Raw genomic sequence first — 67973 nt, forward strand, 5'->3', positions numbered from 1 at the left:
TGCACGACCATGCACATGCCTCATGCATCTATAAATTGCCCTGGATGATACTAAACGAAGCATATGACCGGATAGCATTCTCCGCCCTTGGTGAACCAGTAGTGTTCATAATTAAACTTAAACAAGAAAGCTCACTAAACAGGGTTTAAAAGGCAAGCTGCGGCTCGCCGCAGTCACACCAGGTGAAGTAACCGAGTTGGTTGTGAAACGTCATGTTATTTCAATTTTTTTGGCGTTCTTCTCTCAGTTAAATTCCTTTCTCCAACCAGACAATCCTCTGTCATGTGACGTCATTAGAACCAGTAGCAGCTTCGACAAGCGAACTCTGCTGAACCCGGCATTTTCGCAGATGTCTGGGGCGAATCCATCGACAACAATTATCCATTACTGCTCCGCAAGCGTTTGCGGACTTACAGTACTACACAATTCTTAATTCCGCAGTTTTAACCTTTTAAACTACTTAGACTGCAAGGAACAATACGCAATACATGTAAAAAGCTCATTATAAAGAATTAAAGTTGTGCGTGTCCTGTATTTTTGCATCACACATTAAATTACGCCTTTGTCGCGACATGTTTTTTTTCCTAATTTCGCAACATTTGTACCTGGGCGACGCCTTCCTCGCCGCGAACATCATCAGCTGGGCAATACCATCAGTCTCCGACCTACCCGCAATGATCACCCGACCGACGTTTGGCATGCTCGAATTCCCCCTGAGCATGCTGTGCCTCGATGGAGGCTCGTCCGCGACCTGTTCTGTCGCAGCGACAGGCCTCTGAGGCGGAGGTTTGAACTGGGCGCTGTCGACAGGCTCCCATCAGCTCGTTGCTTGGGCATACGTTGCTGCGACCCAGTATTCGCCGAGGGCCTTTGTCCAGTCCTGTTGCTGAGCAGCCCCCTGATTGTTCCGGGCAGCGATATAGTGACCGTCGGAAACACGGCACGGCTAGAACGAGACACAGTCACCGACGACTCCTAAAGGACAACGCTGAGCGTCGGGCGTTCAAGTACAGCAGTACGAGTGCCTGCGCTTATTTTTTGTTATACATGCATAGTTTCCTGTTTTGTATGTGCTTTACCCTTTGATATATTTTAATGTTTGTACCCCTTGTGTTTCTAGGATAAGTGCGTTTATTAAATATTTTGTCGATGTGCATTTCTTGCATTGATTTATCTGCTGATGTGCGGCGTCTTGCCGTACTACTGCTGCCTGAATGATGTGGCCTTCTGATGCATGGTGTTAGGATTACGCCAATTTAAGCGGGACACACGGCGGGGCAACCCGCACATACGGCTGAATCACACCGATTGGATTCGTTTGAAGGTTCATTGGTCTTTCAGGTGACCTGGAGGTGCCGTTTTCTCGAATTCCTTTTTATGGACCACCGTAAGTATTGCGGAGTTTGGCAGCCCAAAGCTGCTCTTGTGCAGAGTGAGTCGACATAGTTTAGAGCCCTGATCGTTTCCGTCCCCTGCGATTTTTTAATTTGCACTGCCATCGCGCACGACGTGAGAGCACTTACAACGCGGTAGCTGTCTGTGCGACATCCAGTCGCATGAAGGGAAGAATACAGGAGGGATCGTTACAACACGCGGGCATTTTCAAAGCCAAGGGTCTCGTAGCCATTCTCTTTGGCCAATAAAATGTTTTTCCCTGACAAGCCGAGACCATGCGAGGTTCGGTCTTCGTCCCAGGACTGGAAATGGCGAATGGGACGTGTTGAGTATTGCAGGCCAAGTGACGCGGCGGCAGGAGAACGAAGATGAATGCAGTGCTCGACTACATCGAATGGGGAGAAACCAGCACGTACGCGACAAACGCGTAATAACCCTGAAGACAAAATCTGGGCTAGCTGCTGCTTGGTTAACAGCTGCGACATGGTTGCTAGTGGGAAACAGCACAAGGGACAGCGGGAAAGAAGCCCACATGACTCCTCGACCTTCGGCGTATTGCAAGGGACCCAAGCCCAGCCTTGTAATAGCCACTGTTACGTTCGCAGGACATTTAGGGCGATCGTAGTGCACAAGGTTTTTGGTAGGTTTTGTTGCATAAAGAATTAAGAAAATGCGATGGCGGCGTTTTATCATAAATGCTCGGAGCAGGCATGAGACGTTCGCTTATGTTTTCTTGACGAGGAGCTTTATTCTCAATATCGGGCGCTACTTCTTTTCGTTTATTATTAGGTTTTTAAGGACTGAAGGGCGCAGTAACAGCCTCACTCAAAGTGTACACCTGAAGCACGCTGTGAGAAAAGGAATGAAGGAGAAAATTAAACTGCTGAAAAATTTGGTGGATTGGAGGGGCCCGAATTAATTTTGAGTGTTTTTTTAGCCGTGCATTGAGATAGTATAAAATGAGGCAAGCACCCTGAGGCTTTCCCATCGTTTGTTCACTTTGTGATTGTCAAGAAACCATCGCCCTATCCTCTCTCTACAGTAGACTTGTATGTTATGTTGTTTGTTAAAAAATTATTGGCTATGATCTGCGCCGAAATAGGATGTTTTTAAATATTTTCGCTGATTGGTTTTGACCGTCTTTTGATGGAAGCTGTTGGCTTGAAGCGTATTTACTTTATTAACTATAAGAAACCATACGTTCCCTCATGGTCTCTTCTGCCGAAGGAGCTTTATTGCATAGCCCGATGGTCGACAAGATATGGTAAGCTACCAAGAGATTATTGCCTTCCTTTTTACTTTAACAGGCTACCTCCTGGTGTCTTCGTACCAAAACTAAATATAAACTCAAAACGATGCTGAGATACACTTTCAACTAATGGGCTAATGACTTTGTATACCGAATGTTTTACTATTATCACGTAAAATCTTGCGATTTCAGGATCATGCTACTGGCTTTCTTTTCTTCTAAGTTGAGGAAAGCGAAGCGATTTATACCGAGATCGTAATGGTGATATGTTATTTCAACGCATATGTTGGAAGGAATTTTTATTTATTTCAATTTCTATTGATGTTAAGTATTTCCGCATCGCATTCTTGTTCTCCTCTACGCTACCTTTGAGAGGAATGGTACTCAATACCGGACATCTACTTTCTTCCTGCTATTTTTTGCTCAATCTAATTTGATGTTTTGTCATATTTATATATCTTTCATGTTCTGTAATATGAATGCGCGGTTCCAATGCCTGTTCAGTGAGGTTTTAACAGTTTCCCTATTCGTGCATACTCTTCTTGTTTTGTGTGCGCTTACTTCTTGAAAACATCTTAGAGCTTGTACCAGTGGTATTTCTATTATAAGTGTGTTTAGGAAAATTTTTGTCGATGTGTTTATGTTGTATTCATTTATGCACTGATTTATGGCGTCTTACCGCACTGCTGCTGCCTGAAGAATGTGACTTTTTTAAAGGGACACCGTGGACAACGCCATCAAAATTTTTTGGTTGGTAAAATCAGATAGGTCGGCATTTTGTGCTTTTTATTGCCGCTTGCCAGGCAGCGAAATGTGCATTTATTGCTAAGAGATTTGGATTTGAAGTTGAAAAACTTCCCTTCGCTACGATTCAACCTCGGGACTCTCTGAGGACGAAATAGGAGAACAGTGACTCAAAGCGGCGGAAACGGAAACGAGGAGTTCGTGATTGCTGGCGGCGAGCGCTGCGCTCCCGCCTAGCAGCAGCCGAAATGTCCCGACCGGACGTTGATAGCCTCTATCTGCCGTCGTCACTTCGTTTACGTTTGCATCAACGTTCGTTACGCTGGATCCCGTTCCCGATTCAGATAACGAAGTTCTCAAAGACCTGCGGCCTGCATTCAGCGACCTCAGCCCCACAGAGCGTGCGATGCTTCTGAGGGCTGAGGCGGCGGGTCTGGCAAAAAACTCCTAGCGCCGAGGGGTCGGCAGCGTAGTTGTCACCGCCGAACCACCGTCACGATTGATGTCTAGCGACTGGTACCTGCGGCCATATTTACATTCTGTAATAATAGTCCCCTTAGAGCTGGTTATACAGCCCAACGTCTTGTTACGGTGACGATGCGAACACGCCGAGCGGTGTGTTTGCTAACGTGGACGCGCGTTGAACATTGGCTATACACAGCTACCTTTCCTTAGCGCCCTTGGTTGCTGTTGCACCAACTTCGTCCGAGGAGCACATAGAAAGGCACTCGGAGGTCTTCTGCTGCTCCGCCTTTGTAAATCGAGGCGCACAGCGAAACCATGCAGGCACCCAGAACACACAGCCGCGAAGAACCCCAAAACATACCGAAACTAAGGTGGCGGCCAGTTGGGCCGCCAATTCCAAGATTTCTTTGACTTCCAACAGTCAAGTTTTCTCTTTTCCGTCTTCCTCATGTGATAAAAGTGACCTAGAGGTTTTAAAACATAACTTAAATGCTTAAATATAGATGAAACACGTAATATTCATGCACCTTTGTCAGCCTCGGAGGCCTGTGGTGTTTTTTCTTCTATTTCATCATCACGCTTATACCTACGATATTTGCCTGTGGCCGCGATACCTGTATTTTAGTTCTTGCTCTTTTCTAACTTACAAGAGTTGGCGTTTTCGTGTTTTGGAGCCGGTATTGTGCTAATACAAGCCGACTTCAATTTCTTCTAGTGTCCCTTTAAGGCATGGCGTAGGATTGTGCCGATTTAAACACGACACACAACAGGACGACCTACACACACCGCTGAAGCGCAACATCCGTCGATTCTAACACCATGCAGTCGCACTCATTAGTTCCGTTTAAAACTTTATTAGTCTTTATAGGGCACCTGAAGGCCACGTTCTTTTCACTTCATTCCCTTGTGTGGATCGTGGTTTTTCATTCGGGATTCGAAACCCCGAGCTGCTCGTGGGAAGAGCGAGGCGCCGCAGTGAATGACTCGCGATTGATTTCAACCCCCAGAGATTCTTTCTCATGCACTGATATCGCACACGACGCGAAAGCTCTTGCAACGCTGTCACATATAAGAGGAAGTTTTAAATAGAAGTATGAACGAAAGAGGTTTGGAGAAGACGACGAGGATGACGATAAGCATGACGTGTATTAACCGGAGAATAGAGAAGATGAAGAAGTATTCCTATTCCGGAATACAGCGCCACCTCGTTTGTTTACAAACATGGAGGAGGTCCATACAGGAGAGAAAGAGAAAGAAAAAACAAACAATAAATACAAAAAGCACCTATTCCGGGAACACGACCCGAAACTCGAATTCCGGAATCCACAGCCCCTTCAATCGCGCTCTGCGCAGGAGCGGTCGGATAGCTACTTGACCAGCCAACGCTTCCCAAAAGTTTAGAGGCTGATTAGTTACACCTCTCTCAAGACCTTGCAGAGAATATGCTGTGGGGCTTGGGTCCAGACCATGGTAGTTCTTGAAGAACCCAAAGCGGAAGGGGTGATTTTGCCTCTCTCTCTTTCCTGCGTGTTGCAAACTCCGACAACTCTGGTGTCTTTTGTGTGAAGGCCGCGCGCCCATCTTTGTAGCGCTCCGCAAACATCATTTGCACCTGGGGAGGTCTCAACACCCTTCACGTTTATTTTTCTAGGAATCCTGGTCCAGTCGCCTACGTCTTATACCATGTGGGCTGGAATGCGCGCCGGGGATAACAAAGATGAGCGTGAAAGAAGCAAGGTAAGTTAAAAAAGGAGGAGGAGGAGGAGGAGGAAAGGCAGTGTGGTTGGCTACCCTAAGGGAAAGGGGAAAGGGGAGTGGGGATAAAAAACGAAAGAGAAAGACAAGGGAGGGGTTAAGGAACAAGGGGACGAAGACCTAGTGGGTGGATACGTGTCTGCTTCTAGGTCTGTGTTTTCGCTTTTCGCTGTCTTCTCGTGTGTGGCGTGGGTCGGACAGTGCCCTCCGTGCGACCGAATGCTGACGACGCCCCTACGGAGAAATTCCCGGCACGGCGGGCGCATTCTCAAGTGAGAGAACCCAACCGGAACCCTCAGGGGCAAGCTAGGCTTAGCTCGGCGCTGCCGAGCGAGGCCGCGCTACGCGTCTGCATGGATTCTGCGTTGTCGACGACGGCTACGCGGATGTCCGCTGTGTTGCCACCTGACGCAGCCTCCACGTCCACGCAATCGTCAGCGCCTCTAGGCCTCCAGCCTGCGCCGCCTTCCGATGCTACGACTTTGGCCTGTGACATGGACTGCTCTACCGCCTCCGTGCCCGTGGCACTCCCTCAAGAAACTGTGCCCGTCGCGCCAGTTCAGTATTCCCACCAAGGGCCGTCACCAACGTCTGAGCCTCCTCCACAGATGCCTCCCGTGAGTCAAGGCTCTCTTCCGCCTGCTGCGAACTCGTTCCGCGTTCCCATCAAGCCTACATTGCGCTTTGATATGACTGCCATCCCTGCCCGGAATGTTCAAGCCACAATTGACCATGCCCTTGGCTCTTCGAACTACTGCGGGTTTGTCGTCCATCGCCCATCGAACACCATCACGGTAAACTTGTCATCCTTGATGGACGCCCAGAAACTTTGCGCAGTTACGCGGATCCCCCTGGATGACAGCAAGCATGTCCCGGTGCAAATATATTTTGCATCTGGTCCTGACACACTCCGCTGCATGGTTTATCATGTCGACTGCACGAGCCCTCCCGAGGAGGTGCGCGCAAATATTCGCTGCTCAACTCATGTTGTACTGCAAGCACGGCCTATGGGTCGCCGGGGCTCATACCTGCTCATCCTGCAAGGCCCGTTGACTCTCCCGAAGTACCTTACCTACTACGGTGCGATCGTCAAACCACAGCCCTTCCGACCTCGTCGTATTTTTTTTTGCTATCACTGCCACAAAGAAGGACATATGCAAAATACCTGCCCTAATCCAGCAGCTGTGGCCGACATGAATGAACCAACAGCTCATTGTGCCCTGTGTAAATCGCCGGACCATGACATTCGCTCCCCCGCTTGTCCAAAGAAGAAGCAAGCGAAGAAGTTTCACAAGTCGCCTGCAAAAATGGATGTTCCTACAAGTAATCGCTTTGCAGCTCTCGCATGTGACGACAACGACTTCCCTGAACTTCCTTTATCTGAGCCTGCTGCTCACCATATGTCTCCTCGCCAGCGTACATATGCACAAGCGGCTCACCTTCCCGGATCAAATGGTACGCCCAAACGTCCAGTGCATCCATCACATGTGGATACTACAGATGAAGACACAGCTTTAGACAATGCAATCGCGGAGGCTCGCCGCCGACTAGACGAACTCACCCAGCGCCGGGAACAGCGTCGTTCTCAATCCTCTCGAAGAATTCTCATAACTCGGGAGCAATCATCAGAGGAATCACCTAGGGTAAGCACTGGCCCACAATCAGGTGCCGACCACCTGTTAGCCGTGACTACCCCGACAGTGGACAAGATATTAGCGCTGATGAAGCAGGTGACATCCCTCATCGTGGAAGCTCTTCGGCCTCGTCATGGATAGCGCATCATCATCGGTGGTGGTGCAGTGGAACTGTCGCGGTTTCGCTAATAAGGCCTCTGAAGTGAACATCCGCCTTCGCGACGGAAAGCTGAGGGCATGGGCGTTCCTACTGCAAGAGCATAATGCACTCCCACGCCTTTCAGGTTTCTGCGCATACCATTCACCATCTATCCCTGATCGCCGTTGCACCGCCTCCTCCCTCAGCCCAGGTAAATCTGCAATTTATATTCACAGTTCAGTTCCGCACACACCGCTCGACCTTTCACGGTGGTGCAACACACGTCAAGAGGTTGTCGCCCTTCTCGTAAAACCTGCACGCACTCCCCTTATTCTAGTTTTTTTTTATAGTCGTCCTGGCTCCGCATCTCCCAATCTGGGATGGGTTCGTTTTCTACGTTCTACCAACTCGGGTATCCCTATTCTAGTTGGCGGTGACTTCAACGGCGCACACACTGCGTGGGGTTACCCATCGGATTCCTCAAGGGGTTCACACATCCATGGGAGCTTTTCAGATCATTCCTTTCAACTTTTAAACCACCCGAATACTTCTACCCGCCCACGAGGTGGCCCGTATTCACCTGATTTGACTTGGTGGTTAGGCCCCGGTAATCCTCGTTGGGCTGTTGATTCTGATACTTGGGGTAGCGATCACAGCCCTATTTTTATCTCCCTCACGCCTACGCGTCTACGGAAAATACGCCGTACTGTACGAATAACATCATGGGATTCTGTACGCGCAGACAATCATTTATCTACATTCAACCCCTCTTCAGCATTGTCTACTCTATCTGATGTTCTCGCTACTCACACTATTACCACTACTGTAAATGAAGATGACCCAAACCCGGACATACATCTCTTGAATCTGTGGGCTCTTCGTCGCCAGGCGGATCTTTACGCTACTCGTCACCCCGATGACCCTTCGGCTCTTCCTACTCTTCACCGCGCTACCGCACGGGCGCGGCGCTATGCAAAGCGGCTAGGCAGGCAACGCTGGGCTGCATGGTGTGCCCGCCTGTCCTCTACGCAGGGCAATCGACATCTTTGGAGAGTGTTTCACGCCATGGAGCGCCCTTCTCAGGTTGCAGATTACACAGAGAGCATTCGCCTCGCGCTAAATGTGGATGAGGACACATTTGCACAACAAGCGGCCCGTCAATTTTTTCCAAACCATGACTGCACCGCTACGTCTCCACCTGACTTATCGGTAACAGAGCCCCCCGATGGGATTACTTCTGACCTCACCATGGCAGAGCTGCTGGCCTCTATTGACCGTTTAAAAACTACTACTACTCCCGGGCACGACGGCATACCTAACTCCTTATTCCGTAACTTGGAAGGGAGGGCTTTGGAAACCCTACTTGATACTTTTAACGAAGTGTGGCTTTCTGGCGTCATGCCGGGAGACTGGAAGCATTCTATTGTGGTTCCAATCCCCAAGTCAGGTCAGCCTCCAGTATCTCTCTCGGCCCTTCGTCCAATTTCTCTTACCCCTACCATCTGCAAGCTTTATGAAAACATTCTAGCCGCACGCTTATCATGGTGGCTGGAATCCCATGATTGTTACCCAGATTCCCAAATTGGTTTCCGCCCACATATTGGAACGGAGGACGGCCTTGCTACTTTGGCTGCTGACGTGCTTGACCACTCTCCACAGAGTCACCTTGTACGAACCGTAATCGCTACAGACATAACAAAGGCATATGATAACATCCTTCACTCTGCCATTCTTGCCTCCCTTCAAACTCTTGGTCTCCCTCACCGGTTCCTCCTCTCCATTCACGCCTTTTTAGCAAATCGAACCTTCAGCGTGCGTGTCCACGGAAAGCCCTTTGGTAATTTCACTTCCAATAGAGGAGTGCCGCAGGGCTCCGTTCTCGCCCCCACATTATTTAATGTGGCTTTAATTCCTCTGGTTCGAGCCCTAGAGACCATCCCTTCTATCCGCGTGCTTGCATATGCCGATGATATCACCTTGTGGTGCTGTCATCCAGATGCGTCTATTCATCAGTCGGTCCTTCAACACGCGCTGGATGTATTGACATCTCGCCTCCCACCTTTGGGTCTAACACTCTCTCCTACTAAATCATGTTTCATTCGAATTGGAAATAAAGCCGCCTTACGGAAAGCTCCCCCTTTAAATTTTACGGTACATAATTCTCTGATTCCTCAGGTATAAACTGTTCGTATTCTTGGTCTTCTCCTCCATACATCTGGGACTGGCACCCCGTGGCTGACAGCCACCCGTAAATCGGCTCACGCTACTCTAGGTCTGATTCGTCGCATAGCTATGCGCTCTGGTGGCGCACGTGCTCATACGGCCCGCCAGCTTGTGCGCTCTATCCTTCAGCCACGGATAGTATATCAGGCTCAATTTCAACGTCTCACCCGCAGACAGTGGGACTCCCTTGAAGCTATCAATCGTGAGGCTATGCGCGTCATAACATATCTGCCTCGTTTAACACCCATACCTGTGCTACAGGAGTTCGCCCAACTTAATACACTCAGTGAGATCATCGACCAACGGGTGGCAAATAGAGCTCGAAAACAGTCTCTCAAACTTCATCGTTTAAAGACACTTCCACCGTGGTCCTATTGCCAGCTCACTGACAATCGCCCCACTGTTTCCCCGTCGGTATCAGCAGCGTATCTGCCTGAAGGGTGCATATTATACACGGATGCATCTCATTCTGCAGAGAGGGGAGTTACTGCTGTGTATAGTCCATCTCATCCGCATCTCAACTCTCGCGCGACGTATACTGCGGATACGTGCACTCCCCTGGCATTGGAACTTCAAGCCATTTACAATGCCATTGCTTCCCTTCCGCTCGTTCCAACATTCAATACAGTTCACATTTACACCGACTCCCGCGCCGCCCTTAAACAGCTGAAGGCTGTTCGACGAACGTTCCAGATTTCACAATCTATTCATGTGCTCTGCGCCAAGTATCCATGTCCTGTGCGCATACACTGGATTCGCGGCCATGCCCAGGATCCACATAACATTCAAGCGGATGCTATGACTCATCTTCATACATTAGACGATCCGCCACCTTCCCCTCTTCCCCCAGATCCGTTCCTGTCCCACGTTTCCGATTCCGAAGTTCTGCGCCAGCGAACACGCGCTCTAATTCCTCCGTGTTCGCACCCTCTCCCCCGTAGTCTTACTCGGCAGGAGGAGGTATCCGTGCGCCGGATTCGGGCAGGGGCGGCTCTGACACCATCTGTCCGTCATCGGTGGCGTGCCAAAGATCTGCCACTACCTGACAGGTGCCCTCACTGTGGCGCTGCACAGGACATATGTGATGTGCGGCACTTGTTGTGGACGTGCCCAGCGACGGCTGCTATCAGAAAACGGCTCCTCAGGGAGGTGGGCCTGCGGTGGAACCGCGAAAGTGACTTCGTGAAGTGGACAATGGACAACCGTTTTATTAACAACCTCTGCGACTACCTCAGCGCAACGGTTCTTCACTCCTTCTTTTAACTTTCAATCCCGTGCATTCCTTCCCCCCTTTCCTTTTTCAACTTATGCCTCATGGCACACTTCTCGAATAAAAAAAAAGAAGTATTTGGTGAGGTGGGAAAAGATAATTGGTGGAGAAGAGAAGCCGAAGACTACGACGACAAGGATGACGATAAGCATGACGTGCATTTACCGAAGAGTAGACAAGATGAAGAAGAACTATTTGGTCAGGTGGGAAAAGATGATTGGTGGAGAAGAGAACCGAAGACTACGACGACAAGGATGACGATAAGCATGACGTGTATTTACCGAAGAATAGAGAAGATGAAGAAGTGTTTGGTCAGGTGGGAAAAGATGATTCGTGGAGAAGAGAACCGAAGACTACGACGACAAGGATGATGATAAGCATGACATGCATCGAAGAATAGAGAAGATGAAGAAGTATTTGGTCAGGTGGGGAAAGATGTTTGGTGGAGAAGAGAACCGAAGACTACGACGACAAGGATGACGATAAGCATAACGTGTATTAACCGATGAATAGAGAAGATTAAGAAGTATTTGATGAGGTGGGAAATGATGATTGGTTGAGAAGAGAAGTCAAAGACTACGACGACAAGGCTGACGATAAGCATGACGTGTACTAACGGAAGAATAGAGAAGATAGAGAAGTATTTGATGAGGTGGGAAAAGATGATTGGTGGAGAAGAGAAGCCGAAGACTATGACGACAAGGATGACGATAAACATGACGTGCATTTACCGATGAGTAGAGAAGATTAAGAAGAAGTATTTGGTGAGGTGGGAAAAGATGATTGGTTGAGAAGAGAAGCCGAAGACTACGACGACAAGGATGACGATAAGCATGACGTGCATTTACCGAATAATAGAGAACATGAAGAAGTATTTGCTCAGGTGGGAAAGGATGATTGGTGGAGAAGAGAACCGAAGACTACGACGACAAGGTTGACGATAAGCATGACGTGTATTAACCGAAGAATAGAGAAGATGAAGAAGTATTTGGTCAGATGGGAAAAGATGATTGGTGGAGAAGAGAACCGAAGACTACGACGACAAGGCTAACGATAAGCATGACGTGTATTAACGGAAGAATAGAGAAGATAGAGAAGTATTTGGTGAGGTGGGAAAAGATGATTGATGGAGAAGAGAACCCGAAGAGTAAGTAAGACGACAAGGATGACCTGTATGAACGCCAAGGTTATAAAAGCGCGAGGGATAGCCTGGCACGGGGGGCACGAAATCTCTCGCGAAAACTCTCTTCCGTAAGCCTGAATCTTTGGAGGAGTGCCTGCTTGACTTCCTCGTAGTCCATGGAATCAGCAGCAGGCATCCTCCCAAACAAATTCACTGCTTTCCGTACTAAACACATGCTCAATGTCGTGGCCCATTCACTGCGCTCCCAGCCTTGCCCCAAAGCTATCGACTCGAATCGTTGCAGATACGCATCCAAATCATCTTTTTTGTCATCAAAAGGAGCCATCAGCTTTTTTGGACAAACTATGGCCGGTTTAGGAGATTCTGTACCCGCTAAGGAACGCTGATCACCGCCCGTGATCGCCTCATATCCTCCAGCGACACGCGCCTGTTTCCACAAAAGAAACTCCGTCTCCCGTTCTATCCTTTTCTGCCATTCTTCCGCCTCGCGAGCTCTTTTATCCTCCCGCGAGCGTCTGCGCATGCTTGTGCCCTTTCCTCTCTCTGCCTATTTGCCTCTTCTCTCTGCCTATTAGCCTCCTCTTTCTGTCTGTTTGCCTCCTCGTCATAGAGACGCATCGCCTCTTCCTTGCTTAACCCTAGCTTGAGCGCCCTGGAGATCGAACGTTTTTACCAAATCCATACTTTCTGCCGTCGAGAGATTGGAAAGGTCCGAGAGAAAACAAAAAGAAACAAGGAAATGAATCCCCGGCAGGCTCGCCACCTAACTTTGTCACGAATCACCGGAGAACACTCGGGCTGAAAGAATGAACTAGGCGAAAGGTGTACCCACACAGACGCACATTTAATACACCCTACGTGACACAAACACAAGCACACAAAACTAACAAAACTAAAACAAAACACACATACGCGTACTGCCAATATACAGTACTCGGGAACACCCAGCCTACTAGCGTTCCGCATGGGTCCAGTAGTCGGCTTCGAGGTGGCGTTCGAAGTGCTCAGGCTGGCGTCACTGGCGGCGTCGTTGGCGGCGTCGTACAAGCTCCCGGTCCAAGTGCCCGTGGAGCTGATTTGGATGATGCTGGCGTTGTAGGCACCACCCGGATGGGTGGCAGCAGCGCTGGAGGCACCCCTGGCCGTAGCAGGTGGTTGCGTCATCCGTTGACTGCCCCGAAGGGGCTCAGGAACGGCAGGAAGTCCACGGTGCGACGCCGTAGAACTCGAGATCACCGGAGGAGTATCCGGCATTGCTCTCTTCCATCTGAGGTTCTCCTGACCGGCCGGAACATCCGCTTCTCTGTTCTCTCCCCCCCTCCGTGCCACGATATCCCTCGCGATTTTATAACCTTGGCGTTGATACACGTCAACATCGTCATCGTAGTCTTCGGCTTCTCTTCTCCACCAATCATCTCTTCCCACCTCACTAAATACTTCATCTTCTCTATTCTTCGGTTAATACACGTCATGCTTACCGTCATCCTTGTCGTCTTCTCCAAACCTCTTTTGTTCATACTTCTATTCAAAAATTCCTATTATATGTGACAAACGCGCTAAATGTCATTGCGATGGCTAGGCGCATAAAGAAAAGTACTTTGGAGGGCGTGTTACATCGTGCCGCCGGGCTTCGCAAGCCAAGCCTCTCGAAGTCGTTACCATTGGACAATAAAATGCGGGTTCGATTTTTCCTTTCATTTATGGGATCGATCAGTTTTCCCCAGATATCCCGGGCCATGCGAGGTTCGCGAGTCGTCCGAGGACTGGCAACTGCAAGGATTAAATGCTATGGCTCCGTTTTCTCATGGGTAATACGAGGAACCAAGAGGTTGCCATTGTTGCTCTTGTTTTCTTAATGGGTCTTTTTGGTATAAATGCTGCGCTCTCCTTTTTTGTTAATTGGTGTTTAGGATATGAAGGAAGCAGCAACAGTCTCACTCAAGAGTGTACACCTGAAGCACCCCATGACAAAAGTGATGAAGGAGGAAATGAAAGTGCAGAGAAAGTCGTTGTTTTGGAGGACTGCAAATTAATTTGGAATGGTTTTTTACCCGTGCCCCGAGATCAGTTGAGACGCCGGTGGATTTCCCAGTTCATCTTACCACAATAAGCCTCCGAGGCCGGGATACAAACCTACGACCTCGTACTGAAGAGACGGACACCTGTTAGATGCAACTATAGGTAGCACCCTAATCAGCTGTTACTTTGAATTTTGCCGCTAGCTTCTTTATCATTCTTATTGCTCTGTGCATTCGCAGCGCCATCCATATAGTGGGGCTGCGTTCAAGAGTTCAACGTCTAATAGAGCTTCTGTCGCGGGTCGCGAGAGGAGGATCACGCGGTGATCTTCAATATTTCGCCCGCCTTATTTTAAACACTAAAAAAACTCTAATGCGCATATGAAAATCAAATTTATAACTCGGAGTTTCTGGGATGGCCGGTCTGAAGTTTACACTAGATTTTTTCCCTAACTGCAATACTTCAAATGTTAATTATGTCAATTCATTAATTGCGCAACAAACAAAATAAAGAAAGAATAAGGCTTACTAGGTATAGTGCTCAACAACATGGTAGCAGTAGCGTCGACATATTGTGTCCCGGTATATCTTGCACCCTCAGCTGAAGGTATCCAAAATACGCGGTATGGTAGCGTAGATACCTTAAATATTTGTAAAATCCAGCCGCGTGGTGGCTTGGTGTTTTGGCGCTCGGCTGATAATCCCAATTACGCGGAATCAAATCTCGGCCGCTGCAGCCGCATTTCGATAAAGGGGAAATGCAAAACACCCCTGTGCGCTGTGGTGTCAGAGCCCGTTACAGAATCCCAGGTGGTCTAAATTAATCCGGAGCCCTTAGCGGTCTCGGGACGGTGAACTACAAATAGCATAATTATTTGAAAAAATTATATTTGTCCCATTGTGTTCAGTCAGCAGCTCATTTCAAAAGAGGCCACCGGGGTGGCTCATTGGTTATGACCTCGATTGCTGACCTGAAAGACGCGGGTTCAATACTGGTCGTGGTAGTCGCATTTCGATGGAGACGAAAAGCAAGAGGCCCGTACGTGTAGTGCGCGATGTCAGTGTACTTCAGAGAACCCCAGGTGGACGATATTGTCCGGAGCCCTCCACTACGGCATCCCTCACAGCCTGAGTCGCCTTGCGAGATTAAACCACATAAAACAAAACCAAACCTTTCGAAGGGGGATGCTTTTAACATCCATCCCCTTACGCAAGAAAAGCACGCATCGATGAGAATCTGAAGTACGTTCATACTTGAGACGCAGAGTTGGAAAACCGATTTGTTTCTCTATTAAATCATTAATGGATTTATGTATTTAGTTTATGTTCCCTCACGGCTTAAGGCATTAAGGAGAAGAACAGCTGATGCAAAAAGAAAAATTCTGGCACTTAACCGTATGAATCTGCAGTCGACAGGGCTAACTGGCACGCGAAACGATTGACGAAAAGGTTACGTGCAGCATAACAAGTTTTGTGATGGTTGTTTTAGTGGCGGTTTGGAGCTTAAAGTTGATCTGCACCATTTGAAAATTACGCACTGTTCAAGGATTCAAATCTACATAGGGTGCAGGTAATGTATGCCATGTGTTTTTGCGCTAACATTCAAACTGTGAAGCAAACGACGATTAAATTCTAAGCTTCTTCTCACAGCATCAGTGGTGTGCGGGGAAGCTCGGTGTGACGTCACTGAATGTAAGGTTTCGAATATGCGCCGCCGCCAACCACATCCTGCCATGCCTAGTCGGATACTACCAAAAAGCGCTCGGAGGTCTTTACCTTCGGCGGCGTTTTTTAAGGCGAAATCCTTTAATGGCTCATCGTTGTCCGTCCTCCCGTCCGCGAAATGTGTTATACTGTAGCTGTCAATGAAACGCGGATCGGGTGTCCACCGAGGTATGTGAGACAAGGGTCTATTACTTTGCTTAAAACCATTTTTTATTCTCTTGAAAGCAAGCGTTTACGCGTTTGAAATGTACTGGGACCTTCGTTGACGTCATGATGCGCCCCCACTTGGAGTTGTTCGCTGCGGAGAAGCTTGATGGCCGTCTCGATTTCAGTTGGCGATTACTTCACATTTGCAAATGCTAGCCGAAAAGGACAGTGCATGCTTTACCTGCAAGTGCTACACTTTCGACACTTTTAAGCTTGTCAATTTCTGAAACATATGCAGTTGCCCCTTAACGATGATGAAATGACGTGCCTGCCTATTATGTATGACTTCTGCGTTTATTGGGCGTGTGCTTTTTTCGTTTCTTGCCTCCTAATTGTTTTCCTGCATATTTTGAAAACTTGGAAAACAACCGCCTCAGTGAGCTGCATGTGCGCACCATGGCCTCAGTTTCAGTTTGGTATTCCAACAGTGCACTGCGTTTCATTGTGATTTACTTCTCTCCCATTCCCTCTCCCACCGCATCGTCTTGGGTGGAGGCCCTGCGGGCCAAGCACCTCAACAGCCAGATCGCCCTGGTTTTCCGGACCCGGTCTGAGGATGCCCCCAGGGCTGCTGCACTAGAAGACCCTTCTTTCTCTGTCTCTTTCTCTCAGAGGCAGACCAGGATGTAGGTTTGGGTCTGAAAGAAACACATCGCCAGTACCGCTATTGTATAAGAGCGTGGCAATTTCAAAGCTAATTAATGAATCCTCGTTAATGGACTATCTACTTAGAGTGATTTTTAAGTTACGTACGTGCACTGCCCGTGTGTGTGGTTCATGAAAAAGTTTTTTCTATAATTCAAACCTCTATTCAGTAATTTGTATGAGTGCTCACTGGAGCACTCGGTATACATTAATACAATACTAGGACAGCAACTACTACGCGTTTAGTGACATCGACGCAGATAATACACATAAATGTATACTCAGTGCTTAGATGCCGACCAAGAACTAAAAAAAATCGTAAACAGTCCGTTTCAGAAGAGATTGTCAATAAGGCGCTCGTAGGTACGTGATCCGAAACGCATTTTTTTTTTAAATTTCTAGTCGGCAACCTTTTTTGCGCGTTTTCATACTATTGTTCCCGACCAGACAAGTTTTCGTCGAAGCTTCGACTTCATATAGTGGTCAGGTTTTGTAGGCGAAAATACCTGCGGATTACAAAGCACTCTCACGGGTACCCATGATCAACTGCGCTTCGGTCTGGCAAACCTTTTATCATCCCCCTCCTTCTATCATCCCCCTGCTCAGCCAGCTGGCAAAACATGGATAGTGGACACAGCTCACGGCACCGCAAAGCCCAGGTCAGTGGACTCTTGTACAAGTAGTAACCCACCCTTGCGGACCTCTGTTCTCTTCTTAAAATAATTAAAAGCTATTCCTCCTCCTCTTCCTTTTCTATCGGATGGGGTTTTGTTGGGTTGGCTGGAAGAAGGCGACTTTGCAATAAAAACGCTGCGAGTGGAAGAAGAGGTAAACGACGGACAGGCCAGCGCGTGCTCCGGCCGCCGTTTGTTCTTTCCACGGCGGCATGGATATGCGCTGTTTCACGGAGGGCCACCTGTCGAGTCTGCTGCAGTGCCTAGAGTTCAAGATCCTCTGCAGGAACGCACGGTGAGTTGCATGACTTCTACCGACGCTATTAAGAGGGCGCCTGGCTCGTGGCACTGATATGCGGTGGCGTACACATGCGGCATCATCGTCTTGAGTCTTTAAGCTTAGCTTCGCTTCCTGGTACTGCGCTATAGCGCATTATTACAGCGAAAGCTGGTTTAGTTTTGATTTAGCCCAGATTAGATTTAGTAATTTGCGCACCAAGCTATTGGACCGGAGAGAGCGAAGGCGTTATTCAGCAAGCGTACGCAAACATCCAGGAAAGCTAGTAAGTTTGGGTTACCGCACTCGCTTAGTTTAGCAAGAAAAACGAACGATAAAAATGGCGCCAAAAAGATTCCAAGAACAGACGAGGAGAGTAGAAACACCTGTCCTGTCCTCATTATTCTTGGTGTCGCTTTTGCAGCTGCTTCAGTCGTTCAAGTATGTCTAACTGGTGCCTCAGTGCATCCTGTTACCAAAAAAGAAATACCAAAACATTAAAAGCGCCAGGAAGAAATTGCAAATGGACAGAGCATATTAGATGCTGAATGTAACGCTTGAAGGGGTGCAAGATATAAAAGACCGCCAGTCCGCTGCTATTGGTAAAAACTTTACTGCACCGAGAATTTAAACTGACAACGCTGAATTGCAGTCGTGCAACGTCAGTGGCATGGCAAAACCGGCAAGCATAAGGCGGATGGAATGGAGGATGAACGCACGAAACTCGCGCCTTAAACGTGTTCCGCGGCAATATCCTGCATGTTCCAAGTTGATATACAACTCCCCACAGACATCTAGGCGAAACGACCTAGTCAATATTCAGCGCTATCACCAAAGCTACCGCTGAAATCCGCGTTACAGGTGGTAATCGTGCTGTTTTTTTTAAGCAAAATCACATCTCTTTTGCAATGGGGCGTTTACAATCTCTCGCATTACTTATTGCCGTAATAATTCAGCTGATAATGCAAAATCCCAAGCAGACGATAAGCATTCACGGATTGGTTTACAGAGCACAATTTGTTGAGTCGCTCTTGGCAAGAGCACCCATTACTGCCGTTAAACTCCGCTTTGTGGCGCAACGTGACAACTAACATGCATGTATACTGCTGCTTGTAGAGATTTCGTGACGCTAGGCATTCTCGTTAGCGCCAGCATGCACTTACCAATTGGGCTGTCCTTTATCTCTGAACATTCCCAGGCGATATGAACATCTGGCTTCATGGTGCAAGTACTTTTTCGCATGGATAAGTTGACGCCGCAATAGACAGCGAACAACGGACAATGAATCTTCGTATACCTGCCTATCAGGACCTATCAGGAATGTCTCTCCTGTCTATCAAATCCGTCAAGCGCTAATCATGCTATATACGTGTGTAAGTGTGCATTAACATCTCTAATAACAGCGAATTTCCATGCACTGCACCGCTACTCAAAGCTCATGCCAGCAAATGGACGCCTGGGACAGATCGTGGAGTTTACACGACCGCTATGGGCGGGCGCAGCGGCTTCCTACAATCCCCCCTCCCCCCCGTCCGCCCTTCAGAGGGACTGGTCATGCATACTCAGCGACCGTAATCACTCAAACTATAAATGGCTTCGAGTCATCAATCGTCCCAAGCTTTGGACTGCTAGATGTTTTAAGGAAGCCCCGCTGACCGGTTAGAAATGAAACCCTTGAGCTCTATACCTTTGACGCCCGGGCACATGCGACCGGACCGCAGCCACGAGGTTTGTCTCGATTTGTGACACGTGCTATGAGTTTTTCGTGATTCTGTTCATGCGACACAGTATCACGGCATTACACGGCTTCTCCTTCGCGTTGACAAAGGTGAAGCAGTTCACAAAGATTATATTTTGAGATCGATAATTGTTATTGCCGCCCATAAATACCTTACGAAGCGACAATGACCCCGCATTATGCTCTACGTTCCAGCGTCCTCCTGCCGTGGTGGAATACAGAGCGGACCCGTTCATCCTGGCGGACACCTGACATGACGCCAGAGCCACAGTCTGCTGCCCAGGTGGGACTTCTAGTCGGACGCCATCGGGTTGGAGACGTGATGAAGCTGTGGGTTAGGAGAACCGAGACAACACTATTCTCCGGTCGTGAAGACAATGCCACCACCTTCAGATACCCAATGGAGCACTGCCCTCTTGACAAGGTCTCTGACTAGAGCCATCTGAAATTTTATGCAGGGTCAAAGAAAAGCGGAACCCAGTGGAACCTATTAGAATTAGCTCTCACTTGTTCTCTGACAGGAGTGAAAAATTCGACCTTCGAATCTCTTTAAGGCGTGATGAGATATGAGCATAATTGCATAGCCTCGAAAACTTCCACTTTTCGTTCACGACGACATGCAGTATGCATATAAAAATTGCCGTGGTCGACGCTAAAAGAAGCATATGATCGCGTAGCATTCTCAGCCCTGGGTGAACCAGTAGTGTTTAATTTAAATAAGACAATACGCTCGCTAAACTACGGCTTATATAAATAAAAAACAAGCTGCGGCTCCAACGCGGTCATACCTCACGAAAGAGCGAAGTTGGTCCTAAGGTGTCATGATTTCGTGGGCGTTCTTGTCTCAGTTAAATTCCTTTATCCAACCAGACAGACCTCTGTCAAATGTCGTCTTTTGAACCTATAGCAGCTTCGACAAGCAAACTCTGCTGAACCCGGCATTTTCGCATAAGTCGGGCGAATCCATCGACAACAATCATCGATTACTGCTACTGAAACGTTTACGGACATAATGTACTACACAATTCTTAATTTTGCAGTTTTTAATGAGGGAACTTTTTAACCCCTCTGACTGCAAGGAACAATACACTATACACGTAAAGAGCCCATAGTAAAGAATTAAAGGTGTGCACGACCTGTATTCTTGCATCATATATTAAGTTGCACCTTTGTCGCGACATGTTTTTTTCCTTATTTCGCAGCATTTGTACGTGGGCGACGCCTTCCTCGCCGCGAACATCATCAGCTGGGCGATAACATCAGTCTCCGACCTGCCCGCAATGATCACGCGACCGACGTTTGGCATGTTCGGATTGACCCTGAGCTTGCTGTGCCTCGATGGAGGCCCGTCCGCGACCTGCTCTGTGGCAGCGGCAGGCTTCTGAGGCGGTGGCTTGAACTGGGTGCTGGCGACAACCTCCCATCAGCTTGTTGCTTGGGCATGCGTTGCTGCGACCCAGACTTCGCCGAGGACCTTTGTCCACTACTGTTGCTGAGCAGCCCGCTGGTTGTTCCGCCTGCGATATGCTCGCCGTCGGAAGCACGGCGCGACTAGAATGCCACGCCGTCACCGACGCCTCCTACAGGACAACACTGAGCGTCGGTCGTTCAAGTACAGCAGCACGAGTACCTGCCCTGATTTTTTATTATTCAGGCATTTCTTCCTGTTTTGTATGTCCTTTACGCTTTGATGTATTTTAATGTTTGTGTCCGTTGTGTTTGTATGATAAGTGCGTTTAGTAAATATTTTGTGGATGTGCATGTGTTGCATCGATTGATCTGCTGATGTGCGGCGTCTTGCCGTACAACTGCTGCCTGAATAATGTGGCCTTCTGAGGCATGGTGTTAGGATTCCAGCGATTTAAGAGGGACAAACGGCGGGGCGACCCAAACACACGGTGAAGCCCAACACCTGTATGTGATTCTAACACCATGTAATCGCGCCGATTATTCCCGTTTGAAACTTTATTGGTATTTAAGACAACTGGTGGTAACGATTTCTCGAATTCCCTTGTGTGGATCGTGGTATAAAATGCGGGATTTTATGCCCAGAAGCTGCTCGTGGGCAGAGTGAAGGGACATAGTGAAAGACTCCAGATGAATTTCAACCCCCTGACATTCTTTAACATTCACTGATATCGCACACGATTTGAAAACTCTTGCAACGCGGTAGCTGTCCTTGCGATATCTCGATGCACAAAGGGAAGAAAATTTAGGAACGGTGCGTTACATAATGCGACCGGGCTTTGCAATCCAAGGCCCTCTAATATGTTCCTTTTGGCCAACAGAGTTCAGGCAGGAGTTTCTGTTATTTTGATCGGCTGGCTCAGTTTTTGCCTGTTAAGCCGAGGTCATTAGAGGTTCGTAAGCTGTCTGAGGAGTGCAAATAGGAAATGGGATGAGGAATAAAGCAAGTAACCGCAGCAGTGGCCTAGTCGATTGAGCGTCCACCTCGCATGCGGGATGTGCGGGGTTCGATCCCCTTAGCCACCGGGTGCCCACCGGTGGTGCAATGGGCACAAGCTTCCCTGCCCTGGTGCTCAGCTCATTTAGGGTGAAATGCTTGAGAAATGGCTCTCCACCTTCAGTAGAACAAGAAACCTTGTGCCATGGCGCTGTTTGGCCACACATGCCGTTGCGCCTTAAAATATCATCATCATCATCAGAATAAAACAATAGACGCGGCGGAAAGAGAACAGGCAGAAATGTTGTGCCCTACTATAACAGTTGGGGAGTGACCAGAACGTATGCGAGGAACACATGATCTCCCTGAAGATGAAAGCTGGCCTGCTTGCTTAACAGCTGCGCGACATAGTTGCTAGCGCAAAACAGAATTCGCTGCTCGGCTACTGACACGAAAGATGCGGGTTCGCTCCCGGCTGGCTTGGTCACATTTCAACCAAGATGAACTGCCAGATACCCATGTAGTGTGCGATGTCAGTGTTCGTTAAAGACACCCAGGTGGTCGAAATCATCCGAAGCCCTCCACTACGGCGTCCCTCAGAGCCTGAATCACTCAGGGACATTGAACCCCCACACACATTAGAATATCGTCTCAAAGCTTCCATCCGCATGCTCCAGAGCGGCACGCATCGACGTGGATGTGGAGCGTGTTGCTGTTGATTGATTGATTGATTGAAAACATGTTTATTCCACTTCGTCTAGAGCCGCTTCGGTGGAGGGAACGGAGCTGTTTAAGGCGGGTGGGAGATGGCCTGCAGTTCATGAAGCCAGTGCCGCCGTAGGGAGCAGCACGACAACCGTCGTAAAATTGGTCGCCAATGGGCGGCCCCACCGGCTCCAGGATGAACACCAGAAATGGAACCAACAGGCTATTCGCGTACTCCGGGCACACGTTGAGCTACGGGAAGGATGAGGGCCGGAGGGAGATGAACCGGAGTCCCAGCAACACATATTGTTGAAGGCGCGCTACTGAGGAACTGTGTGTCTGGGGCAGTCCCAGAGCAGGTGTCGTTCGAGTGGGCCCTGGTTTGATAGGTAGCCTTAAGGCCGGAATATCTGGGGGTGTCCCCAAACCATTAAAGCGGTGGAGGAGGAATGGAGTGAGCAGCGTACGCGTCTCGATTTTCGAACCGTGACCGTGCGCTTGCGCTACAGCTCAAGGCACTGTAGATGAGAGCGAGAAGAGAGTTCGCTGTGTCCGCGAGATACGCGTAATCGCGAGAGCGATTTATATCTTGCTCCCGTATGGGGTCGGCTTGTTTAGGAGCTTGGCGGGGGGTCGTGGTCGTGTGTGAGGAGGCCCCGGCTACCACGGAAAGTAGATCTGCATATGTCAAGCGATGGATGTTCTCGTTCCCTGGGACACTACAGTGTGCCATAACCAAGTAAAGCGTGAAGTCATGAGCACCGTTATGCAGTCGTAAAACGCAGAGGCAAATGTCGGATGTGACACGGCTGCTGTACTGCACATGGTGCATTTTCGGTATGTTACTTGCGAGAATGTGCACATGGTAACGTTCTGCGGAGGTCCTCGAGTCGTTTGTCAGGACTGCGTCGAGATAATCGGAGAGAGCTGGTGATCAGCTTGTGTACTTTGGATCCTACAGTTAGCAGTGTGGTAGTGATTTTCTGCTAAACTGCATGTGTTTCATGATAATGTCGATTGCGTTGGGTTGGTTTCGATAGTGACCACCAATTACTAGATTGAGATAATAAACGTTTTATGGATTGCAGTTAGGCCAAAAACTCTAGTGGAAACTTAAGAGCGGCCGCTTTAGAAACGCCTAATTCATGCATTTTTGCTTGATATGTGCATCAGAATATGTTTTGTTTTTTCAGCATTCAAATGAAGGCCAGCGAAATATTAAACATCACCGCGTGATCATCCATAGACGTTGAACGCGTGAAACAGCAACACTATATGGATGATTCTGCGAATGTGACAAGGCAAAAACAATGATAGGAGCGTTATATGTAAAAATTGAAAATAACACCCGAAATATAGTGTTACTTATGGTGGCATCTAACACTGGTTATGGCATACGGTTCTTCATTATGAGGTCGCAAGTTTGAATCCCGGCCCCAGTGGCCAAATTTGATGGAGGTGAACTGCGAAATATGCCCGTTTTCTTGATGTCGATGCACGAATAAAAATCACCTCAAAATAAATTTGCAGTCCTCCAAAACAGTGACTTTCTCTGCACTTTAATTTCCTCCTCCAACACTTTTTCATAGAGCGATTAATATTTACTCTTCGGGTGAGGCTTTTGTTGCGCCCTTAATTTTCTAAGCAACAATTAATAAACTGAGAAAGTATAAGGCGGGATATAGAACAAAATTCCCGTAAAAAGAACAACGGCAACATAATGACTCCTCCCTCGAGTACTTGCGATAAAACGCCTGTATCGTATTATCTTATTCCCTTTTCCAACAAAACAAGCCAAAAAATCTGCAGAACAAAAACACCGAATGTGCAGCGAACGTCACATCAGTAATTATGCAAGGCCGGCCTTGGGATCACATTCTATCTACTCTTGAGACCGCATTTTGTTGCCCAAGGGGAATTACTTCGAGAGCCTCGGCTTGCGAAGCCCGGCCGCGTGATAGAGCGCGCTTGTCTGAGTTCTTATTCGCTTCATGCGCTGAGAGTTCGCACTGACAGCTACCGCGTTGTAAGTGTTCTGAAATCGTATAGGCTCTTCACTCTACCCACGAGTCGCATCGGGGTTTCATATACAATTTCCAAACAACTATCCACACAAGGGAATGAATTCAAAAGAACGTTACCTCAAGGTGCCCTCAAAGACCAATCAAGCTTCAATGAGGTCTAACCGGTGCGAGAGCATGGTGCAAGAATGGACGGGTGTTGCGCTTCAGCGCATGTGTGGATCGTCCTGCTTTGTGCCCTATTCCTAACGTCATGCCTTAAACAGCCGCATCTTTCAAGCAGCAGGATTACGGTAAGACGCCATACATCAGCACATAAATCAACACACACACGGCTGCATAAATTTTTTATTAATCAGACTTATAAAAATTCATGTGGTATAAGTAATAAGACATCAAAGAATCGAGTACAGACAAAACAAGAATATTATGCTCGCAAAATGAATGTGAGCAAGCACTTGCGCTGCTGTACTTTAAAGCCCAATGAACGGTATCGTCCGGTAGGTGTCGTCGGTGACAGCGTGGTGTTCTAACCGCACCAAGTTTCGATGGCGACGACATCGCTGCCCGGCGCAACCATGCAGGCGGTTACTCAGTGACAGGAGGACTACGCAAAGCCCCTAGGCGAAGACTGGATGGGTAGCAACAATGAATGCCCAAGGAACCAGCTCATGGGAGCCTGTCCACTGGCCTAGTTCAAACCTCAACCTTAGAAGCCATTCTCCGCCACAGAACCGGCTGCGGACCAGCCTCCTCCATATGGCAGAACATGTTCAGGTAAAATCCTGACAGTCGGGTAATCCTTGCGTGTAGGTCGGAAAGTGATGTTATCGCCAAGGTCATGATGTTCGCATGAAAGAAGGCGTCGCCCTGGTGGAGATGCTGCCAAAGTAAAGAGACAAAAAATTGAAAGTCGCGCGAAGATGTCAATAACGTATGATACCAAAATACTGGGCGTGCACAGGTTTATTTATATGCTGCGTCCTTTTTGCATGCTTTGTGTGTTGCCTCTTTCCGTCTAAGAAGTTAAACGTTTTTTCATTAAATATTTAAAGCATTATGGAGTAGGTATATTCGTTATCGCTTAAGTAGCCGGCCTTCATGCGGTAAGGATGCACGCCATGCTTATGCATCGATGCCGCAAGAGTTGGCAGGATTTGCTGGTCGGCAGGGTTCAGTTGTCAAAGCTATTACTGGTTCATCGAGGTCTATATGCTTCGTTTTCTATTGAGCACGGTGGTGTATATACGTATATGGCATAGTAACGAGAACGAAAAGTGGCGGTTCTTGAGGATATCCGGTTATTTTCATAATTCAGCACACCATTAAAACATTCGAAAGCCGCTTTTTTTTCAGCTAATTCTAATATGCTCCCATTTTCTTTGGGACTGCATGTACTTACCAGCAAATGGGTGCAAAATTGTAGATGGCTCCGGTCACAGACCTTGTAAGATGGGCTGTGCTCCACTGGGTATCTGACGGTGGTGGCATTGCCTTCACAACCGGAGGATAATCTTGCCTCGGCTCTCCTGGCCAGCAGCTTCATCACGCCTGCAACCCGAAGGCGACCGATGAGGAGTCCCGCCTGGGTAGCGGACTGTGGCTGTGGCGTCATGTCAAGTATCTGCCAGGAGGGAATGGTCCGCTCTGAAAAGGGCATGAAATGGGGTCATCATCGCTTCGTAAGGCATTCATAGGTGCCAATGAGAATTGCCTGCCACATCTTGATTAACGGAACCAGAAGAACGAAAAGGAGAAGCCGTGTAATATCACGACACTATGTCGCACGACAAGAATCAACGAAAGCACATCGCGCGTGCGCCAAGCCGCGACCACTTTCTTGGTCGCGGTTCGCACCACGTAGAAACCCGCTGCGCCCACCCAGAGCGACCATTGAAATTCCCACGATTTGCGCAATCCGTGTATCTTTCGATATGACCTTTCGCTAATGCCGCAGTACATGGAAATTCGCAGTTCTTAAACAGATGTTGATGCACGCTGACCGACATCTATGCCATGATTAGCGCTCAGCGGTCTTGCCAGGCAGGTGGGATATTCCTGCCAGGTCCTGATAGACACATACGATCACTCATTATTCGTTGTTCACTGTTTTATTGAGAGAGACTAAAGGCACCATGAATCCGCGGAATGATGTAGAATCGGAGTCTTCGGTGATAACGGAGAACCCCATTTGGTAAGTGAATCCTGGGGCTTGCGGAGAATGCCCAGCATCACAAAATTTCTGGAAGCAGCAGTAGACGTGCATGTTACATGCAAGTTGCGCCAGACGGCGGCGTATAACGACCGTGAAGAACACTCTTACCAAGAGCGACTCCAGAAAGGGTGCTGTGTAAACCATACCGTGCATGCTTATCATCTACTTGGGATTTCACTTTAGCATCTAAAGGCGGTCGCAATCATTAACGCGAGAGGCAGTAAACGCGGTGTTCCATTAGAGATGCTCTCTTGAAAATTCAGAGCGGAATATATAGATGGTTGCATTAAAAAAAAACTACCAGGACGATCACCACCTGTAACGTGAATTTCAGCCACACCTCTGGTGATAGTGCTGAAAGTTCGCGGCGAGGTCATTTCGCCTTGATGTCTGCGGCGAGTAGCACGTCATTCTGAGACGTGCTGTGCATTGCCGCGCCGCACGCTCGTCCCAAGTGTTTCGTGCGTTTATCCTCAATTCCAATCGGGGCATATCTGTGGGCTCTGTAATGCCATTCATGTGACGCTGCCCTTCACGGCGGTTCTTCTCGGCCGCCGGATTCAATGCAGCTTCACCCTTGAGCCACCCTCCCAACGGGTGCCGCTGCAGTTGCAAAGCTGATGGTGCATCGATCGGCTCCTCGCACATCAACGAGGGAGCCCCATCTCGAGAAGCAGCAACGCTGTCGGCCCCCCGATCCGAACTCTTGAAAGATGCAGATGTAAATTGTGCGTAAAGCTGTTTTCGTTTACCTCCCCGTCGTACGTTTCTTCGGCTGGCCTACCCTTGTGACAGATGTGAGAAAGCCAGCACTACCGTGATCACCCGAACCTGTCAACAACATACTTACTGGCACTATAGCACTCCGCTGTGAAACCGGGTGACGTAGCCCATAGCAACTGTCGCTATAAAAGAACGATGCTATGTGCGTCTCAGATGCGAATTAGGTGACCATACGATTAGCGACATCTTGCGATCGATAGATACCTAGGTGCGCAGATTGACTTCACCGCTTTCGATTTGAATTGCCGGTGAAGTAACGTTTGTGACCAATTAGAGCTAATAGGCAGCGTTTCTTCCCTTGCACTCCTTCAAGCGTAACATTTAGCATCTATCAGCATCTGAGGTGCACTTTCCATTTAAAATTTCGGCCTGGCACCTTTTATTTTTTGCGTGCTTTTTTGTGATAACCTGGACAGAGACGCCAGTTATACATGAACGAAGAAAGCATGTGTAAAAACGACACCAAGAAGAACGAGGACAGGAGAGGCTTTACCCTTCTCCTCGTCCATTCTCCGCATTGTTTTTAGCGCCATTTCCATCGTTCGAGTTTTTCTTTGCTAAATCAAGCGGGCGCGGTAACCAAACTCCACTGGCTCTCCTCGGAGATGTTTGCGTACACTTACAGAATGAAGCCTGCGCTCTTCCTGCTCTAATAGCACGGTGCGCTGAAGGGTGGTCGCAAAAAATTATTAAGCTTCTCAGCGCAACACATTGATCTACGAAAACTAAATGGCTTATAGTAGGATACAACTTAAAAAAAAACAGCTGTTACTAGCACTGGGCGACGGTCCGCGGCATACTGTATTACTCCGCTAGCCATTCACAAAAGTTCACGAAATCAGGTTTTTAATGTTTGACAACAAGTCAGGTATAAAAACTCTAGAGCTTATAACTTTTTTCTCCTGATTAGCTTCCTGTGTAGGTGACAAGTCAAGTTTTCGTGCCGAGTCTACTTTTTGTCGTGGAAGAATTCTGTGCGGCGGTCCTGAATGTGGGCGGAGCTTCACTGCAGACTTAAGTTGTATCCGACTACAGTGGCCGAGAGGTTTGAAGTGGCTGGCTTATTTTGACGTTTCACTGGCTCTTTTTGATATCCACGGCAATCTTCCGCTTGCGGTGTTCGGTTCGATCGCGTTCCCGGCACACTTAATGGGCACCAGGACCCGCTTGCACGAAGGAAATAGTCCAATTCCCAGCGTTACCTTTTTTCAAAGTTTGTCTTTGTTTGGCTTTGAGGAAAAGAAAAGAAATGCGCATAACTGGCTCACTGGGTAAGTCGACACGTCAATCACGCTGTGATGTACATACGTGGCGGTGATGTCCACCTAACGTGTTAAGCGTAACGCGTTACATGGCTGTCGTTGCGCATCCCAAAACTGCTTCTACATACGGCTCGTACAAAGCTATTACAGCTGTAATAATGCGCTACAGCCGAATAAATGGGAGCGAAGCTAAGCCTAGAGGCTCAAGGAGGAGATGCCGCGCGAGTACGGCACCGCATCTACGAACATGACGCCTTCATAATAACGTCCACAATAGTCACGCGACTCACAATGCGTTGCTGCACTGGATTTTGAACTCTAGGCGCGGCAGAATGCTCGACAGGCGGCCTTCCGCGAAACAGCTCACTCCGATGCCTTCGTCAAACAACAAATGGTGGTCGGAGTTGTTGTTCCCCTCACAAAATGGCACATACCAACAAGGGGCATTGGCCATAACCAGGCGGTGGCTATTTAAATTACAGATTGCATATGACAAGCGTGGGATGTCCTAACAAAAATTTTGTAACTGTTTCCGTAGCAGAGGAGGCTGGAGGAGGTTAAGGGGGCCTAAGAAACTGAAAATTTGGTAAGGGAATCAGTTAAAAAAATTGAGAGAGAGAGAGACAAAGTAGGAATTGCAAAAAGTAGTTAACGGAGAACGCCCTGGCCTGTTCTTCGTTTACCTATTCTTCCACTCGCAGCGGCTCTTCTTCTTCTCCTCCTTAGTAAGAATGGCACATACCCACGCAGAGTGATTGGCCAAGGTTCAGTAGATAATCCCAATGACGTATTTGCGCGGGGAAAAATAGGCGTGAGAAGACTGAATCAAGATAAAAAATGGAAAAGTCAAATGAATTACAGGAATATGAATTACCAGGAATAAAATCGAGCATATTTGGACATGCGACAAAATTTTGTATACAGCTAGCAAGGTAATCGATCAGTTGCACTTATGTAATCATGAAGGTAGCCGCAGACACTGCTTAACGGGAATCTCTTTGCGCTCGCACCGAACGAAAGAAGAACTAGAAGAGACAGAAAGAGTCCTAGCCTGGAAAGAGGGACCTCCAAATATTGTTTTCTTTGAACTGCGTACCACCGGCAGGAGAAGAAAAAATGATCTATTTTTTTCAACTTGCCCACATGATACACAAAGGTTTTTCGCAACGAACTCACATCTGCATTAGTACAAATTTAAGTGAAGGATTCTGCATCGCAGAAGCGTCATTGACACCTCACAAAGCCTTTATTTACACCCTCGGATATTCCATGGGTGCTTTAAGTGGTGAAAATCCATGGTATTGGGCAATGGATCACTCAAGTTGGCAGAAATATGTTGGAAGCGCTGGAAACGTGAAGTTTCTAACAGAATGAGGTGAGGGACGGGATAGATTACAGGAGCGCTGAGAGCGGACCTTGCCATTAAATCAGCCACCTCGTTAAAATAGACGCCCGAATGTCCAGGTACCCAGACAAAGCGGATCTCACGCACTGTGCGGGGAACAAAAAACCTAAGCGAACGATTCAATAAAGATTTTTCCGAATTTTGGAAAAAGACTAGAACTGAAATGCAGTCTGCAAGAATAAGAACCCATGCTACGTGCCTAGGAAGTTTGAGAAGGGCCAAACCAATAGCCAGAAACTCTTGGAAGAATATAGGAGTATTATCTGGGATACGAACGAAATAGCTCCAAGCCAGCTCCTGCGAATATATCCCAATCGCCGCCTTCTCACAGCTGCCGTAGGCATCAGTGGAGATAACAGTATGAAGAGGAAAATTCTGTAAGTGGTCAGAAAGGAGAAAATTTAGAATATTTGCGGGCATATGTTTCGCATGGGACGGAAAAATATGATCGTAATAAAAGACGGGGTCGGTCTGCGTATCTGAAACTTGTTGCAAGGAGATCAGATCAAACTGAAGCGGTGCTAACAGATTCTGCGTGAAATAACTTGCGGAAGCTGATAGCGTGGCCAATGATAAGTGAGAAACAGGTGTGTTTGGGATAGAAAAATGGGACTACTAACGCCGGGGGCCGGGTCAAAGGACCTGAGGAAAGTACGCACTGTTAGAAGTTGAAAGTGGGAGAAGAGATCGGGGATACGGGCTTCGAGATAAAGGACAGCGTTTGAAGCGGATTTTGGGAGCACGAGGCATAGCCGTAGGGCACGCCTTTCCAGCAAAGCTAATGGCTGCTGCTTGTAGTTTGCGCTACCAGAGAACAAGACGCAACCAAATTCTAGAATCGGTCTCATATAAGCCTTATTGAGCAACAGTAACGTGCCATGACGCAGGCTAAACTTTTCATTACCAACTCGTGTCAACCGGCCCAGAGCACGTTCCCCTTTAATAAAATTATTTTTAATATGGTGTCGCCAGTCCAAACTTTGATCATAAGTAACGCCTAGGTATTTAACCGACTCCACCTGCGGAATGGAGTGGAGCGGTATACTAGCGAGATGTACAAAGGAGTGTCGGGCGGAAATACCAGCACGCCACATTTGGTGACATTAAGTGATAAATTAATTTGGTTCAACCATACTTCAATAGCATTCAGGTATGCCTGCAAACACTCGTAGAGTACATGAATATCCATTTGCTGGTGCGAAAAAGCTATATCATCTGCGTATACATATACTGTAATGTTTTGATGAATGGGAATGTCCCGAACCATTATGTTGAAAAGCAGTGGAGACAAAACCGATCCTTGCGGCACGCACCTTGATTGAACATAGGTATGAGAACAGAAATATCCGTATGTACAGAAGAAAAATCTATGTTTTAAAAATTCACAAATCCAAGCATACATGTAGTGCGGTGGACGAAGCTGAGCAAGATTGTTAATAAGGACCGTGTACTGAACGCTGCCATAGGCCTTAGCAACATCAAGTGTCACCAAAGGCCGCAACTTCTCTCTTGCGCATTGAGAGTCGCATTCGGCTCTCGAGATCCACATGCGCGGACCATATGGAACAACCACGACGAAAGCCAATCTGTGCGGAGCTGAGGCCGTTAACGTGATGAGCATGCTCTGTGAGGCGGCTGTGTACTGCTCTTTCTATTAGGTGTACTGAATTTGAGGTTAAAGCACTCGGCCGAATATAGTTTAAATGAAATCCATTCTCTGAATTTTTTCAAAAGTAAAATTATTTTCACAATTCTCCAACTGTGAGGAATCCAAGAGTTTTCCAATGACGAATTTTCAATATCCAGAATGGGAGTTGGAAAGTCTTGCGCTAAAATCTTTAACATGCCCACAGTAACCGCATCAGATCCCGGAGCAGCAGACTGCATCGAGAAAACAATTGGGAGGAGTTCTCACACGTCCACCTCAGGATAGTCCGAGCTTGGGGTGAGAGTGTGCAAAGGTTCCGTTTTCTGCACTTGGAAACGTAAACCCTGCCCCTGAGCGATGCATTCAAGGTGTTGCTTTGCTTCCTGTGGAGACAATACCATTGACTTTATGCGGTTGGAGGCCGGAGAGTTATTCTGCGCCATAAATCTATATAGAGCCTTCTTATTCTGGGGTTTAGATAGATAAGTGTTTAAATTTTGATTATAATCCTGCTTTGCTTTTTTAACAGTTTTTTTTGAAGATGCAGAGTAGAACTTATAATTTATCCAATTAGCTGGGCTCTTGTTATAGGAAAGGCTTTTCCAAGCTGCTCTTCTAAGGCGATAAGCTATCTAATACTCCTCCGTCCACCAAGGAGATGGCTGTCTGGCAGGGGCAGTAGCGCACACAGCGAATACAGAGCGGTCAGCAGCATCTTGCAGAAAGGAAATTGCCCGCTGAGCTCTTTCTGCTCGACCTGGGCTAACCATGGAGGGAAGCGAGGCAGATATAAATTTTTTATACATAATGTTATTTACAAATTTCATGGTTTCACCACCTTTTGTGATAGGAGAAGATAAAATAAAAAAGGTTATTGGAAAGTGGTCACTAGATGTACGTGAGTCTACTGTTAACCATGCAGATACTCCAACCCCACGAGATGCTAATGTTAAATCTATGACTGAACGGGAAACTCCACGCATAAAGGTTACTACTCCGGAATTGCAGCAGCGCACTGCATTCATAGACATCCATGACCAGAGAGGCTGGCCACAAGAGTCAGAGAGACTACCCCAGACACTGTGGTGCGAACTAAAATCCCCTACGATGACTCTGCTGTTTGCTCCGCTCAGTAAGGTATCCAAGCGCTCTGTCCTGTGAACACCTACAGGAAACTAGACGTTACCAATAGTTACTTTGGCGCATTGTGGAAGAGAGATTTCAACCGCCAACAACTCACAGTCAGGGAGCATAACCTTCTGCGAGATTGATGCCCCTTGACATATTTTTGTAGAGATCATAGTTATTATCCCACCACCCCTGTCATTAATGCGATCTACCCTGAAAACATGGAAACACGTTTCTTGCAAAAACACAATATCTGGATTATGTTGATGAAGAAGTAGTTCAAGATCCGTGAGAGAATAAAGTGCGGAACAATTCCGTTCCAGAACATTTAGACCAACCATGATTATTGACCGATGAAAGAGGCAGCAACAGCCTCCTTCAGCACCTCAGTCTGGGGGATTACTTTGGGGGGTCCTTTGTTTGCTTTGATTTGCGGAACAGCTAACTTCGAGGGTGAGGAAGAAGCTCGACGCCTCTGGGAAGGACAGAGCATTTCAACATCCGTGTTACAGATATCTACGTGAGAGACACTGCCAGGAGCGCTGTTGGAAGGTGGGACTTGGGATGTGTCCGGACGTGACATGGAGTCACTCCTACTAGCAGCACAATTTGGGAGCGATGCAGGCGTCGCCACCGAAACAGATGATTGAGAAGGCAGAGACTGGCCTGCAACAAATTGAGATAAAGCCTCGGTGGCCTGCAACAAGTTGAGATAAAGCCTCGGTGAAATTGCACAGTATTCGCTCGACCACCACAGAAAGAGCCTGTTCTACTGAGGACACCATCGAAGTAGTCAAACTTGACTCTACGTCTTGTGGGGTTGAATTGGGGAGATAAGTACGTTCTCCCCACTCAATCGCGGCTGACACGGTTCAAAGCCGCCCGGACCCCACCCCGTGATCGCGTACGCTACCGAGCGCTCGCCGACCACGGCGGGCCTTGCTCTGGGGGAACAAAGGAACGACACATTGGCTGACACAAACAGGCATTTATTGCTATATAAACAATAACGCCAGCTAGCAACAAGGTACGCTAATGAATCGAGGACGTCCGACTCACCAGCAAGGTTCCGAGCGAATGTTCGCCCGCGCTAGGGCAAGGGATATATCCTCCGAAGGTCGGACGAGACGAGTACGGGAGCCTGTCTCCCCGTCGCTTCCTCACCCCGTCGGCGAAGAATGGAGCTGCGAGCGACGCGTCCGCTCGCGCCGATGATCCCAGCCGAAGCCCCCCTGCCCCCTCTCCCGCGCGCGGGCTTTGGCACTCTCCGCGCAGCGATGCTGGCGCCCTCTCTTGCCAGTTAATGTAACTCACAAGAGAATGCGCTCAGCCTCGAGGTGAGAACGCCGCTGCACGGTGCCTCGCGGGAAAGCAAACTCAGGGGGCTGCAGGGCAGGTCCCCACATCCCCCCAACCTTAAATAGACCCACGCGCCTGAAGGTACATGCTATGGAGGAGTCTCCTGGTCTTCATGTACTTGAGGCACGTCTTGCAGCGGAGGTCACGCCGACAGCGTCCACGCAGACTTCCGTGGTATTCCGAAGGCGGCGTGAAGGTCTCCGCAGGGACGACTCGTATAGCCCGCGGACTACCGTGTCCGCAGGCCCGCGAATCGAAGGCCGGTGGGAAAACTGCAGGCCAGGAGCCTGCAGTAGTCGCCAGGGCAGCAGCAGCGGGAGGTGACTGCTGACTGGTCTCGCCACAGCTGCCCCGGATGGATGCGGCGAACAGGATAAAGGCCGCTCCGTCGCAGCAGGTGGCAGCGAGACGATGTGCACCGGACAGCAAGCCTGGGTGGCTCCACCGAATCTGCAAAGTTGCCGAAACGCTCTCGGCATGCCTTTAACGTAGGTCACGGGAGGGGAAACGGCATCCGCAAGGGCCTCGTGGCACAATGCCTAACTCGCTAGCAAAACGTGTCGGCGGCTGTGCAAACGCAAAGTTCGAGTGAACAAAGCCCTTTCTTGAGTTGAACGAGACTGATCAGTTCGTGCGAGGTTACAAACAAAAAAAAACGGGAGGGCAGCAAAGTGCGCCCCCTCTCAACGACACGGTGCGGTGGTCGCGTCTCTTTTAACGTGGTGCAGGCAGCTCCGAAAGCCTCAGGCCCAACTACCACTCCGACAACGACCGTGACCACAACAAAGACCTGAAACGGGTTATGTGCGCGCAGCCGTGAGGAGACGTCAGCTTTGTGGAGTGGTCCTACCCCGCTCACTGCACAAAGCAGCTTCTGAGCGGTCGGCGCCCACCGTATCGGACGGTGTCGGAGAGCCCGGTGCCGAGCTGCAATACCAGCGAGCTCGTAGCGGCACCCGAGGACCCAGGCCACCCGGCTCCCAGAGCCGCGACTCCCAGAGTCGAAAAAGAGACAGTAGAGAAAATATATACAGAAACTCGGACCACCCACGCGGCTTCCGTACTCACTCGCTTCGGGCTCGGCCACTCCGCGGGCGCTAGGCCTGCCGCTCCCTCGATGCGGACCAAGTGATTCTCGCGAAGAATCTCCAGGGAAAGAAATGTGCTGAGCATGTCGAAAAGTTCAAACATGCTGCAGCGCAATACACCTCGCACTCAAGAAATGCCGCAGGTCCTAGCGATCAAAATTCACTCTAGGCCTAGCACTTGTCAAGTCCGGACAAAGAGCGTTCCTCGAACCGAACCGACAGTCGTCCAATGTTCCAAGAGCAGGCCCCACGTTGGGCGCCAGATGTGGGGGTTGAATTGGGGAGATAAGTACGTTCTCCCCACTCAATCGCGGCTGACACGGTTCAAAGCCACCCGGACCCCACCCCGTGATCGCGCACGCTACCGAGCGCTCGCCGACCACGGCGGGCCTTGCTCTGGGGGAAAAAGGAACGACACATTGGCTGACACAAACAGGCATTTATGGCTACAGAAATAATAACGCCAGCTAGCAACAAGGTACGCTAATGAATCGAGGACGTCCGACTCACCAGCAAGGTTCCGAGCGAATGTTCGCCCGCGCTAGGGTGTCACGAGTGAGTGCGAGACGCCGCGGCAAGAAGTCAAACCGCCAAAGAAACCACGGCACGCAGCGGACGAAACCGACATAGACACTGGGAGGGAACGGAGCAGACGGTGCAAAGTGCGCGCGTCTGCGCGGAAGCAATAATCGTTTACGTGGAGACGGAGGAAAAGCAGACGGCGTGGGCGCACAGCCCCAGAGACCGCAAGTGCGTGTGAATCCACGGCCGCGAAGATACATGGGCGCAACGCACCCGCGGGGAGAGGAGAACGGTATGCAACGGCATCCCCTCCGTGCGGCCGCCCCGAGTTGAGACAAAGGGACTCGAGCTTTGACGCCGGTGTAGGAAACACGCACCGAGGCTGCCCTCCTGGGCCGACGCAACCCGGCAACGATCCGGACCGTCGAGACGCTCCTTCGGCTACGCTCCGGAGGCCCCGGCGAGGTCTCCTCTCGCGACATTCCTCACCACCAACCACTTTGAGTACCGATTGGGCTGTTTTTATTTTTCTACATTGACTCAAAGGACTCTAATTAGAACTATTTGGCGTTATTCTTACCACCACCTGCGCGTGGAAACTCTGACTGATTTGTGCATGCTTATCGATGTGATGTAAACCACCTTTTTATTATTCAGTTTTGCAGTTGATGTGCATTGTTTGATTAAATCTTGTTTTTGGAGACGTACACCTCTCTGGTTCTGACTCACGTTCTCGACAGATAGTGACAAAATTAATGGCGAGCCTGCCAGGATCCACTTGCGTCATTCTGTCTTAACGTTAATGTCAACACGCTTGTGTTCGTGCTAAAACCAGAGAGATGGACCTCCACAAGATTATGTTGAGAGCCGAAAAGCTCGGGTTCACGAAAGAGGAGACGATGTCTCTTTATGAAGAAGAGAAAACGAGATACAAAGAGGAAAGGGAGTCGGCGCAAAAGGAGGCACTTGAAGCTGGAGAGAGAGCTAAGCGAATGGCAGAATTAGAAGAAAAGAGAATGGCACAGGCGAAAGAAGTGCTCGAGCTCAAGTTGCGTCTTGCTAACGCTAGTGTTGAAGCCGTACCAGAGGCGACATGATTTGCGTCGGGTGCTACGGCCCCACGACTAACAGCTGTGTGTCCAAGGAAGCTGATGGCTCCTTTTGACGATAAGCGTGACGATTTGGATGCCTATTTGCATCGCTTTGAGAGAATAGCAGTAGGACAAAGATGGGATAAGGGCGAGTGGGCAATAGCTTTAAGCCTTTGTCTGGTGGGCGAGGCCTTAACAGCTTTCGGGAGAATGCCCGCATCAGAGTCGACAGACTACGATAAGGTGAAGAAAATGCTGCTACAAAGGTTCCGCTTAACCGCAGAAGGTTTACGTGAAAGGTTTCGAGGTGGCGAACCCAATGATGCGGAAACAGCTAAGCAGTTCGCATCGATATTGTCGAACTACTTTGAACGATGGCTGGAAATGGCCGAGGTAGAAAAATCGTACGAAGGGGTGAAAGACCTCATGGTTGGAGAGCAGTTTTTGTCCTGCTGTCACCCAAGGTTGGCCGTATTCCTAAAAGAGAGGAAGTTGAAGACAGTGGAAGATTATACAGAGTATGCAGATCAGTTCATGGAGGCTCAAGGCCACATAAACCTAGGCAAGGTTAAAGAAGACGTCGGGAGAAGTTGCGATGCAGACGCGGCAAAACGAGGAGTGCAAAGTGGCACATTTAAGCAGCCCTCGAGGTGTTTCTTGTGCAACCGTATTGGACACCGCGCCGCGGACTGTAGGGTTGGAGGAAGCAGAGGGCAGGCACAGTTAATCTGCCAAAACTGCAGCAAGAGAGGCCACCGAGCAGAGGAATGCCGATTTCGGACGCAAGAGAAGGCCGCGTGTGTCGTTCATCCCAGAAAAGCTGACATGAGCGCAGAGGATACCCGAAAGACGGACACAAAGGCCGAACGTGAGATGACGGAAGGTCAAACAGCCAGGCACGCAGCTGTCGGCGAGCTGTCGATGCCTGTAGTCGAGGGCGAAATTCATGGCCAGCGCATCACCGTGTTGAGAGACAGTGGCACAAACACGGTTCTAGTTAGAAGGAGCCTGGTTGGAGAAAAGGAGCTTACTGGTCGGCTGGCGTCAGTCTTGCTGGTTGACAGCACGGTTCGCTACCCCCCGGAGGCAATGATTTGCATTTCTACCCCGTACTATTCGGGACCAGTCGTGGCAAAATGCCTAGATGAGCCCCTGTATGACTTGGTGCTGGGAAACATCACGGGCGTAAGAAAGGTTGACGATCCCGATGCCGATTGGAAGCCCAGTATGGAACAAGGCGCAGGCCCGGAGGGGAGAAGTGAAGAGGAAACACTTGTAAAGACCCGTGCGAACGTATTTCCGCGCGAAGGCAACGGCGGTTTAGAGCCCGCGGAAGGAAAAAGGGACGAAACACCCATGATTTCGTCAGCTGTACAGACCAGAGCAGGAAAAGCAGCGCAGGGAAAGACAACCAAACTGGAAGTACCTGCGGCGGAGCTCCTGAAAGTGACTCCCGAGAGTTTAGCGCAGGAGCAGAGAAACGACTCTTCACTTGCGGATTGTTTCAAGAAGGTAGGGGAATCCCAAGAAGAAAGAAATGCCGAACTACATTTCAGTTTCTCGTCCAAGACGGCCTGTTGTACAGGAAATGTACCTTCAGCTCCGGAAGGGAAGTCCTGCAGTTGGTGATACCGAAAGAATTGCGACCAGCTGTCATGTGTCTAGGCCATGATTCGATAATGGCTGGCCACCAAGGTGCGAAGAACACAGTCAACAGAATAAATGAGGAATTTTACTGGCCAGGCGTCCAAAGCGACGTGAAGCGGTGTGTCAGATCATGCGACATATGCCAAAGGACGATACCGAAAGAAAAAGTCGGGAAAGCCCCACTTGGAACTATGCCTACCATTGAAATGCCATTCCAGAGAGTGGCAGTCGATATCATTGGACCTATAACCCCCTCCTCGAAGAAAGGAAATCGCTACGTCATCACACTGGTAGAGACGACAAAGAAAGGGGCGCCAAATACAGTAAACTGGAGTGACCGGCACCAGGAAGCATTCAACAATTTGAAAGAAAGCATGGCGCAACCGCCCGTTTTGCTGGCCCCTAATGTCAACAAGCAATTTGTTTTACGCACAGACGCATCAGGGACAGCTCTGGGCGCAGTGCTGATGCAAGAGGAAGAGGGCATACTTCACCCTGTGGCTTATGCGAACAAAACTACTCGACTGTAGAAAAGGAGTGTTTAGCACTTGTGTGGGCAATAAAGAAGTTTCATTTGTACCTGTATGGAACGCATTTTAGAGTGCAAACAGATCACCAGCCCCTACAGTGCCTGACAAAAACCAAATGGTCGAACGGAAGATTGATGAGATGGAGTTTAACCCTCCAGGAGTACGAGTTTCATGTCGAATACATAAAAGGGAGAGAAAACTTGGGAGCAGACTTCCTTAGTAGGCTGAACTAGGGTTGGCTTTCAGCGTGCGTGGCATGCTTGTGTACCCGCAGAAAAGAAATATCGATGTGTGTACGTGCTTTGCTATGCTTTTTGTGTATATTGCATGAACGTGCGGTTTCCTGTTACTTTTGTGTGTCCGTGTTTGTGCATATTACGCGAGTGAGCAGTTTTCCTCGTGGGAAAACTCTTAAATGGGGGGGTACTTGTCACGAGTGAGTGCGAGACGCCGCGGCAAGAAGTCAAACCGCCAAAGAAACCACGGCACGCAGCGGACGAAACCGACATAGACACTGGGAGGGAACGGAGCAGACGGTGCAAAGTGTGCGCGTCTGCGCGGAAGCAATAATCGTTTACGTGGAGACGGAGGAAAAGCAGACGGCGTGGGCGCACAGCCCCAGAGACCGCAAGTGCGTGTGAATCCACGGCCGCGAAGATACATGGGCGCAACGCACCCGCGGGGAGAGGAGAACGGTATGCAAGGGCATCCCCTCCGTGCGGCCGCCCCGAGTTGAGACAAAGGGAGTCGAGCTTTGACGCCGGTGTAAGAAACACGCACCGAGGCTGCCCTCCTTGGCCGACGCAACCCCGGCAACGATCCGGACCGTCGAGACGCTCCTTCGGCTACGCTCCGGAGGCCCCGGCGAGGTCTCCTCTAGCGACATTCCTCACCACCAACCACTTTGAGTACCGATTGGCTGTTTTCATTATTCTACATTGACTCAAAGGACTCTAATTAGAACTATTTGGCGTTATTCTTACCACCACCTGCGCGTGGAAACTCTGACTGATTTGTGCATGCTTATCGATGTGATGTAAACCACCTTTTTATTATTCAGTTTTGCAGTTGATGTGCATTGTTTGATTAAATCTTGTTTTTGGAGACGTACACCTCTCTGGTTCTGACTCACGTTCTCGACAGATAGTGACATAGGGCAAGGGATATATCCTCCGAAGGCCGGACGGGACGAGTACGGGAGCCTGTCTCCCCGTCGCTTCCTCGCCCCGCCGGCGAAGAACGGAGCTGCGAGCGACGCGTCCGCTCGCGCCGATGATCCCAGCCGAAGCCTCCAGCCCCCTCTTCCGCGCGCGGGCTTTGGCAGTCTCCGCGCAGCGATGCTGGCGCCCTCTCTTGCCAGTTAATGTAACTCACAAGGGAATGCGCTCAGCCTCGAGGTGAGACCACCGCTGCACGGTGCCTCGCGGGAAAGCAAACTCAGGGGGCTGCAGGGCAGGTCCCCACAGTCTTCAACAGAGCTTCGCGCACGACTGGCATATGTATTATTCTTCCGATCCAGAAGTGCATATGCATCTGCTCTCGAGCATCGCTTCGCTTGAATTATATCTAGCAGGCTTTGTTCATCAGCTCGCTTCGAACAGTTGACATCAGCAGCTTCGTGGTTACACTTGCAGAGGCAACACTGGGGCTGATCAGAGGAGCAGCTGTCATCCGAATGCCCTTCTTCACAAACATGGCAGCGGGTCGTCGATTTACATGCTTTACACGCACACCATTTAATTCTCTACTGCACCGTTAGACAGAAAGAACCCCCACACCTGCATCCTGAAACTCCTCCAGTATTTCCTGTGGGAAAGATGCTGGGTCCACTCCACGAAATATACCTTTGGAGCATGCGAGCTGTTCAGGGATAAATGCTTTCACCGCTAATGACTGAAAACTTTTGCACTGGAGCAGGTCTGTGACGCAAGCAATGTCAGAGGACTTGAAAACAATGCCTCTACGGCCGAACGGTCGCACCTCAGAGATCGGGAGGTGGGTAGCTAGAGACCTTAGCTCCTGCTGAAGAACCTTAGAGGTTTTCATCTTGATCATTCCTACACCGATCGGCACGAGAGCCACAGGGATGACGTCAATTCCATTTTTCTTAAAAAAGTCCAGCGGCAAGCTTTGGTTGGGCAAGCTGGCAAACCAGGCTGCCGGCCCTCTGCCTGGGGAAGTCAGCGACATAACTGAGCCAAACGCTCCCTCAAGTGTACATTAACCGCACTTACAGACTTAACCTTAGACCTGGCCAAATCCCCCACGCAGAACGGCCGCACCAGAGATGAGCACGCAGGCATCACCAGGAGACCACAGACACCATAGGAAACAGCCATTCAGAACCGTTCAGAACACCCCAGGCTCCTCGGCACTCCGGTAGAGCGGTAGAGAACATTCCGGTAGAGCGGTTTTCTACGAAGTCGTCTTCTTCTAGCTATTGGAACAAAACTCAACCCAATAGAAGGTTGGCCAGCCCGGGGCCCAATTGATCTCCGGACCCGTGAGAGTATTTTCCTATCTGTAAATCAGGACAGTCGCTTACAAAACCAGACCCCAAAAAGAAATTTGGTGCAGTGAGCTTGCTGCTGGGTCATTTGGAGGATCTTGAAATTCTAACAAGAGGGGGGGGTTTCTTTTCTTGTGTACGCACTTTGTATCCGCTGGTACTGTCCTTTGTTGAAATTGCTCCATGAAGTCGAGACATGGACAAAAACTCGCCTGGCTGGGACAATAATAATGAAACGTGAAAATGCAGATGCCGACAATGAAATAAACAAAAACAGAACGTTATGCCTCCTGTACGTACGAGGTCCCTCTTCATAACCAGTCTTATTTTTGTTTTTCTTTATTTCTTGCTTGGCGTCTGCCCACTTTTTTTTCTGCGGAGATGATCCTTAACTTGTAATAGTTGCTGGACAGTCGTGTATTGATATATATCATGTGTTCCAGCGAGCAATGACATTCTTTAATATATGGTGCTTATTAATAATAATGACAACAAGAACACTAGTGCATTGCGCCAAATATAAACACAATGCACTGATATTACCACTGCGAATGTCTCATCGGGCTTGAGAAGCAGAGATCGACGGGCAGAGAAACTGCGCATACACACAGGGCATGATAATATAACATAAACATGACAAAACATCAAATTAGTAAGGAGACCAAAGAAAACAAAGAGAAAGCAAGCTCCGTATTGATTACAACTCTTTTGAAATGTAGCGTTAAAGAAAACAAGAATGCGACGCAATAATACCCAACACAAATGGAAATAGAAATACAGGAAAAACTCTCAACAGGTGCGTTGTAATAGCACATAACAAATTGCTCTGCATTCCTGAATATAAATGAAAAGAAGGCCATTGGAACGACCCTAAAACGGTAAAAATTTTTGTGAAAAGGGGCAAAACATTACGTACGCAAAGTCATTAGCCCATTAGTTATCAGCGTATCTCAGCATCGTTTTCAGTTTATATTTTGTTTTGGCACGAAAAACACGTGAAGGTAACTTGCTGAAGTAAAAAAAAAGATTGTAATAATCTCTTAATAGCTTACCACGTCTTCGCAACTTGTTCCTTCGGTCGAAGAGACCGTGTGGGACAATATGGGATATTTTCCAGGTAGTTGCTGAATAAAATATGTTTCTAGAAAGCAGTTTCCGTCAAAAGGCGGTCAAAATCTGACAGCGAAAATATTTTATAAACATCGGAATTGGATCCTAATCATAGCAAATATCTTATAAAAGAGAACATAAGATACAGCTAATCCTATGCTTCTAGCGAACTGCACAGTGGCCATAAACCGTTATTCAATATCGCAGTTTACTATAACCAAGAGCGTTTTCAATAATTTTCCTACTGAAAGCGGCCAGTGATGCCTGATGTTGTAAACTACGCATGAGAATGTTCGGAGCTTCTTACAAAAAAGGGAGAGGGATCTTTATATGAAAGGGCGCTGCCAAAGTATATTCCTCAATATTTTACTTTAGTCGCATAGTTGAGTGGTTAACATTTACAGTGAGAACAATCACACTCTTGCAACAAAAGCTGGTAACTAAGGTCGATCATTTTTGTTGCGGCTTTGAAATAAATAAGATGAGTCTTGGAAGTGTTAACTTTAATCAGGTACTGCGAGAACCAGTCCATAGTCTTCATTGCAGCATCTGGAAGAAATGAAAGCGTGTCAGGGTTGTTCGGCGACCGGGCTACTAGGACAGTATGACACAAGCCTAGAGGCACATCACTTGCAAGGTCATTAAGTTAAGTGGTAAATAACAAGGAAGTAAATATCCAGCCGTGAGGAACGAAAGCTTAGATTGGCACGAAATCACTCGTGGCTCGCCCCCGCAGCTTTTTGCATTCTCTGCTGTAAAACAGAAATTCGCCAAATGCAAAAGAAAACACGGAAGCCAAGCATGGACCGTTTGCAACACACTGCGACACACGCTGTCAAAGGCCTTGCTGCCATCCAGAAGCAATACACAGACAATCTGGTCACATTAAATGGGTGCGTTTAACAATCCAGGAAAGTCCTCTAGTAGCATTTTCGTTCCTTTGCATTGTGCACAACCATACTGACACAGCGACAGAATTGCGTGCTTATTGAAAAAACTTGTCATTTTCAGAAGCAGATGTTTTTCTAATACTTGCCTCAAAGAGGGGAAGACTGAAATGGGGCAATATTGCTCATATCTATTTTGTGCGTCGGTTTTGTAAATCGGAATATTAACACTCGAGCCCACTTATAAGACACCTGACGCTCGCGCAAATTGTCTTCATTGCATCCGAAGTTCGTGGTAAGTGGACTTTTCTTTTTACACGCAGAAATACGCCAACCAGCAATATGTTTTAAGAACGCAGGTAAAACAATCTCGGTTAAAGCGTTCACGGCAACCGGAAACAGGTAGGCCTTCTCGATCGTGGCCAAGTTCATCGCAATCCGGGATTGCTCACACTAAGCTTACAATGGTGTCATCACTTTGCTGTGTTCACGCCAGTGTTCAACAGCGTGTTATGTCGCTTCTTCGCCCTTTCACCATGCTTTACTGAAGCAATTTCCGCTGCACTCGGCCGTCAGTCCCATCCACACGGCCTCTCTGAATCCGAAATCTAGCACCTTGTGCGTAAACTGCTACCGGCATGCGCTGTATGTAGAACCAATGCTATGACGACTTGAGAGCCTGAATGACGTCCATATCCGGAGGCCGAATCGTGCACCTTTCATGCGGTGGTGAAACAACATTGTCACTACAATAAAGAAAGGCATCATGTGATGCGTCGCAAATTTGTAAAGCACGTGCAGGATCTCTAATTTCTCTCCCTTTGTCATGGTTGAAGTCAACAAATCCCTTCACGTGAAAATCGTGTACCGCCCTTTTGAAACTCGTGCTTGTTTGCATGCTCCTCGAATAGCAACAAAAACTGACGCATTATGCTGTCTTTTGAGTTCGGCCTGTAGCGTACGAAAGCGTATCTGCCAGAGTACCACAGACTGCTAGACTTCCCGATGACAAAGGACTGCCGCCGGTCGCAGTCGTTCATCCTAACGCACAAAAGCACGTTAACGCGAATGCTCACCTCTAGCGCAGGTGTTGCCTTTGAAGACATTCGTTTTTGACGGCACCAATTGCTAAAACTGCGCCATTTTCCTGCGTTGTTTCGCCTAACACATTGCCCTTCTAGGTCCCTACATTTTTTCTGAGGATGGCTGTCACGGGGGCTCGAAGGCGCTTTTCAGACTCCGTGCTTACCAGATGCGCGGGTTTGTCCACTGGCGGTGCGAATGCACGGCGACTCTTCGTTCGTTCTACCCTAGTTCCGCCGGCGTGGTTGTTCGTTGTATCTTATACGCTGTCCGATTGCCCTAATGCTTATTTTTAAGGTATCACCGCCGCTGTTCGAAATAGGTGAGCGTTCGTTATAAATGGGCTCGACTTGTAGCTGTTTTCAGTGTTTGACGGAATCATGCCACTTCAGATGATAATTTTACAAAGTGACAAAAAGTATTTCCAATAGGATTCGCAGATCATCAACGCAAATGCCATTTTTTCCATGGATGTATCACTCACTAATGAAGAGTGAGTGTAAGAATTCAGCTATGCTGTTTTTTAGAGTATACATATTGAAGGATGTTGTCGCGTCCTACCCGACACTTGAGGGAGAAAAAAAATTAATTTGCGATTTTTTTTTTCGTCAGCGCTGTAATATAATAGTTTTTTCATCGTTGCCATGCCTTTTGAAACCCCTTGAATTATTCGCCATACTTTTTTCTGATATCACAGCCAGCATTTATAAATTTGTTTCGAAAATGTACCCATTATTATTAGAGCACTGAGCGCGAAATTCGGAGGAAGGGGGTTCATATCCCACCGGCGGCATGCAATTGTTAATCTTCTACACTATAATCAATTATCTTTCAGGCATAAATTAGGCTCAGATTCAATTCCTCTTATATTAGCACCACAAATTTAAAAAAGAAATAAAAACACTTTCTATGCTTTCCTTTGTTTCGGCGACTTTGTTTCCTCCGTATGTAAGTCATAAAGAGGGCCTCATTTTCCTACCCGTGTCTGCACGATGTCTATAAAAGAAGCTTTAGCGGCTCCTTACAGACTCTTCAGCGGCTATTAGGTAAGTCAGGAGAGTTATAAAGGCACTCAGCATTACTAAAGAGATACATGCTCTCAATAAGAGCATAACGAAGCGCCCATCCAGGTTACACTAGACAAAAGAAGATGAGCAGAGCGTTGGCCAGAGGAAAGCACACGTTCTTTCAAAACAAGCCTTAACCACGAATGTCTTCCCAAACTAGCCTGGCTTTTGATCTCCGCTCCTCTTTTCCCATCTCGACTTACTCATTTAGGGGGAAGCTTTTCTTCCTTTAGACTCTGTGCTATAGCCCTACCTCAGTATATATTCAGCTAACCCTTCGGTACAAATAGTAGTGTGATGTTCCCTTGCCTGTTATTGTGCACTACGCGGGGGAGCTAAATTTTGCAAGACTGTTATGTTAGCCATCCGAGAGAAAGAATTTTTGACCATGGCATGAACTCGGGTTTTATTGATAGCATTTGAATTCAAAGGAAATGAAAAACGTTAAGAGCACACTTAAATAGTTAAGAACCTAACCGGAGAAAGTATCGAAGATAAATGGAATTAAACAGAATGTACTTCAGTTTATAAACAAGCGAAATTTCGGAAACAACCGCCTTGATATGCCTGGTGCCGAAACGTGGGAGGCAGGTAGCAGCAGCTCATCAAACCACATACGCCAGTGAATAGGTCAACACGATAGATACATATCAACATATAATTTACTGAACTGAAATGACAAAAGGGTATGAGCAAGGTAAGTTTTCAGGCTTACAAAAACCACACTATATACAGATCCTGGATATAATCTACCAATAATCACAGGAGAGCCGGCATTACTAGTGCTACACTCCTAAGTACGGCCCCAACATATGTGCTGGGGGCTTCACCGGAGACTGGGTGGAATTTGCACATTCCGGTTGCTGACACTGACTCTACCAGTGTCATGCGGCAGTAGGTTTGGCCAGACCGTATTCGATGGCGGGAAGCAGCAACCGATGCCCAAGGCTCGAGCTGATGGGAGCCTATCGACAGCGGTCCTGTTCACACCTCAACGACAGAGGTTGGTCGCGGCCCGGCTTCTTTCGTCGTGGGACATGTTCAGGTAGAAGCCTAACATGCCACGTGACAGACGGGTGATGCTCGCGGGTAGGTCGGAGATAGATGCGTTCGCTGAGCTGCAGATGTTTGCGGCGAGGAAGGCGTTCCCCAGTTGCAAATGCTGCAAAATTAAAGAGGGAAAAAATCTCCATGCCACGATGAAGGTGTTAATTCACGTATGATGCAAAAGTAGAGGTCGTGTACACCTTTGATTCTTTGGTACGTGCTCTTAACATGATTGTTTATTATTTCTTGCAGTTTATGTAGCGAAACATTCTTCTCATTAAAAACTCGACAATTAAGAATTCCGTAGTGAAGCATAATCATTGATGTTTCAATAACCAGCCGTCATAAATAATTGTTCTCGGTGAATGCACCCCAGGATTATGCCACGACGCCGAGTTCAGCGGAGTTTGCTTGTCGAAGCAACAAGCGTTTTCAAAACAAAACATTCCAAGGGATCTGTCTGGTTGGGGAAGGAATTAAATTTAACCAGACAAGAACGCCAACCAAAACCGACATAACGCACGCTTCATAACCTACTCACTTCATCCATCGCGTATGACTGCGGGCGAGTTGTGGCTTACCTTTTTAAGCCCTCGTTAAGTCAGCGTTCCTTTCACGGTGAAATTAAATCGACTATTTGTTCACCAAGGGTTGAGAATTCTACCAGGCCATATGCTTCATTTCTCAACGCCCAGGGCAATTTATATTTGTGTACGACATGCAGTCGCTAAAAGAAGGTGGTAGTTCTCGAGGATATGAAATTATTTTCAGATTTCATTACTCGAGAGATTCGAAAAGCGAATGTTTTGGGCTTTTCGGGGAACCAGTAAGAACAGTAATAATATACTTCACTTTTCTTTGACCTTATATGTTTTTGCCGCCATTTAAGCAAGAAATTGCAGATGCCTCTAGTCGCAGACCTTCTGACATGGGCAGTACTCCACGGGGTATCTGAACGTGATGGCAGTACATTCATAACCGGAGGATGATCTTGCCTCGGTTCTCTTGGCGCGTACCTTCTTCACGTCTCCAACGCGATGACGTCTGACGAGGAGACCCGCCTGGGTAGCAGACTGTGGCTCTAGCGTCATATCAGGTATCCACAAGGATGAACTGGTCCGCTCTGCATTCCACCAAGGCAGGTGGACGCTGGAACGCAAAGAGCATACATCTGGTCCATCGTTGCCCCGTAGGGCAATTATAGGCACCAATGGACATTGTCCGTGCGAAAATTAAACTTTGTGAACTAATATATGACTAGACACACCTTCATTGACAACCAGGTGAACGCCAAGGAGAAGCCGTGCAATGCCGTGACACTCTGTCTCCCGAACTGAATAACCGAAACCTCAAGTAGCGGTGGTGTAACAATTCGAGACCGGTTTCGCAGCCGTGGTTCGGCCCCATGTACTGAGCCGATGCGGCCGTTCAGGAGGGAGGCCGTTGAAACTTCCACGTTGTGAGCAAGCCGTTCAATTCCTGGCATGAGCTTTGAGTAGTGCAGCAGTGCATGGAAATTCGCAGTTCTTAAACAAATGGTAATGGACACTTACGGACAGTTATTCCATGATTAGCGCTCTCCGGACCTGCTAGGAGGGTACGATATTCATGCTAAATATTCCTGATAGTTCATGATAGGCACGTGCGAACACTTGTTATTGGGGTGCCGACTTCTTCTTTTGAAGAACTACCTGCACCATGAAACCGCTCGTTCTTCTAACATCGGAATCTTCAGAAATAGTACCAACTGGACAACACCAACTGGTATGTACGCTCTGGCGCCAGCGCAGAATGCCCCGCGTCCACGTAATTTCTGGAAGCAACAAAGCACGATGCACGTTGTGATGGTGGCTCAAAATGCGGCGTATTACCACAGTGACGGGTACTCTTACCAAGAACGATGGACGTTAGTCAACCATTCCCTCCATGCTTGTCCTCTGATTGGAATTTCGCATTATCTGCACTGTACAGGCGATCGGTCACGCATGCGATTGTGAACGCTCCATTGCATAAGCGAGGCAATCTTGCATCACAAAAAAAAGTCTGAGCATGAATACCATCTGTAACATGAATTTCAGCAATTCCTTCGGCGAAAGCGTTGAATATCATATCGTAGTTTCGCCTCGATTCAATTTTTTTTCCCAGAACCTTCTGGTCGGCTGTCGGACTAAAAGCTCAGAGTGAAAATATTTACCAGGCCCAGGCAGCCGTTACAAGGCTTAACGACACACAATAAAATAATATTCATACACATAAAGAAGCAAATATTTCATACACGTCTGTGGCGAGTAGCACATCATCTTGGAATGTGTGAGATATTGCCGCGCAGCGCGTTCGTGGCCAGCGTTCAAATCGTGGCTTTATGCTCTATTCCATCCTCCGCAAGTTATTGGGCTTGAGCATGTCACTCACGTTCCGCTACTTAACATAAGCGTACTGAATTTCAATTTTCGGTGAAATTGCGTTTTGACCAATTACAGCTGCTAATCGATGTTTTTTTACCTTGCACTCCTTCAAGCGTTACATTCACCAGCTAACAGCATTTAACATACTCTGTCCATTTAAAATTTAAGCCTGACGCTTTCACTATTTTCGTTTATTGTTTGGTGACGAGGTAGTGTCACGCCATTTAGACATACTTCAAGGACGGAAGCTGCTGTAAAAACGACAACGATTAAAACGAGTACAGGACACGTGTTACTTCTCTGCTCGGCTGTTCTTCGCATCGTTTTTAGCCCAATTTTAATCGTTCCAGTATTTCGTGCCAAACTAAGCGGTCGCGGCAACCCAACTGCACGAGCTTTCCTCCGAGATGTTTGCGCACGCTTGCAGAACAATGCCATCGCTCTACCTGCCCTAAATAGACTCAGGCTATGTGAGGCGCCGTAGTGAAGGGCTCCGGAAATTTCTACCACCAGCGGTTATTTAACGTGCACTGACATAGCACAGTGCACCGGCCTCTAGAATTTCGCCTCCATCGAAATTCGACCGCATCGGCTGTGATAGAAACCACGTCTTTTGAGTCAGCAGCCGGGCACTATAACCACTAAGCCACGGCGCCCGGCTGCGCAGAAGGCTAGTCACAAAAAAATGATAAGATTCAAGCTTACTGGTTCAGCGCGTTAACCAGCGTAAGACGATTACCATTAGCGGCCGAGCGGTCGGGAGTGAGAGGCCCGTTTTGACTTTTCGCTGTCGAAAGCCTGGTCGGAGTTTACAGGCCTGTTTCGGCACACCCGGCCTCCTCCTGCTTACAGCCTTCAGTGCGATGGCGTCGCGGGCACGCTTCACAGACTCCCGGGCCCGCTGGCCCAGCCTTGTCGTATTCGCAGTCTGAGGCCTAAATTAGTTTAGAGGAAAGGGTTGGAAAGGCGCCTAACTGGCTCAGTAGGTCACTGGACACCTCAATGGCGGCAGTGTCCACCTAAAAATTTCGGCAGTTTTGCGGCTTTTCTTTTCTCAAAACCAATGGAGGGCTTATAAGTAAGAAAAGGCGCATCATTGGTTCCCCGGGCCCCTGGGCATCTAAATCGCGCCGTGAGGTACGTGACGGTAGTGTCCACGTAACGCGCTACACGACTGCTTTTGTACCCCTCAGATTGCGTCTACTAAACGGCTTGTACAAAGCTAAAACAGCTTTCGCAGTAATAATGTGCTGCAGGAGAGCGCAATATAATTAAAATTTCCTGTTGGGCGAGTTCGCAGTTCATCCTGATGTAGAGGGGTGTACAGCGCAAACAAAGACAAGAAAGACGACACACACTCACTCACACGCGCTATGTGTGTTTGTGTCGCCTCTCTTGCCCTCGTGTTTGTTTGCGCTATAAACCCCTCTACATCAAGGAGAGTACTAGAAAAGAGCGAGGCTAAGCCTAGAGACGCAAGGAGATGATGCCGCGTGGGTACGGCGCTGCCTATCAGTGCTACGAACCAGACGCTCCGATAATAACGTCCATAGTAGTCACGGGACTTACGGCGCCTTCCTGCACAGTCTCTAGATCTCTAGGAGCTGCAGAAGACTCGACAGGCGACCCTCCGCGAAACAGCCCACTTCCAGCCGGTCGTGCAATCAGCAAATGGCGGCCCGTGAACGCGCAGGCCTGGTCTTCGTTTACTTCTGCCACTGGCAGCGTTTTTATTTCGAAGTCGTTTTCCTCCAGTCATTCGAAGAAAACCCCACCCGACAGGAGGTTGGCCAGCCTTTAGTGCAACAGATCTCAGCGACCCGTCAGAGTGCTTTGTAATCCGCCAATATCGTCGCTTAGAAAACTGGACCAATAAATGAACCCGAGACTGAATTTTTTCTTTAAGCGACAGATTAATCGAGGTAATAAGTAAAAAATATTTAAAGAAAACAATAGAATTATTCCACTGTGCACCTTGGTTTCGGTGACTATTGGCTTCCTTCATATGTTTGAAATTACACAGTGCAGGTTTGAATTATGGAAACAAAGCCCTTTCAGTAAGCACACGCGGGAACGGCGAGTGCAAGTTGCTTTATAATCACTCAAATTAGATACCCCATTAACCAACATTGATTATTTGCTTTGAAATTGCCACATTCGAATACAGTAGTGGTGCTGGCAAGGTTCATACCTCAACATACAGTATCTATAATGCGATACAGCGCGAATAAAGACGGGGACGAAGCGAGACAAGACACCACAGCAAGATTGCACTGTTCTAGATAAAAATACCCATCAAAGCACTCGCGAAATCATGGAGGCATTGCACATCTTGACACTAGGAGAGGACTGTGTCAGCTCTCCCTCGATCGCCCTGACGAAACGAGAAGTAGATTATTTGAGCCAGATGTTATCTAGGTGATTTCTTCATTCGGTTTTGATTTTCAGCGATTTTAGAACCTTTTGGCTCTTAGTAGTTTTCAGGTGTGTTTGCCGCCATGTCATGAGCAGCCTCTTATTTGCCCCTTTTGGCCCTGCAATTTTAAAGTCTCTCTCGCACGGTTTTAGATGTTTTATTACCCTTTTTTTGGCTTTCTTTTCCCCTAGCAAATTGTTAGTGCCCTGCTTTTTGCTCCCTAGTTTCACTCCTGGCCTTGTACTGCGGTTTAAGGCCCTTTGGCTCTTGTTTTCAGCGCTGTGGTGTCTTGTCTCGCTTCGTCCCCGTCTTTATTCGCGCTGTATCGCATTATGGAAAAATACCAACTAGCCCGATCTGCCACTCATACAGTATCGTCTGGCCTATGAGATAAAGGAGGAGACAGAGAAGGAAAGGGCCTTCTAGTGCAGCAGCCCTCTGATGGCAGCCTCGGACCGGGTACGGAAAATCGGGGCGGTCTGGCCCAAGAGCTGCGCGGCACGGAGGGTTTCCTCTCAAGATGATGAGGTAGGAGAAGGAATGGGATAGAAGTGGATCTGAAAAAAGCCTGGCGCACTGTCAGTGCAACAGAACTGATAAGTCCAGCGACACCCAAGAATCTTGTCCGCCTGACCTTGTGCCGCCGTCTAGCAGCAGCGATGCCATGTAGTGCCAAAAAAGCATAACACATTGATATTTTCCAATCAGGCCCGACCAACCCTGATTTTGACCATGCCTAACACAATGGCGACCTCCAAATTTTGCCCTGTCCATTTCCGCAATTTGGCCCTGGCCACACCCGAAATTTGACCTTTGCTGATTCGTACCAAAATCAATGTCCTAACTAATGACCATGCCCAACACGACGGTGACCTCCAGATTTGGCCGCGGTCATTTTCAGATATTCACCTTTCCACCCCCGAAATTTGACCTTGGCCGAATTTTATCAAAATGTCATTGCTTTCGCACTAAAATCGGATTAACCAGGTTGAAGCCCTGCAAATTGTTTTCACCAAAATTATATTTAGCCCATGATGCGCGGAAGTAGCTGTCTAAAAACTTTTTTTTTCAAGAGTTGCAAAATATGTTTAAAATTTGCATCTGTAGGCAGCGATCTAATTCGAGTCTCTGGGGTCAGCAGCCAGGACCATAACCACTAAGCCAATGCGGCGGCTCTAGTTCTCTGAAAATCCTATCTTTAAAAATTTGTGCCTTGCTTTCCTGAAGTACCTTCTACTTGAACATATTAGTTAAACCCGATGAAATGAGATTAATAAAGTATTCCCCTTGGTGCGAAGCCTACCACTCCTGGGACAGAGTTTCCGAAAACGCAGAATTAGTGCGTACATACACATTCAACCAGCGTTTCGTCTTACACTGTGCCTCTTGACCCCCGAAGTTTGACACCACTATCCACCCAACGGAATGAATGAAAAAAATAAACGTCACCTCCAGGTGCCCTAAAAGACCAATAAAGCTACAAAGCGATCTAATCGGAGCGATTTCATGGTGTTAGAATTGCCGGTTAGATTGCATGGTGTTAGAATCGTCGCAATCCTAACCTATAGCTTTGAAAACTTGTATCCTTCAGGCAGCAGTAGTACGGTATGACGCCATAAAGTGGCGCATTAATCAATACGCCACGTACACACCGAAGAAATATTTGCTAAACAACATTATCATAGAAATACATGTGGTATTGGCAACAAAAGATATCAAGGAATGAAGTTCGTACAATACAGGAAGATTAAACACGAATATTTCAAATGGGAACAGGCGCCCTTGCCGGTGCACTTGAAAGCCCAACGGTCGGGTTTGTCCTGTACAGGTCGTTGGTGACGGCGTGGCGTTTTGCTCCCACCATATTCCCGACCGCCAAATTGTTGCAGCCCGCTGCAACCAGGCGCCTACCCAGCGACAAGACTGCGCAGAGCCCCTCGCCGAAGACTGGGTGTGAGTAATGGATGCCCATTGAGCCAGCTGATGGGAGCCTGTCGACTGGACTGAGTTCAAACTTCGGCCTCTGAGGCCTGTCACTGGCGCAAAACGGGTAGCGGACCAGCCTCCTTCGTCGCAGAACATGTCCAGGTAGAATCAGAACTTGCCAAGCGACACTCGGGTCTTCCTTGCGTGTAGGTTGGAGACAGGTGTCATCGCCAAGCTGGGGATGTTAGCATCTAAGAAAGCCCCACCCAGGTGGAGATACTGTCAAATGAAAGAGAGGAAAAAATTGGAACTTCGCGACGAAGGCGTTAATTAACGTATTAAGAAAAAATACAGCTCGTGTACAGTTTTCTTTGTCATGTGCTCTTACGTGTATTGTACGCATGAATTGTTTCTTGCAGCCTAAGTGTTAAAGGTTTCTCATTAAAGACTCAATAATCAGGAACTGTGTTGCAACATATTCCTTATCGTTTCAGTAACAAGCGGTCATGTATAATTGCTCTTAAATATCCAGCCATATTCGCTTGTCAAAGTTACTGCACTCTAAGAAAAAGGGTCTAAAGGGGGCGAGATATTGGTCCTTTTGGAGACAAACTGATTTGCCACAACGATTTGTCCTTTTGAGAACTAACTGCGAAGGGTGTAACTGCTGGTCCCTTAGAGACTAACTGGAAAAGGTCAAACTGTTCGTTCCCTATGGAAGGGAGTGCAACATTAAGTGCCCGGAAGCAGCCGTTTAGAGGTAAAAATGCAAACAAGTAGAATTTACTCCGAAATTTAAAGCGGGATTGTTTTTGACATCACTTAATACACATAATAGCAATAAAGGACAAAGAAAGAAACAGCTGAAAACAGCATGATTCTAACCCACGACGTTTCGATTGGGAACCTAGCGAAGATATGGCTACGCCAACACAGCAGAAGGCGTGGAGTACAAAATAAAAGGCTTATTTAAAAAGTGCATATATGGCTAGGATCTACCGCTTACATTTTTTTTTCAAATGTATTGCTGTTTAAGGAAAGCATGGTAATTTTACAGTACTATGCTTTAACAACAAGCTGCAGTAACTCTTAATGAATACGCACAGCGGCCTGAATAGAGTTTTTGGCCAAAACAGAGATGCCCAGCTGTGTATACCTTACGCCTGGTACTTCATAACCACAACTGCTTTTTTCTCTTTCTTTGCATATATGGTGCTCTTCTTTCTAACAACTGACTGCTACATATTCCAGCCTGTTGAAAACAATTCTAGAAGGCCATGGTTCCCTTCGTTGTTACTGGCGGAAAGTCGGGACAGGGAATTGACTGCCTTCCAATCACTGTTTTGCGAAGTGTCGCCGATACCCACACAGCATCTCATTAGCACGTAAACAAAGGCAACGATATGAAACTACGCATACTATCTTAACCCTAACACTTACAACTCGCATTCGACACGTATTGAAGTTCGTAGTACAGATTTATGCTGTTGCTCAGCTGCCGGCCGCTTCGGTTCCACGAAGCGTTTTTCCGAAGCAAAAGAGTCTACCCGCGTCGTCACGGACAGCGGCAGTGTTCTGACTGGCCTTATATCACATCCTGCGCTTCAAAAATCGAGTACTACTGCAGTCGACGTCTTCTCACTCGATTTTCGCGTCCTGCTGTTCTGTGGTACCCCCCACCCCCCCAACCGGTTAGTTTCTCTCCGGTTAGTCCGTTGAGTTTGCGAACGGCGCCGTGCATTTTTGGCAAGAGGTGTGCCTGGTGCATGTTTGGGACTGACGAGAGTATTGAGGACTTAAATTGTCTTTGCTCTCCCCTAGGGCCGATTTTTTTTCTTACACAGTAAGGGGTGTAAATTCTGCCGAGTCTTATGCTTCGTTTTGTATTGAGGACGGCAATTTCTAATATCTGAAGCATAATCGACAGCAGAGTGCGCTTTACATATTTCTAACAACTGACAGCTGCACATTCCAGCCTGTGATGAAAAGTCGCACTTCTCGAGGCTATTAAAATTATTTTCACATTTCATCGCGTCATTAATTCTTTCGAAAGCCGCATTGTTTAGGGTCATCGGGGAACCAGTGACAGCTAATTCTAATATGATCCGCTTTTCTTTTACCCTACATGAATCTGCCAGCAGCTGGGCGCAAAATTGCTGATGGCTCCGCTCACAGTCCTTGACAGATGGGCAGTGCTCCACTGTGTATCTGAAGGCGGTGGCATTGCCTTCAGCTGTGGGTCTCCTGATGCACAGCTTCATCATGTCTCCAACCCGATGGCGTCCGACGAGGAGTTCCGGCTGGGTAGCAGACTCTGGCTCTGGCGTCATGTCAGGTGTCAGCCAGGATGGAATGGCCCGCTCTGTCGCCACCGTGGAAGGAGGGCACTGCAACGTGTAGCATAAAAAGGGGTCATGGTCGGTTCGTAAGGTATTTAGAGTGCCAATTGCGATTTTCAGTCCCTATATAAACATTTGCGAACTGCTATGACGAGCCACACTTAAATGGACACCCAGAAGAACGCGAAGGAGAAGCCAATGCCGTGATACTGCGCTGCACGAACCGAATCACCGAAAGCTCATATAACGCCTGTGACAAATGGAGACCTCTATCATGGTCCCGGTTCAGCCCCGTGTACAGAGCCGCTGTACCCGCTGAGGGCGGCCTTTGAAACTTCCAGTATCTGCCCAAGCCGACCATTTAATGGCAAGTGCTTTGAGTTGTGCCACATTGCATGGAAATTCGCAGATGTTCACTCAAGCACGTCTATACCATTATTAGCGCTCGTCGGTCCAGACAGGCAGGTACGAACGCTCACTATTCATTGTTTGGTCTACTGTGGTATCGATGCTTTTTTCCTAAGAGAACCTAGCTGCACCATGAAGCCACATGTTTATATAACATTGGAGTCTTCAGAGATAACGGACAACTCCAACTGGTAAGTGCATGCTGGCGCTAGCGCGGAATGTCCAGTGTCACGAAATTTCTGGAAGCACCACTACGCAGTCAAGTTACTTGTAACGTGCATGGGTTAAACTATTACCGCTGTCGCTATAATAGTGGGCTATAGAAGCGTACAAGGGACGCAGCTAAGCCTAGAGACACAAGCAGATGATGCACCGTGCGTACGGCCCCGCAACTCAGTGCTACGAACCTGACGCCCTGATAATAACGTCCATTGTAGTCACGGCACTTACCACGCATTGCTGCACAGGATCTCAAGTCTAGGCGATGCATAATGCACGACAGGCGACCCTCCGCAAAACAGCCAACTTCCACGTCGTTGTTCAAACAGAAAATGGCGGCCGGAGAACACGCAGGCCTTTTCTTGATTTACCTCTTCTTCAACTCCGGGGAGCAATTGATCTCGGCGACCCGTGATAGAGTTTTCCACTCCCTAAATCAGACACTGTCGTTTACAAAACGCGACCACTAAATAAAGTCGAGACTTGGGCGAGAACTTGCAAGCTCCGGGACAAAAGTGTGAAAATGCAGACGCCGTCAAAGAAATCAGCACAAACAGAGCGCTTCCGCTTCCCTAAGTGCGAGAGCCTTATTCACAGTTTGTTGGCGTACGGCTTGTTTAGTGCTTCTTTATTTCTTAGTCGGCGTCTGCCCCCTCTGTTTTTTCCTGTGGGGGCATTCCTAAACTTCTTATAGTTGCAGTGCCAGTTGAGCATGAATAAATACCGAATTTTTCAGCCAGCACATCCATATATTTAAAATACAAGGTTTTTAATAATAATAATAATAATAATAATAATAATAATAATAATAATAATAATAATAATAATAATAATAATAATAGTATTAATAATATTACTGTATTTACCTAAATAAAGGAAATATACAAACATCTGGAGAGGGAGTGAGAGAGAGAGAGAGAAAACGTTTCATGGATAGAATGGTTGGGTGGGCCCTCATTTCAGGAGCCCATTGGCTTTTGCCGCCGCTTTCGCCCGGAAAGCCGGTTCTCCGAATGTGAGCTGTGGACAGCGCCGCCTCCCAGTTCTCAGTTGTTGGGTTATTGAATCTTGGTATAGCTGGGTTTTTCTGGCATGTCCATATATACTATATGGTATAAGTCAGCCACTTGACCGCAGGAGGCGAAGTGTGGATCATACGAATTTGGAAAGATATAGCTGAATTTAACAGGATTTTTATAAGTATCCGACTGCAATTTCCTTAAAATGACCCCTTGCTTCCTATTTAGATTTTTGTGCGGTTTGGTGTATACTTTTATCGTTATCTTTAATTCCCTGTAGCTTAATAGTGGTTCAGAATAATTATGTCCGTGCGAACGTTCGGGCACTCAGGGTAAAAGCGCGTGGGTAGCGGCGTGAGCGCCTTCGTTTCCAACATCCCTATAGTGTCCTGGAGTCCATATGACTGTGGATTTAAAGTATATATCTTCTTGAATTCTGAGTATTCTGTTTGCGCGTTTGCCAATCCTTCCTCTTGTATAATCACGACATGCCGTCTGGGTGTCCGTAATAACACACCAGACCTTCATTAAACCCATCGCCAAAGCTATCGCGAATTTCTCAGCTTCGGCGATTCTCTGGCACCGAATTGATGCCCCATTAACTAATTTGCCTTGCACATCCGTGCATGCTATCATTGATATCCTGTTGACCAATCCTACCTCGTCCGCGTAAATTGCCTCTTATATCGCTCCCCGTGTTCTACTGATGACGTTCGCCCTAGCCTTGCTTCTTTTCGTATGATATTCGGCGTGCATATTTCTCGGACAGGGCTGCACCTCGACCTTTCTTCTAAGCTGATCTCCCAAGTCCGCTCTGTCCTCCATAGACCAAGTGCATGGCAGCCATAGGCTATCGAGTACGTCCCTTTCTGTATACTGCTTCATACAGCCGCATCCTCTGCAATATGGAATGACATTCAGTAACTTTATCTAGGGTATCGTGAATGCCCATGTGTAGTAATCTTTCTGTTCCTTCGTTGACGGGGATACCAAGTGCTCTTATTTACACTTTGCGTATTATGACTCCCAGCTTGTCCTCATCACTTTTCTTCCATTTCAGATAAGGTGCTGTATCAGCTATCCTGCTCACGATAAAAGCCTGTATTAACTTTATGGCTTCTTTTTCCTTAAGTCCATGCATGTAGTTTGATACCCTACTTATCATTTACGCCACTTGCTCAGTTCTTGCCTGCAATCGCCTAATCCCTTCCGCGTTGTTGCCCTTGGCGTCTATTAACAGACCTAAGATTGTTCTCTGTATGTCCCTAATTTTTTGCTAGCTTCTAGATTTTAGTGCCTAAAATTATTCGAATAAAAATTCGACACCCGTCGATTTTCGGCGAGAACTGACATTTTGAAACAGTCAGCAAGACATGGAGGAATGGCTCAGTTCCCGCATTAATGTATTTCTTTTTCCGTTCACATTTTCTGCTTCCGTAAATTCTGGTCAAACAGTGTATTGAATAAAAATGCAGCTGGTCCGGCGATATCTTGATGCGGTTAATTCAGTGATGAACTGTCAGATGCATCTAGGCTTGAGATCATCCTTGGCTGCTCTTGAATCTTTGCGTTAGACAAGAAATGCGTATATTGATAGTACATGGCAAGTATATCCTCTCGCTTTCTCCTCTCTTTCTCCTGATTCTTCTACTCCTTCGCCTCCTCGTTAAGCGAGGGCTTACACTGATATCCCGTATGATGTTGCTTCCGGTTCTAACTGGAAAGAACAGAACGCCAGCAGTGGAGGAATGATGGGTCACTCTCGGACGGGGCGTTAAGGGAAGGTCACATTTGAACGATGTATGTCCCATACTTATTCCATTAGAAAAATTGGGATCAGCATAGATTTCCTATGTAAAATTTTTCCCATGGGGCGGTTCCCCTGCCCTCCGGTAAATTTATCCCGAAATTGAGTGCTTTAGTAGGTGACGCTAGGACAATATCTGTAACCCGCGAGAGAAACACACTTTTAAAAGCATTCCCTGTAGAATTCTAATTTATATCGATAACAGACATAGAAGTACGATATGTAGTTTATAGACCGTAAAAAAATACAATTCATGGCACGAAACCGGGGAATAAAATAACCGGAAATTAACAAAACGCCGTGCCCAAGAACTCGTCAGAAGGGGGTCTTTGTCATTAAAAAGTTGGTTTCCTATGTGACGTTCAGCTTCAAGTATGTGGCCAGAAATGTGATGTGGCTGGGCGGTGAGGCCACCGTCGCACGTTGGTACACTTAGTTCAATTAGAAGCGCTTGCCTCATCTTCGTTGTCGTCGCGTGTCAACTCGATTCAAGCGCTAGTTCGCGCTCACGGCAACGAAGATGAGGCAAGCACTGGCACTCAATATACTTTTCTTGCGCGATGTTCGACAGCTACCCTTCACAACTGTGATGCAGTAGTGGGCGTGAACTCCTCCGGCCTTGCGTGCTATTCCGGCGCACATAGTATGGGCGTCCTTCTTCCCCAAAGCGATGAAGGCCAGATCGTGGTGGGGCAGAAGACGCAGCAGCTGTTGGGAGCACCGCAAGTGGAGAGGTCGGGGACCATAATGCACGAGAACCACGGACAGCTCGGCGACGGCTCTCACTTGTCCGATGACGTAGAGGCCGGACGGAGGACGAACAAGCAGCTCCATTAGCACCGGGGTCTGTCGCAAAACGCAGGAGTCGAGGGGTAGCATAGCAGACAACCAGGAGAACGACATCTTCCTCGAGGTGACAGTGCGAGCCTTGCGGGCTTGGACAACTCCCACGCTGTGCCCGGCGTCGACTGCGGCCACAAGGCCTTCCCCTTGGTCGTGCTGGCCAGAATGCTCTTCTCTCTCATCCGTCGCAGGCACCTTGCACTCGTGGAACATTGCGACAAGCAGGGGCTCTGCGAAATCTCGGTGGCGGTTGATTTGATCGCAGTGCAGTACATTATCTGGTGCGGAGGCTAGGCAAGACACGCCGGCCACCATCGCCAGGTTTGCTCGCGGAAAGCGGCTCCGCAGCGGCCGTGGCACTCGATGCACGAACCTGCGGAAGGGGTGCGGCGTGATCGTAGCAGAGCCCACAGCGGCAGCTTCCAGCAGAGCACAGCCGCTGAGCGCTCGGGTGCCTCCGTGGGCTCGTGCGTCGCCCCGTGCACCTGGTGGAAGGGCTCCGAAGCTCTGCCAGGCATGGAAGTCGCCGTTCGGGAAGTCCGCCGGCGGCGCCAGTGTTGGATCAGCAGAGCCCTGGAACATCATCGCGCTGCCCTCTGCACCAAGGAAGGGGTGACTTCCGTAGATTTTTTCGAACAGCACAGCAGCAGAAACGCGTTTTTTGGGACTCGAGATTGATTCGCGGCCACCGCGGTACTTTCGTCGCGTAATAGTGCCGAACGCTATCTGCTGACGCGTCGTCCGCGTGATGCGCGAGAATATGCGCGAGAGTAGGCCACCGAAGTTTCTTCGTTGTCCTTGTCGGAATTATCCGAAACACTATGCCAATGGTAGTTAAACTTGAGCTGGCTGTTTTTCGTCATTTTTTGCCTTCGAACATTTGGTTCCTTTCCCGATAAGCAATCTTCGATTTGTGACGGTTTTGCTCATGACTGGACGGAAAGGTTGGCCGGTTTATACACGTTTCAGACGGTGAAAGCTACGCCGAAACTAAGTGAAGTAATGGGGAAGAAGTAGCGTCTGCTTTCCCTCATGCTGCGAAGTCCAGCATGAATAGGGGTTGCAGCCGTCTAATGCGACTGTTTCACGCCTCGAGTTCGTTTCTATAGAAATTTGTCGACACACGTTACACAATGGGTTTACATCATTTGAACTGTTGCCTTCATATGCTCCTCGCGTCTTGAAGAACAGTGAAATCTGGGAGCCGCACAACCACATTGATCTCAGTTTACTGCAGTATGCAATAAATGTGTTGCGAATTCGAATTTTAAACTAACACTTCAGCTACAAGTTCAGCTAAACTGTAGAGATAGTTAATTTCACTGCCGAAATTGCAGCAAGATGAATTTCTTCACGAGCTTATCTATACTCACCCTTAGAGAAAATTAAGATGTTTTTCTACGTTAGCCACTTCGCCAGCCGGAAGAATATATCTCTCAAAACTCATTATTCTTTTTCCCCGATTCCTAAATTTTTATTTTTTAGTCTATTGATATAAATCTGGATGAATTTTTCTCCTGTTTGGGTCCGCACCTTACACTGGCCAATCCCCCAGCGTGGGTATGTGCCATCGCTTCAGAGCCAACAACAACAACAATATATAGTTATATGAAACAGATACAAACCATATGCTTGTGTCGCCAAGCCCTTCTTTCCAGCTTCCAGTTTTCTTGCAGGCGATCTCTCAACATCTCTGCAAGTGTCGTTTCTCTGCAGCATTGTGCTATACCAAGTAACACTGCTGTTCCGTACTGCAATTCAATACCATTTTAAACCCATTTAAAAGACATTATTGCACAAGCATAATGTTCATGGGAGGAGTATATTTTTGCATAATCTCTGCAACCCAGACTGTATTGCACTTAAATAATTTCTAGTTTTTTTTTAGAATATTACATAGAAAGGGGTAGTTGCTGATACACGGTGCTAGGTATGCGATACGTTTTTAAGAGGCGAATTCAAATCAAATAAAATCAAATTTATTTCGCAAGAAGAAAGTTGCGAGGTTAAATAATTCTTGGAGGTTATGCAAACCCACCTCACTGGAACGAGTGATCTGCATTTTGATATGTGTGCCTTCAATCATCGCCTTTATTATTCGTATTTAATATGGGTAGTATATTTCGCTGTCAAGTTTTACACCTTTTACCGTAAAGTCTCGAGACTGATTTATTTTCTTCTCTAGAAATGATTCCCCAAAACAAATGTTGGTGCGTATATAAAGCGCCATCTCTTAGGGCTAACATGACCTGTTTATGTTAATTGCTGTGGCATCCGCTAGATAACACTACATATAGAAGAATACGTTGTGACTAGTCGTTTGCGCATTTACTGTGAGCGACTGTGGTGATATGGACGTCCACCTCGAACAGCGTGTAAGCATTAAATTCTGTGTGAAGCTTGGCAAGACAACCAAACAGACGTGAAAGTCGACACAAGGCAGGGGCGCCATTCAACATCACTTAATGAAAACAACGTGGATTGGATCAGGGAAATCGCACAGCAAGACCACACCATTACAATCCGCATGCTATCAGATGCTCTCGACATTAGTAAGACAACGTGCCACCAAACTTTGCGTGAGAACTTGGGGAAACAAAAGCTGAATGCCAGACTTGTGCCGCACTCCCTCACACAGGACCAGAAGGACACGCGGGCATCAGTGAGCGCTGATTTGCTCTCCAATGCAGACAACGATGCTTCATTCGTCGACAGCATCATTGTTCAAGACCAAACAGGGTGTTTTCAATACGATCCTCAAACAGAGACAGAGCGCCGAATGGCGGTCCACCGGCGTTGAGAAAGGTGCGGCGGCAGAAGACCAAAGCAAAGACGATGCTGATAGTTTTTTTTTTCGATGACAGATGTGTCATACACCACGAGTTCCTCCCACAAGGGCAGACGGTGAATCAGGAGTGCTCCAACACATGCGTGATGCAATGCGACGCCGTCGCCCTGACATCTGGGCATCAGGACAATGGAGCCGTCTCCAGGATAACGCGAGGCCGTACACTACTCTCAGCACAACGAAATTTCTCGCCAAGGCAGCATTACTGTACGTCCCCATCCGCCATACTCGCCCGACCTCACCCCATGCGATGTTTTTCTGTTTCATCGTGTGAAGAGAGAACTAAAAGGTCGCTGTGTGGGGAGCGTGGAGGCCATTCAAGACGCCACGAGAAAGGAGCTGACAGCTCTGCCAAAAGAAGCGTTTTCCAACCGTTTCCAAGGCCTCAAGAAGCGTTGGAAGCTGTGTATAGACTGAAAGTCAGACTATTTCGAAGGGGTGATTTCAGTGTTAAACGCATTTTTTTAATGAACTTAGTGTTGGAACTTCACTGACAACGGTTGTAAATACTTTTGGAAATAATATTTTGTTTCCCGTTTTCCATGCTGCCGACAGCGACGGCAGGCTGGCTGCGTCCCTGCAGGTACTGCGCCCCAACCAGATTCTCATCCCGTTCGTTGCCGGTTGAAGAAGCTCGACACTCCGACGTCTCGTCCTCATTCTTGATTTAACGCTCGTTCCGTTATGTCTTGGCGTAAGGGGACCGATCAACAGATCCCGAATGTGTTCATTCTGGGTGCGCTTACGTTTCCAGTGTGGCACCTCTGATCATTAGGTTAGTTATAGCAACATGTTTTGCGGATCTCAGTTCACGTAATTGACATTATCAGCGTCCTTTCGCAGCCGCAGTTCCGCAAGGGGGGGGGCGGGGGGGAGGGGTGAGGGAGAAGGTTTCTTCCCCCATGGACGAAATTACTCGCGAAAAAACCTCGCGCAACGCAGCCTGCGCCTAGCCAAAGTTCAGGTCGGATAACCCTTTCGGCCGCAAAGAAAACGAAGTCCCTTCAGCTTAATACAAAAAAGGCTCCGAAAAAATTCTGTGAGCGAAGTTACAATGAAACTAGCTATCAATGTGGTCACATTTCATATTTTTACTAGGAACTTTTCTGTATAAAATTTATGGACAAAAACGCGGCACAAAACAATTTTTCTAAGTTCGACATTGCGACATTGCGACTTGCGACCGGTCTAGTGAAGTGTAGGGTAGTGCCTTAGGCTGCCTCGATGGCCAGCGTCACGAGCGGGCATCAAGGCAGCTGCACGCACACCTGGCTGTGGGCGGGCTCCCGGTAGTCCGATAACAGTAACACGATACACGGTGTGCGAAATGTGTGCATTGCAACGCAATCCGACTTGGCACAGCAGTGTGAAATTTTCGCCCGATACGTGGCGATAACCGGGGCGGTCCTCCTCCTTGCTCCCACTCCACGGATGCGGCGTGTTCGCCAGCTAACCGCGGAGGACTTCGTGCTTGAGGAGAAAAAGGGAGAGACGACAAGGCGTATGCAGTCAGTTGTTATTTATAAAGCTTGAAAATAATGGACAAAGTAAGCAAGCTAGCTGCAAAGCATCAACGAGGCGTTCTGTGGAGCTATAGAAGGCTACGTAAGATGGTCTTCGGTGAAGCGACGTAGGCGGTATCGGCGGCGGACGATTGGACGCGCCAAGAATGGCGACAATGCGCGACCGGGATTTGCCAGGGGAGGCAACGAGAGCGCGTGCTTGCTCCGCTCGCTACGCTACCCGGAACCAGGAGCGGTTGGCGGTGGTGGTGATGACTACGGGATATTCTGGGGGACGGATACTGGGGCCAGGAGTGGGAGCACGTCTTGGCGTGCAGGGGATCGAACCCTCTCTTTCAGGTCAGCAACCGAGCGCCATATAAGCACTGAGCCACCGCGGCGGCCGGGAGTCAACTTGGGCAAGGGGGAATTAAGGCATCTAGGGCATTGTCCGGCAAAAGAATGCAAGCCTATAGAGGAGCTCCGGCCACCAGGAGTCGTTTAGGTAGGCGATCAGGCGACCGACAGCATGCGGGCGACGGATCTTCCAGTGCGCCTGCCGCGGAAGGCGACGAGAACGGGCCGCCAGAACCGCTCGTCGCGCGACCCGGATCACGAAGAGACACCGACCAGTTTTCCGGGCACTTCAAAACAGGCATGTTCCAGCCATATTCTTTCTCTTACTGTCATAATATTTATATAATTCATGCCGTAGCTGCTTACAGGAGACTGCTCCATTAATACATTGAAACATTATTTCATTTCGCCGCCGTGAAGGTTGAGGTGTTGTGGTGCTCGGCTGCTGACCCGAAAGTCGCTGGTTCGATCCGGGCCGCGCCGGTCGCATTTCGATGGAAGTGAAGTGTATTGTGCGATATCAGTGCACGTTAAAGAACCCAAATTAGTAGAAATTTCCGCATCCCTTCTGTCTGGCGTTCCTCATAGCTTGAGCACGCTCTGTGACATTAAAGTGCAGCTCCGGGGTTCTTTTTTTTTTTGAACGTTTTGAGTTGATAACCCCATCGCAATCTTTAGATTCCCCTCTCTCCGGTGCAAAAATACCTTTTTGAAAATACCGAGTAGAACTATTTAAAAATGACAAAATCAAGGAAACCGAAGCCGAAACTGGCTTTGGTCCAAGCTACATGACGTCGTGACATATCCACCTATGACGTCACGGATACTGCCCGAAAACTTATCGTGTGGCGTTAATTGATTAACCGGCGACTTCGAGCGACAGATGGAGTCATTATTTGTCTGAACTGACTCAAATAAATTGCGAACTTTTGTCCTTCAGCAACTGCAGAGCGAATATCAACGAGAACCGGTTCCCTCACACACGCAAGGCTTCCCGAAGAAATTGCCCCGACTTATGCCACGAAATTGAAAGTTTTAAAATTCATTTGCGCTGAATCGACACGTCGCCAGGCTGAGATATTTGGCACAAATGGCCAGGAAACTGCAGTGAACTATCCCAGAAAGTTTCAATAAAATCAGTGGGGGTAGAAAAAACATAGTAGTTATCATTTTAACCCACATAAACTGAACCAAACTATTATTTGCATTTGTGCATTTTTTGAGAATCCATTCATGTGCAAGAGGTCTTTTGCACATCAAGCAGGAAAGGGCGGAAGCCAAGGTTTGCAGAATATTGCTAAAAATGAGACAATGTAAAATTTACGTAACAACGCGAAATTGTTTTCGCCGAAAGAAAGCAAGAATCGTATTATGAAATACACGCCAAAAACACAAACCGAAATTTCAAAAGATAACAATCGAAAAGACTAGCTGCTTGAGATTCCCTTCGATCGCCTTCGTCGACACGAGACGACACAAGCGCTTTCTATCCCGCAGCTTATTTAATCGCAACGGAAACTGCAGGCGTAAGACGAACGCTGGTAAGAAGCTTACGATATCAGGCAGCAAAGGAAATTTTCCTTTCTGCGACGGCTCATGTTCAGCGCTTCCTCGGCGCCCGCTGCGGAAATTTAGGAAGATAAGTGGTCCCTTGCTCTAGACTGCAACCGCTGAGTATGTAAAAGACTAGTGCGCCCACTCAAGTCAGACGTCATTTCAGAAATTTAGAATGCAAAAAAAGCACGAGTAAACGAACACTTGCCACCAATGAGGGTTGAACTCACCACCCCTGGCTTACGACACCAGTGCTCTACCACAGAGCTATAGCGGCTTTTTTCTTCGTTGCCTGTTTTGACAGTTTACAAAAGATCGCAAACTTGTTCTGCGTTGCACTCTCAAACATCAAGAGCGGGCATGCGTTTCACTCACTTGAGAAAATCAAAACTGTTTCAAGGGACACAACTCTCCCATCAACTCGATAACTTCATCTCCAAAACATAGCTCCTTGTACACTTCACGCAGCTTAAATATGTTTTCTTTGAAGTAATCTCGGACAGACCGCGCATCTTCATCGCAGTGTCGTACAGCCATCCTGCTTCGCCAAAGGCTGTGCAGGCCAAGAACGAAAATTACACCGTATTTATAAAGATCCGGCTCAACGTCCAGGAATCGTATCTCATACGGGGTGAAGGGTAACTATTTCTTTATTGTACGCTGGAGCACGTCCCAAAAGAGCAGCGCATCCCAGCAATCAATAAAGACGTCTTCTATTGACTCTCATTTCTGACACAAGAAGCAGTCAGCACCCCATGGTAAAAACAATCCCTTCTCCTCCATACATGTTTTAAGCGGCAACGTACCGGTGTGCAGCTTGAAGGAAAACGGCTTCACACCCGCTCGCACAACCATTTTTCTTACTCTTTCGAAAACATTTCCTCCTTTGCCTCCACTATACAGAGGTCGATATAATGGCTCGGGGAAGACACAGTCATGCAAATCTTTTAGCAATATCTTACGCGTGACATCTGAAAACTATTCCAAACTGAACCGATGATTTAGAGAGCGGAAAGCAAAGATCACTTCTTTCAAAAATCTACTTGCACTGTGTCACATCCCGTCTACAGTGGAAGTAGCATAGTTTGGCTAAGCCGAAGAAATCCTCACTTGAATAAAAGTCCGCAGGAAAGAACCGCGTTGATCTCGAAGAAACATATATCTTGACACCACCTGCCTCAGGCACAAGTGTGGCAAGGAAAGATCCAATGTTCTCGAACGAAGAAATAAATAATCACGTTTAGTCCTCTCCCATGAGGACTGCCAACAAGAACTGTTAAGAGACGATGAAACTTTTGAATGTTAAGTCGATAGCACGAAAGGACCTGCAACAAATAGCACACTTTTAAAACCAGGTATACACTAGGTATGTTGGCGCGCGCGAAAATGAACAGTTTCTTTCCCGACCATTGCTGTGTACGCGTGGAAAGTTCCTAAATTTTCTGCTTCCAAAAGTAATCGTTATCTCGATACTTGTCAAGAGGAACACCTAGGTATTTGGAATGCACATGTGACCA

The 67973-nt window shown here is 48.0% G+C and overlaps 1 protein-coding gene and 1 long non-coding RNA gene across 2 annotated transcripts; one reads left to right on the top strand and one right to left on the bottom strand.

The window, feature by feature from the left end:
- Positions 1-17499: 17499 nt before the first annotated feature.
- On the top strand, positions 17500-20814 carry LOC144114301 (uncharacterized). The gene is made up of 3 exons (XM_077647941.1): positions 17500-17582; positions 19498-19585; positions 20505-20814. Exons 1-3 carry the CDS (start codon positions 17500-17502, stop codon positions 20685-20687), a joined length of 354 nt encoding a protein of 117 aa, XP_077504067.1. The 3' UTR covers positions 20688-20814.
- A 25727-nt stretch (positions 20815-46541) lies between these two features.
- On the bottom strand, positions 46542-50885 carry LOC144136482 (uncharacterized). The gene is made up of 3 exons (XR_013315624.1): positions 50788-50885; positions 47830-47962; positions 46542-46928 (listed from the first exon to the last, which is right to left on the bottom strand). It is a non-coding gene; the product is annotated as an uncharacterized LOC144136482 (long non-coding RNA).
- Between the last annotated feature and the right edge of the window lie 17088 nt (positions 50886-67973).

Source organism: Amblyomma americanum, chromosome 1 (genome assembly GCF_052857255.1).
Source record: "Amblyomma americanum isolate KBUSLIRL-KWMA chromosome 1, ASM5285725v1, whole genome shotgun sequence".
NCBI lineage: Eukaryota > Metazoa > Arthropoda > Arachnida > Ixodida > Ixodidae > Amblyomma > Amblyomma americanum.

Bases quoted from the DNA above. Each gene is read 5' to 3' on its own strand.
- LOC144114301 (XM_077647941.1), top strand. From the start codon at position 17,500: ATGGATATGCGCTGTTTCACGGAGGGCCACCTGTCGAGTCTGCTGCAG. The intron at 17,583-19,497 runs GTGAGTTGCATG...TCTACGTTCCAG, and splicing joins ATCCTCTGCAGGAACGCACG to CGTCCTCCTGCCGTGGTGGA. The intron at 19,586-20,504 runs GTGGGACTTCTA...CTTATTTCGCAG, and splicing joins AGCCACAGTCTGCTGCCCAG to CATTTGTACGTGGGCGACGC.